This window comes from Chionomys nivalis, chromosome 5 (assembly GCF_950005125.1).
Source record: "Chionomys nivalis chromosome 5, mChiNiv1.1, whole genome shotgun sequence".
In the NCBI taxonomy this organism is placed as follows: Eukaryota; Metazoa; Chordata; class Mammalia; order Rodentia; family Cricetidae; genus Chionomys; species Chionomys nivalis.
Window position 1 is genome coordinate 53,924,544 of NC_080090.1, and position 51,746 is coordinate 53,976,289.

The window sequence follows — 51,746 nt, forward strand, 5'->3', positions numbered from 1 at the left end:
TCTACAAAGCAAGTTCTAGGACAGGCAAGGCTACACACACACACACACACACACACACACACCAAAAAAAAAAAAAAAGAAAAACAAACAAACAAAAAAAAAACCTGTCTCAAAAACAAACAAAAAGAACAAAAGAAAAAGCAGGAGCTAAAAATCCATGTGGCAATGAGATATCTGTGTCCTTATGAAGTTGAGTTCAAGGGAATTCTGAGCAGATCTTATTAAATAGCTCTGGCCTCTTGACCTTCACCCATCAGCCAGACTATTTTAATTACATGTCCTTTTCTTGCACACATTTTTTTTCTCCTGGAGTTTATCAGTGTTTTTACTTTTTGCTTTTTGAGACAGGGTTTCTCTATGTAACTCTGGCTGTCCTGGAAGTTGCTCTATAGAACAGGCTGGCATGCACTCACAGACACCCTGCCTCTGCCTCCCAAGTGCTGGTATTAAAGGTGTATGCCACTGCACCCAGGTCAGAATTGCTTTTTAATTATAATTGTGACTATTGTATTATCTTTTCATATTATCAAGCAGTGTAGCTGGAAACTAGGGGTAGAGAAAGAGACATCATATTAACACATAGGGTGTTGGAGAATATTTTAAGATGTGTTACATTTGTTTATGTTGTGGAATATTTGCTTAATGATGCAAAGATGTGTTGCATTCTTTTTTTAGGTGTTTTTTTTTCTTTTTTTAATTGATATTTATTGAGTTCTACATTTTTCTCTGCACCCCTCCGTGCTTCTCCCCTCCCCTCTTCCATCCTCCCCCAAGGTCCCCATGCTCCAAATTTACTCAGGAGATCTTGTCTTTTTCTACTTTCTAACTCCTATGTAGATTATATCTATGTAAGTCTCTCTTAGTGTCCACATTGTTGTCTATGTTCTCTGGGTTTGTGGTTTGTAGGCTGGCTTTCTTTGCTTTATGTTTAAAATCCACCTATGAGTGAGTACATGTGATAATTGTCTTTCTGTGTCTGGGTTACCTCACTCAAAATAATGTTTTCTAAGCCGGGCGATGGTGGCGCACGCCTTTAATCCCAGCACTCGGGAGGCAGAGGCAGGCGGATCTCTGTGAGTTCGAGACCAGCCTGGTCTACAGCGCTAGTTCCAGGACAAGCTCCAAAGCCACAGAGAAACCCTGTCTCGGAAAAGAAAAAAAAAATGTTTTCTAGCTCCATCCATTTTCCTGCAAAATTCAAGATATCGTTATTTTTTTTTCTGCTGTGTAGTACTCCATTGTGTAAATGTACCACATTTTTCTTATCCATTCTTCGATCGAGGGGCATTTAGGTCTTCTATTCAGTTCCATTGGTCCTCCTATCTGTTCTTATGCCAATACCAGGCTGTTTTCAGTACTGTAGCTCTGTAGTAGAGTTTGAAGTCAGGGATTGTCATGCCTCCAGAAGTTCTTTCATTGCACGGGATTGTTTGGGCTATCCCGTTTGTTTGTTTGTTTGTTTGTTTTTGCTTTTCCAAATGAAGTTGAGTACCGTTCTTTCGAGGTCTTTGAAGAATTTTGCTGGGATTTTGATGGGCATTGAGTTGAATCTGTAGATTGCTTTTGGTAAGATTGTCATTTTTACTATATTAATTCTGCCTACCCAAGAGCATGGGAGGTCTTTTCACTTTCTGGTGTCTTTTTCAATTTCTTTCTTCAAAAATTTAAAGTTCTTGTCATACAAGTCTTCCACTTGTTTGATTATTAGAGTTACTTTAAGGTATTTTATGCTATTTGTGGCTATTGTGAAACGTGTTGATTCTCTGATTTCTTCCTCAGCCCTTTTATCATCTGTGTACTGATGTTTTTGAGTTAATCTTGTATTCTGCTACATTGCTGAAAGTGTTTATCAGTTGTAGAAGTTCCTTGGTAGAATTTTTGGGATCACTTAAGTAAACTATTGTATCATCAGCAAACAGTAAGAGTTTGACTTCTTCTTTTCCAATTTGTATCACTTTGATCTCCTTTTGGTGTCTTATTGCTCTAGCTAGGGCCTCAAGAACTATATTGAATAGATATGGAGAGAGTGAACAACCTTGTCTTGTTCCTGATTTCAGTAGAATCGCTGGGAGTTTCTCTCCATTTAGTTTGATATTGGCTGCTGGCTTGCTGTATATTGCCTTAATTATGTTAGGTATGTTCCTTGTATTCCTGCTCTCTACAAGACCTTTATCATGAAGGGATGTTGTATTTTGTCAAAAGCTTTTTTGGCATCTAATGAGATGATCATGTGGTTTTTATTTTTCAGCTTGTTTATATGGTGGATTGTGTTGACAGATTTTCGTATATTGAACCATCCCTGCATCTCTGGGATGAAGCCAACTTGATCATGGTGGATGATGGTCCTGATGTGTTCTTGGATTTGATTTGCTAGTATTTTATTTAGTATTTTTGTATCAATGTTCATGAGTGAGATTGTTCTGTAATTCTCTTTCTTAGTATTGTCTTTCTGTAGTTTGGGTATCAGGATAATTGTAGCCTCATAAAAAGAGTTTGGCAATCTTCCCTCTGTTTCTATTGTGTGGAATAATTTGAGAAGTATTGGTATTACTTCTTTGAAAGTCTTGTAGAATTCTGAGCTGAAACTATTTGGTCCTGGGCCTTTTTTGGTTGGGAGACTTTTGATGACTGTTTATATTTCTTCAGCAGTTATAGGTCTGTTTAATTTGCTTATCTGATCTTGATTTAATTTTGGTAAGTGATATTTATCTAGAAAGCTGTCCATTTCCTTTAAGTTTTCCTTTTTTGTGGAGTATAGGTTTTCAAAATATGACCTGATGATCCTCTGTATTTCCTCGGTGTCTGTTATGTCCCCATTTTCATTTCTGATTTTGTTAATTTGGATATTCTCTCTCTGCCTTTTGGTTAGTTTGAATAAAGGCTTGTCTATCTTGTTGATTTTCTTGAAGAACCAACTCTTTGTCTCATTGATTCTTTCTATTGTTTTCTTTGTTTCTATTTTGTTGATTTCAGCTCTCAATTTGATTATTTCCTGCCATCTAGTTGTCTTAGATGAGTTTGCTTCTTTTTGTTCTAAAGTTTTCAAATGTTCTGTTAATTCACTAGTGTGGGATTTTTACAGCTTCTTTATGTAGCTGTTTAGTGCTATGAACTTGCCTCTTAACACTGCTTTCATTGTGTCCCATAAATTTGGGTATGTTGTATGGTCATTTTCATTGAATTTTAGGAAGTCTTTAATTTCCCCCTTTATTTCTTCCTTGACCCATTGATGATTCAGATGAGCATTGTTTAATTTCCATGTGTTTGTAGGTTTTCTGGAATTAGTATTGCTGTTGACTTCTAGTTTTAAAGCATGGTGATCTAATAAGGTACATTGGGTTATTCCAATTTTTTTGTATTTGTTGAGGTTTGTTTTGTTACCTAGTATGTGGTCAATTTTACAGAAGGTTCCATGAGGTGCTGAGAAGAAGATATATTCTTTTCTGTTTGGATGGAATGTTCTATAGATGTCTATTAAGTCCCTTTGAGTCATAACATCTGTTAGTTCTCTTATTTCCCTGTTCATTTTTTTGTCTGATTGACCTGTCCGGTGGTGAGAGAGGAGTGTTGAAGTCTCCCACTATTAGTGTGTGGGGTTTACTATATGATTTAATATATGGTTTAAGCTTTAGAAGTGTTTCTTTGACATATGAGGGTGCCCTTGTATTTAGGGCATAGATGTTCAGTATTGAAATTTCCTTTTGATGGATTTTCCCTGTGACTAATATGAAATGTCCTTCTTTGTCTCTTTTGATTGATTTTAGCTTGAAGTCTATTTTGTTAGATATTAGAATAGATATATCTGTTTGTTTCTTAGGTCCATTTGATTTGTATATTTTTTCCCAACCTTTTACTCTGAGACAATGTCTGTCTTTGAGGTTGAGATGTGTTTCTTGTATGCAGAAGAGGGATGGATTCTGTTTTCGTCAATCTGTTAACCTGTGCCTTTTTATGGGTGAGTTGAGTCCATTTACATTAAGGGATATTAATGACCAGTGGTTGCTATCTCCTGTTAATTTAGTTTTCATCGTTGGTGATGTTAATTTGTGCATTTTTTTCCTTCAGGATTTGCTGTAATGAGATCATCAATTGTCTGTGTTTTTGTTGGTATAGCCATCTTCCTTGGGTTGGAGTTTTCCTTCTAGTATTTTTTATAGGGTTGGGTTTGTGGCTAGGTATTGGTGAAATCTAGATTTGTCATGGAATATCTTGTTTTGTCCTTCTATGGTGATTGACAGTTTTGCTGGGTATAGTAGTCTGGGCTGGCATCTGTGGTCTCTTAATGTCTGCATAATGCTTGACCATGACCTCTGGCTTTCATTGTCTTCATTGAGAAGTCAGGTGTAATTCTTATAGGTCTGCCTTTATATGTTACTTGGCCTTTTTCCTTTGTATCTCTTAATATTCTTTCTTTACTCTGTATGTTTAGTGTTTCGATTATTATGTGGTGAGAGGACTTTTTTTGGATCCAGTCTATTTGGTGTTCTGTAAGCTTCTTGTATCTTCATAGGCATATCTTTCTTTAGGTAGGGAAAGTTTTCTTCTATGATTTTGTTAAATAAATATTCTGTGCCTTTGAGTTGAACTTCTCCTTCTTCTATACTTATTATTTTAAGATTTGGCCTTTTTATGGTGTCCCATATTTCATGGATATTTTGAATTAAGCTTTTGTTAGATTTAATGTTTTCTTTGACTGATGAGTCTGTTTCCTCTATTGTATCGTCAGTACTTGAGATTCTCTCTTCCATTTCTTGTATTCTGTTGTTCATGCTTGCATTTGTGGTTCCTGATCATTTTCTCATGATTTCTGTTTCTATAATTCCTTTGGCTTGTGTTTTCTTTATTTTTTTCTATCTCAGTTTTCAAGTCCTGAATAGTTTCTTTTATATGTTTGAGTTCTTTTTCTTGGTTTTCTTTAAGTGATTTGTTGGCATCTTCCAACTTTTTGTTTGTTTTTTCCTCATTTCTTTAATGTAATTTCTCATTACATCTTTAAGAATTTCAAACATTCTCTTGAGGTTATTTTTTAGTTCATTTTCTTCTGGTTCATCCATATTTGGTTGTTCAGGTCTTGCTGTTGTAGAGTCTTTAAGTTTTACTGGTATTGTGTTGTTCTTTGTGGTGTAGCATGTGATCTTACCTTTTCTACTCCTCTTTTCCTTTAATAGGTGTGGTTGGGGCTGTCTGAGATTCTTTTGAATAATCTTCTAGGTGTCAGTGAATCCAAAGCTCAGATGGTTGTTCCTCATGGTACAGTCAGTGTCACAGTTCGTTACCCTGTTGGTTATTCCTGTTCCTGGAGGTAGCTCAGTGCTCCTGTGCTTTGGTCTGTTCCCTTGGAGTTTGCTGTTTCAGGCCTACTTTGGCCTAGGCTGCTGGCTTTGATCTGTTTCTGTAAATCTTGGAGTTGGATCTGTTGTGGTGGAGATCACTGACTCTGGATCTGGTCCCTGGCTCAGTCCTGATCCACCCCTGTTCCAGGACTGGGTTTGCTCCTGGCTTCTGCTCCCAGTGGAGCTTGTTCTGTGTCTTAGTTAACTTGTTCATTCCCACTCCAGTTCCAGTGGAGATCTCAGACTCTGGGTCAGGTCACTGGCTCAATCCTGGTCTGCCAGTGTCCCAGATCTGGGTTGGCTCCCAGGGCTGGGTTTGCTCCTGGCTTCTGGTCCCGGTGGAGCTTGACTCCTCTGGCCCTCGCTGTCCTAGGAGTTCTACTCCTGTGGAACTTGTTGCCCTAGGTGCAATTCCTTGCCTCAGGGCAACTTTGGTTTAGGTTACGGGCTTTGACCTGTATCTGTATCTGTAAATCCTGGTCCGGATTCCCTCCTGCAGAAGTCCCTGGGTTGGGGTTGGAGCTGGAAAGGTTTCTGGTTCTGGTCTACTGCCTCGGAGGTCCCAGGCTCAGGTGCACCCAAACCCACAGAGGACCTGCTTACTTCCTCAGAGGTCTCAGACTCAAGCTCGGACCTGCAGGGGTTCCAGGTTCCTGCCCATTCCCTTTGATGTCCCAGACCAATGCTCGAACCCACAGAGGACCTGGCTCAGGCCTACTCTCTCTGATGCCCCAGACTCGTGCCTGGCCCCACCGTGATATCTGGTTCCTGCCTATTCCCTAAGAGGACCCAGGTTCCCCCATGCCCAGGCTGACAAAGGTCCTGACTCCAGCCTAGTTCCTGGGAGGTCCTAGACTCTCACCCAGACCCACCAGGGTGTTGGCTTAGGTCTACTCCCTTGAAGGTCCCAGATTCATGTCTGGACCCTCAGCAGTCTCTGGCTCTGGCTCATGTTGCATTCTTTTATGTTGCATTTGTGTAACTTTGTGAAGCTGTGTTTCTTTGCCTGCCTAAAACACCTGATTGATCTGATAATGAGCTGAACAGCCAATAGCTAAGCAGGAAAGAGAAATAGGGAGGGTTGGCAGGCAGAGATAATAAAAGGAAGAGAGAAGAGGAAGGAGTAAAGAAAAAGGAGAAGGAGAGAAGGACTCCAGGGGCCATCCACCCAACTACACAGCAAGCCATGGAGTAAGAAGTAAAGAAAGGTATATATAAAGGTAAAAGCCAACAGGCAAAAGATAGATGGGATAATTTAAGAAAAGATAGCCAGAAATAAGCCAAGCTAAGGCTTGGCATTCATAAGTAAGAATAGGTCTCCATGTATTTATTAGGGAGCTGGGTGGTAGGCCCCCAAAGAACAAAGAGTTAAAAAAAAAAAAGCTACAATGGGTGATGGAGAGAGTACTGTTCTGCCCTCATAAAGACTCATATCAGGTCTCAGTACCCAAGCAACAAGCAAGGGATTCCTACAAGCGCTTTTAACCTCAGCTCTGCAGTGAGTGCAGAAAGAAGAATCGTGGGCTTACAGACTTACAGCCTAACCAGATGGAGACCTCAGGTTCAGGGACAGGCAGTGTCTCAAAGGAATGGGCAGAAAGTGATAGAGGAAGGCACCCACTACCTTCTTCTTGCTTCTGCATGTGTTCATAGGCGTGTACATCCACACACAAATGTGCACATACACAATCTTTATAAAAAGAGTAACAGTCAAAAGAAGACAGTAGATCAGCCGGGCGGTGGTGGCGCACGCCTTTAATCCCAGCACTCGAGAGGCAGAGACAGGCAGATCTCTGTGAGTTCGAGGCCAGCCTGGTCTACAAGAGCTAGTTCCAAGACAGGAACCAAAAGCTACGGAGAAACCCTGTCTCGAAAAATCAAAAAAAAAAAAAGAAGAAGAAGAAGAAGAAGAAGAAGAAGAAGAAGAAGAAGAAGAAGAAGAAGAAGAAGAAGAAGAAGAAGAAGACAGTAGAAAAACTGGAAATCTGTCCCTACCAGGGCTCCATATAACAAAACAAAAAGAGCCTGCTGTTGCTGCGTAGGTGACTTTAAAGATCAGAAATCACGTGATAGATTTCACTAAGGCTACCAACCCAGAGCAGTGAGTCCCTGACCAGAGGGCAGGCCTCAAGGTCCCCGCCAGGGAAAGCAGGCCCCTGCTGCTGGGGCTGCAGTCTCTGCTGTGATCTGCTGGACCTGCTCTGCCTGCGCCCTACTTCCCTTAGTCCCTGGCTCATTGGGGCATCCAGGAGTTCCTGTGTAGGTGCCGAGAAGTTTCATCGGGACGGGTGAGTGTGTGCTATCCTGGGGCGGACTGTCCCGGTAGAGAGCACAAACACCCCTCCCCCAGCTCCTGCTGCAGGGCTTGCTCTCCTACACACCCGCCCCCACCCCCACCCCCAAACCTGCCTTGTCTGCAAGGTCCTTAGCTGTGGAACAGTTTCCTGCCATTTCACTAAGGCTACCAACCCAGAGCAGTGAGTCCCTGACCAGAGGGCAGGCCTCAAGGTCCCCGCCAGGGAAAGCGGGCCCCTGCTGCTGGGGCTGCAGTCTCTGCTGTGATCTGCTGGACCTGCTCTGCCTGCGCCCTACTTCCCTTAGTCCCTGGCTCATCGGGGCATCCAGGAGTTCCTGTGTAGGTGCCAAGAAGTTTCATCGGGACGGGTGAGTGTGTACTATCCTGGGGCGGACGGTCCCGGTAGAGAGCACAAATGCCCCTACACTAAGGCTACCCAACCAGAGCAGTGGGCAGGCCTCAGCAACCCCCGAAAGGGAGCGCAGGCACCTCCAGCTTGTACTGCAGTGTCGCCTGTGTTCTACTGGACCCCGCCCGACCCCTTGCATTCGGCCTTCTTTACGCGGGTCATTGGAATACCACGCATCCATGTTTTGGTGTTGAGGAGTTCACCTGGAAGGGAACGGTTCCTGCCCCTACACTGAGGAGATACACCTAGAGAGTTAGTCACAGCAAAGACTGGTCCAAGACATCAGGCCTCTCCTGGCTCCATTTGAAGGAAAAGATGGGCAGGCGCCAATGCAAGAATTCCCCCAACAACTTGAAAGGCAACGTGACATCACCAGGATCCAGGAATCCCGAAATGAGAAGTCTAAACCCTAATACAGAAGAATTAGAAGAATTCGACTCAAAAGTGAATTTTATGAAAATAATAGAGGACCTTAAACAGGAGGTGAAAAACTGCCACAACCAATTAGAGATTACAAACAAAAAGGTAGAGGAAATGAATAAATATCTCAAAGATACCCAAGAAAACCAAGAGAAACAAGAAAAAGTAATCAAACAGGTAAGGGAAACGGTTCAAGACTTGAAGAACGAAGTGGAAGTAATAAAGAAAACACAAACCGAGGGAAGGATGGAGATGGAAAATTTGAATAAATGAACAGGAACTACAGAGACAAGTACCACCAACAGATTACAAGAGATAGAAGAAAGAATCTCAGACACTGAAGATACCATATAGAAAATAAACACTCTCATCAAAGAAAACAGCATAACCAACAAATTCTCATCACAAAACATTCAGGAAATCTGGGACACAATAAAAAGACCAAACCTAAGAATAATAGGGATAGAAGAAGGAGAAGAAGTACAGCTCAATGGTCCAGAAAATATATTTAATAAAATTATAGAAGAAAACTTTCCCAACCTTAAGAAAGATATTCCTTTGAAGGTCCAAGAAGCATACAGAACACCAAATCGACTGGATCAAAAAAAAAACATCTCCTCGTCATATAATAATCAAAACACAAAACATACAGAATAAAGAAAGAATATTAAGAGCTGCAAAGGAAAAAGGTCAAGTTACCTATAAAGGTAAACCTATCAGACTTACACCTGATTTCTCTATGGAAACCATGAAAGCCAGAAGGTCCTGGATAGATATACTGCAGAAACTACGAGACCATGGATGCAAGCCCAGACTACTATACCCAGCCAAGCTTTCGTTCACTATAAATGGAGAAAACAAAGTTTTCCAGGATAAAAACAAATTTAAACAATACGTAGCCACAAATCCAGCCCTTCAGAAAGTAATAGAAGGAAAATCACAAACCAAGGAGTCCAACAATGCCCACAATAACTCAGACATCTAAAGACCCTTCACCAGCACAACTTGAAGAAGGGAAACACACAAACTCTACTACCAAAGAAAAGAAAGAAAGAAAGGAAAAATGACCGGAGTTAACAACCACTGGTCATTAATATCACTTAATATCAATGGACTCAACTCACCTATAAAGAGGCACAGGCTAAGAGATTGGATACGAAAACAGGATCCAACATTCTGCTGCTTACAAGAAACACACCTCAACCACAAAGACAGACATCTACTCAGAGTAAAGGGCTGGGAAAAGGTTTATCAAGCAAACGGACCTAAGAAACAAGCAGGTGTGGCCATACTAATTTCTAAGAAAGTTGACTTCAAACTAAAATCAATCAAAAGAGATGGAGATGGACATTTTTTACTCATAACAGGAACAATTCACCAGGATGAAATCTCAATCCTGAATATATATGCCCCTAATATAAAAGCACCCACTTATGTAAAAGAAACGTTACTAAAACTCAAGGCAGTCATCAAACCACACACACTAATAGTAGGAGATTTCAACACTCCTCTCTCACCAATGGACAGGTCAATCAAACAGAAACCTAACAGAGAAATAAGAGGATTAAGGGAGGTAATAAATCAAATGGACTTAACAGACATCTATAGAACATTCCACCCAAATAGGAAAGAATATACCTTCTTCTCTGCAGCTCATGGAACCTTCTCGAAAATAGACCACATACTCGGTAACAAAGCAAACTTACACAGTTACAAAAAAATATCGGTAACCACCTGTGTCTTATCAGATCACCATGGATTAAAGTTAGAATTCAACAACAATGCTATCCCCAGAAAGCCTATGAACTCATGGAAACTGGACAGTCAACTACTGAACCTCACCTGGATCAAGGAAGAAATAAAGAAAGAAATTAAAGTCTTTCTTGAATTCAATGAAAACGAAGACTCAACATACTCAAACCTATGGGACACTATGAAAGCAGTGCTAAGAGGAAAATTCATAGCATTAAGTGCCCACTTAAAGAAAACGGAGAAAGCACACATTGGAGACTTAATAGCCCACCTGAAAGCTTTAGAAAAAAAAGAAGCAGACTCACCTAGGAGAAGTAGAAGACTGGAAATAATCAAATTGAGGGCTGAAATCAACAAAATAGAAACACAGAAAACAATCCAAAGAATCAATGAAACAAAAAGCTGGTTCATGGAGAAAATCAATAAGATTGATAAACCCCTATCCAAACTAATCAAACGGCGGAGAGAGAATACGCAAATTAACAAAATCAGAAACGAAAAGGGAGACATAACCACAGACTCAGAGGAAATTCAGAGAATCATTAGATCTTACTACAAAAATCTGTATGCCACAAAATTGGAAAATGTTATAGAAATGGACACTTTTTTAGATAAGTACCATATACCAAAGTTAAACCAGGACCAGGTGAACAATCTAAATAGACCTGTTAGTCGCGAAGAATTAGAAGTTGTTATAAAAAACCTCCCCACCAAAAAATGCCCAGGTCCAGACGGCTTCAATGCAGAATTCTACCAGAACTTCCAAGAAGACCTAATACCTATACTCCTTAATGTATTTCACAATATTGAAACAGAGAAGTCATTGCCAAATTCCTTTTATGAAGCTGAAGTTACTCTGATACCAAAACCACACAAAGACACAACCAAGAAAGAGAACTACAGGCCAATCTCACTCATGAACATCGACGCAAAAATACTCAATAAAATACTGGCAAACCGAATCCAAGAACACATCAGAAAAATTATCCATTATGATCAAGTAGGCTTCATCCCAGAGATGCAGGGCTGGTTCAACATACGAAAATCTATCAATGTAATCCATCATATAAATAAACTGAAAGAAAAAAACCATATGATCATTTCATTAGATGCTGAAAAAGCATTTGACAAAATTCAACATCCCTTTATGATAAAGGTCTTAGAGAGATTAGGAATACAAGGGTCGTTCCTAACTATAATAAAAGCTATTTATAGCAAGCCGTCAGCTAACATCAAATTTAATGGAGAGAAACTCAAAGCTATTCCACTAAAATCAGGAACACGACAAGGTTGTCCACTCTCTCCATACCTCTTTAATATAGTGCTTGAAATTCTAGCAATAGCAATAAGACAACATATGGGGATCAAAGGGATTCAAATCGGAAAGGAAGAAGTTAAACTTTCATTATTTGCAGACGATATGATAGTGTACATAAGCGACCCCAAAAACTCCACCAAAGAACTCCTTCAGCTGATAAACACCTTTAGTAGCGTTGCAGGATACAAGATCAATTCCAAAAAATCAGTTGCCCTCCTATACACAAAGGATAAGGAAGCGGAGATGGAAATCAGAGAAGCATCACCCTTCACGATAGCCACAAATAGCATAAAATATCTTGGGGTAACCCTAACCAAGGAAGTAAAGGATCTATTTGACAAGAACTTTAAGTCAATGAAGAAAGAAATTGAGAAGGATACCAGAAAATGGAAGGATCTCCCTTGCTCTTGGATAGGGAGGATCAACATAGTAAAAATGGCAATTCTACCAAGGGCAATTTATAGATTCAATGCAATCCCCATCAAAATCCCATCAAAATTCTTCACAGATCTTGAGAGGACAATAATCAACTTTATATGGAGAAACAAAAAACCCAGGATAGCCAAAACAATCTTATATAATAAAGGATCGTCTGGAGGCATTACCATCCCTGACCTCAAACTCTATTACAGAGCCTCAGTATTGAAAACAGTTTGGTATTGGCATAAAAACAGAGAAGTCGACCAATGGAACCGAGTAGAAGACCCTGATTTTAACCCACAAACTTATGAACACCTAATTTTTGATAAAGGAGCTAAAAGTATTCAATGGAAAAAAGAGAGCATCTTCAACAAATGGTGCTGGCAGAACTGGTTGTCAACGTGTAGAAGAATGAAAATAGATCCGTATCTATCACCATGCACAAAACTCAAGTCCAAATGGATTAAAGACCTCAATATTAGTCTGAACACACTGAACCTGATAGAAGAAAAAGTTGGAAGTACTCTACAACATATGGGTACAGGAGATCACTTCCTACGTTTATCCCCAGCAGCACAGACATTAAGGGCAACATTGAATAAATGGGACCTCCTGAAACTGAGTAGCTTCTGTAAAGCAAAGGACACTGTCACTAAGACAAAAAGGCAACCCACTGACTGGGAGAAGATCTTCACCAACCCTGCAACAGACAAAGGTCTGATCACCAAAATATATAAAGAACTCAAGAAACTAAACTTTAAAATGCTAATGAACCCAATAAAAAAATGGGGCACTGATCTGAACAGAGAATTCTCAACAGAAGAAATTCAAATGGTCAAAAGACACCTAAGGTCATGCTCAACCTCCTTAGCGATAAGGGAAATGCAAATTAAAACAACTTTGAGATACCATCTTACACCTGTCAGAATGGCTAAAATCAAGAACACCAATGATAGCCTTTGCTGGAGAGGTTGTGGAGAAAGAGGCACACTCATTCATTGCTGGTGGGAATGCAAACTTGTGCAACCACTTTGGAAATCAGTGTGGCGATTTCTCAGGAAATTTGGGATCAACCTACCCCAAGATCCAGTAATACCACTATTGGGAATATACCCAAGAGATGCCACATCAAATGACAAAAGTATCTGTTCAACTATGTTCATAGCAGCATTGTTTGTAATAGCCAAAACCTGGAAACAACCTAGATGCCCTTCAATGGAGGAATGGATGAAGAAAGTGTGGAATATATACATATTAGAGTACTACTCAGCAGTAAAAAACAATGACTTCTCGAATTTTGCGTGCAAATGGATGGAAATAGAAAACACTATCCTGAGTGAGGTATCCCAGACTCAAAAAGAGGAACATGGGATGTACTCACTCATAATCGGTTTCTAGCCATAAAATAAAAGACATTAAGCATATAATGTGTGATCCTATAGAAGCTAAATAAGAAAGTGAACCCAAAGAAAATCATATAGTCATCCGCATGGAGAGGGGGAAGTAGACAAGATTCCAGGGCAAAAACTGGGAACTTGCGGGTGAGGTGGCATGGGGCAAAGGGGAAATGGGATGAGAAATATGAGAAGGGGAGGATGGGAGGAGCTCGGAGGATTGGGATGGTTGGGATATAGGAAGGATGGATACGGGAGCAGCGAAGTATATATCCTATCTAAGGGAGCCATCTTAGGGTTGGCAAGAGACTTGACTCTTGAGGGGTTCGCAGGTGTCCAGGAATATGTCCCCAGCTGGTACCTTGGGCAACTAAGGAGAGGGAACCTGAAATGACCCTATCCTATACTGATGAATATCTTGCATATCACCTTAGAACCTTCATCTGGCGATGGATCGAGGTAGAGACAGAGTCTCAATTTGGAGCAACGGTCTGAGCTCTTAAGGTCCAAATGAGGAGCAGAAGGAGGGAGAACATGAGCAAAAAATCAGGACCACGAGGGATGCACCCACCCACTGTGACAGTGGAACTGATTTATTGGGAGCCCACCAAGGCCAGCTGGTCTGGGACTGAATAAGCATGGGTTGATTCCGGACTCTCTGAGCATGGCGGTCAATGAAGACTGATGAGAAGCCAAGGACAATGGCACTAGGTTTCGATCCTAATACATGAACTGGCTTTGTGGGAGCTTAGCCTGTTTGAACGCTCACCTTTCTGGACGTAGATAGAAGGACCTTGGTCTTCCCGCAGGGCAGGGAATTTGGACTGCTCTTCAGTATCGAGAGGGAGGGGGAATGGAGTGGGGGGAGGAGAAGAGGAGTGGGGATAGGGGGAGGGAAGTGGGGGGAGGGCAATATTTGGGAGGAGGGGAGGGAAATGGGAAATGGGGAGCAGGTAGAAATTTTAATTAAAAAAGAATAAAAATAAATAAATAAGTAAAAAAAAAAAAAGAAATCACGTGATATAGGGTCTTTGAGTATCTCTTTCCCCTGCATATTAGATCACGTCTACTTTTCAGAATACCTTTAAAACATTTTATTACGTTTGTGTGTGGGGTTGGAATGAGGGGCATCCCATGGTGAATGTGCCATGTTACAAGTGTGGAGGTCAGAGAGCAGCTATGGGCTTCAGTTCTTTCTTCCATCATGTAGGTCCCAAGAATGGAACGCAAGCCTTCACACTTACCAGGCTTTAGCCCACTGAGCCACTTTGCCCAGCCCCTTTTTATTTCTCAGTCCTTTGCTTCTATTTCTATCACTAGCCATGTGTTTCTGGTCCAATTAATTGTTCTGAGACACAAGAACCTAGAAACCTCTAGCTCTGACCCACGCCTGTAAGAGTCACTCTGTGAAGCAACAGAATTTTAACATGCGCAAACCCACTAGATAATTGGTGTGTTGGTTTTTGTTTGGAGTCTTTTAACCTCCATGTCTACTGGGCCCTCTCAAGCTGCTTTCTGAGCTGCTGCCCAAAGACTGTCCTTCCTTTATCTCAGCCTCCAGTCTCGGTCTTTGGAAGTCTTTCTCTTTCTTCTATATTCCCTTATTCAGTAGTGATGTCATCTGGTAGCTGCTGTTGTGTGACAAAATTTTTCCAGGGGAGACAAAGCACAAACATCTATGCACCCCAGATAGAGAACCCACAATAGACCAAAGTACAGATACCACTAAAATCCAACCTGGCTAACCATTGAGTTTTGTTGGGGCTACAGGAATATAGGTGTCCCGGATAATTTTATGTCAACTTATCACAAGCCATAGTTATCAGAGAGGAGGGAACTTCAATTAAGAAATTGCCTCCAGCCGGGCGGTGGTGGCACACGCCTTTAATCCCAGCACTTGGGAGGCAGAGGCAGGTGGATCTCTGTGAGTTCGAGACCAGCCTGGTCTACAAGAGCTAGTTCCAGGACAGGCTCCAAAACCACAGAGAAACCCTGTCTCGAAAAACCAAAAAAAAAAAAAAAAAAAAAAAAAAAAGAAATTGCCTCCATAAGATCAGGCTGTAGGCAAGCCTGTGGGGCCTTTTCTTGATTAGTGATTGATTGGGGAGGGCTCAGCCCAGTGTGGATAAGGCCATCCCTGGGTTGGTGGTCCTGGTTCTACAAGAAAGAAAGTTGGGCAAGCCATGATGAGCAAAACAGCAAGCGGCACCCTCCCTAGCCTCTACATCAGCTCCTGCCTCCAAGTTCCTGTCCTGTTTGAGTTCCTGTCCTGACTTTCTTTGATAATGAAGAGTGATGTGGACATATAAGCCAAATAAACCCTTTCCTCCCCAATTTGCTTTGGTTGGTGTTTCATTAGGGCAATAGTAATCCTAGCTAAGACAATGGGTCTAGCTAAACTTAAATTTTGAATGATGAATCCCTTATATATTCTGATTTATATTATTTTAAGATCTGATCATGTAACTTTAATCTTTGTTGATAACAAAAATATTTGTTCCTGGAAATATTTCTGGTATATGAATTTTTCTTACCTTAATAGGAAATTTTTGCAAAGAAATAGGAGTAAAAGAAGCAAATACAATAGAAAACTCATATGATAAAGACTACAAACTTTAGCTGCAACATTTATTTTATGTGTGTGATGATTTGAATAAGAATGGCCCACATAGAAGCCTATATTTCAATGCCTAGTCATCAGGGGATGTCATTATTTGAGAAGGATTAGGAGAAATGGCCTTGTTGGAGGAAGTCCGCCACTGGTGATGAGGCTTTGAGGTTTCAAAAAGTCCATACCACGCATGCCTTTAATCCCAGCACTCGGGAGGCAGAGGCGGGCGGATCTCTGTGAGTTCGAAACCAGCCTGGTCTACAAGAGCTAGTTCCAGGACAGGCTCCAAAACCACAGAGAAACCCTGTCTCGAAAAACCAAAAAAAGCCAAGCCCAGCGTGTTCTCTCTCTCTCTCTCTCTCTCTCTCTCTCTCTCTCTCTCTCTCTCTCTCTCTCTCTCTCTCTCTCTCTCTCTCTCTCTCTCCCCCCTCTCTCCTCTCTCCTCCCCCTCTCTCTGCCATTGTTCAGGATGTGGCTTTTAGTTACTTCTCCAGCACACCTGCCTGTCTCGCCATGCTCCCAGCCATGATAACAGACTAATCCTCTGAGACTGTAAGTCAGTCCCCAATCAAATACTTTTCTTTCTAAGAGTTGCCTGGGTGATCATGTCTTTTCACAGCAACAGAACAGTGACTAACATAATGTTGTATTGGTGTTTGCTGGCATGCATGTCTGTGTATCACATGACTGCAGTTGCCTATAGAGGCCAGAAGAGAGCGCTGGATCCCTGAAATTGGAGTTAAGAGACAATTGTTACTGGAACTTGAACTAAGTCCTCTGAAAGAGCCCCCAGGGCCTGTAATCACTGAACCATCCCTCCAGCCCCTATATTCTAGTTATAATGATGTAATTGAGAAGTCTTTTTTGAATCAGAATTTACAAAACCCCTTTTCTATATCTGCAGTGGTAGGGATTCAATCCTGAACCCTGTCAAAGCTGGGCAAGCGCTCCACCGCTGAGTAACATCCTCCGTTTATGGTTTCTTACACTAGTAAAAAGCGTGCAAAGTGATTTTAATATAAATACACCTGAAGCACAGTCACAACACCTGAGAAGGCCTTTTTCAATGTGTTACAGAATTAACTTTACTATGGTTGGCAGAAAATGGAAAAAGAGTAGAGGAGGATTAAAGGTGCAGAGACTCCTAGTGGAAGAAGAGCAGGTTTGTAGTGGGGCGGGGGGGGGGGTAGTTCGCGGAGATTCTGTATTCAGCAATACAAAGTTTTAGACAGTGGTTAGATAAGCTCATGCGAACTCATTACTGGAGTGAACTGGAAGGGAACATTGATTCGATAAGAACTACTCAGATGATGTAATGAAAAGAGAAAAGGCTTGGTTCTGTCCCTTAACAAATTAATTTTAATTTGATGCATAATCCCTTCCCTCTGTCTTCACTCATGTATTAAGAGGAGATGATAACCAGTTGTAAGGAGCCGTGTACGATAGTAGACTTATAAAATATCTAGCACTGTGGCCTTGATAAGTGGCAGGTATTTATATTGGAGTGACCAAGTGTGGGAGGCAGAAAAAGGCAAAGACCAAATACTCCAGTGATTAGGTCTTCAGCACATCCGAGGGACTTCTGAGGGAGTGTGTGAAGATCTGAGAGAACCCACGCCATGTAGTTCCCACCAGAGCCACTGGGTGGTGCTTTAGGATCCACAATGCTCCATGTCCTCAGCTGTCCTCATCCGACTTTGGGTTCCAACTACTGGAGAAACCTGGGCCAGTTTATTTTTCTGCTATGAGGAACCAGAAAAAAAATACATTAAAAAAAAAGTATTTGCAGATAACTCAATGTAGGGAGAAAATAAAGTGAGCAGTCTGAAAAAAAAAGAGAGAGAGAGAAAAGTGCAGCAAAAGGGAGAGGTCAGAAAGGTCAAGGTGGCTAGACTGTGAGCCGGTATCAGAAAGAAGGGAGCTTTATGGAGAGAGTTCAGAGAGTTGTAGACTTTCTCTCTTTTGTACCTGTAGCTCTAAATTGTCCTGGGGAGCTGGAGAGTTGACCCAGTTGTTAAAAAACATTCTCTGGCTACTCCAGGTTCTATTCCCATCACCTGCATGGTGGCTCACAGCTGTCTATAACTCCAGTTACAGGGGGTCCGACAGCCTCTTCTACCTTCTAGGGCAATACACACATGTGTAACCCAGATAAACATGCAGGCAAAATACTTGTTCATATGACATAAATATTTTTGTTTTTTAAATAGGGTTTTTTTTAAGGTTTAGAGTGGGATGTTCTGATAACACATAGTGATGGGATCATCATAGTCAAGCAAATGAATGTCCATCACCTCTGATGGCTAACATTTGGAGTGTGTGTGTGTGTGTGTGTGTGAAAAACCTTTCCTAGTAGACAGCCAAGGAGTAGTAAAGAAGGAGCATCTTCTAAGAAAAGAACATTTTAACTCATAAAATCAAAGGTCTGGGGGCTGGAGAGATGGCTCAGTAGTTAAGAACATTGGCTGCCCTTCCAAAGGTCCTGAGTTCAATTCCCAGCAACCAGCAACCACATGGTAGCTTACAACCATCTGTAATGAGATCTGGTGCCCTCTTCTGGCCCGCAGGCATACATGCAGGCAGAACACTGTATACATAATAAATAAATCTTTAAAACTTAAAAAAAATAAATAAAATCAAAGGTCTGGGAATACAGATCAATGGCGTGGTACCTGCCTAATATGTATAACCTGGGATTGATCCCTAGTAACATATGCACATACCCAGATAAAACAGTAAGAACCTTCATTCTTTTTCCTACCATCCTAGAACCCAGTCCTCACAGGGTCAAGTGTTGGCAACATGGTTGCCAACTGACAGGCTTTTAGGCAATGAATGGCTCATGGTAGCTCCTACTTCATCAATGGATTGATTCCCTGATAGAGTCATAATATGATGGTGTTACTGGGAGGTGCTGAAAGTGGGGAGTGGAGTCATGGTGGGAGGCATGTCCTGAGAAGAGGTATCTCGCCCTTTTCTCTCTTCCTGGCTACTACGATGTAACTTTGCACTTCCATAGTCTTCTACTATGATACACACTTCAGCAAGGCTGAGAAAGAAGCTGAGTGTCTGTGGACTGGAATTGTGAGTCCAAATGAGCCTTCCTTCTTTCAAGTTGTTCTATCGGGTTTTGGCCATGAAATGCAGAAGTCTAATGGTTCCCCAAAGGAATTGGCAGGCAGCCAGGGACAGCAGAAATAGGCAAATACTCTTCCATTTTTACTTCTTGATTCAGGATCTCACTAAGTTGCCCAGGCAGGCCTTGATGGCATCTTTATACATGTGTATCACTGTACATAGATAAACCCATATACCTTCTCCCCTCTTCTATCTCCCCTCACCAATCTCCTTCTCCTCCTAGGCAAAGCTTTTTATTTTGTTGAGACAGGGTTTTTCTGTGTATTCCTAGCTATCCTGAAACTTGTCTGTATACCGGAATGGTCTCAAACTCAGAGATCTACCTGCCTTTGCCTCCTGAGTGCTGGGATTAAAGGTGTGCACCACCACTGCCTGAAGAAGGTAAGGTCTACTAACTTTTACTGACACAACAGTTCAAGATTTCCCCAAATAGAATCAGTGGCTTCCTTCTCTGTGTACCTACCTCCATGGCAGAATGAATTGCCAGCATTACTGCTAACCTCCCCCGACCCACCCAGGACACTGTGTGTTATTAACGGTTGCTGAGCTGCTTTGACAAAGGTGGGGGAAAATCACTCTATGAAAGCGATATTCACAGTGCAAGAACACTTGAGGACTGAGTTGTAGCTGAGGAGGTGATCTGCAGCCGTGAACTTTGTTCAGGGACGATGCAGTGGTCATCATTACTTCAAGTCTTCTATGTGTTTTCATCTTTCTTGTGCACCAGTAAATCTTCTCTACTGAGATAAGCAAGGGATTGGTTTTATTATTTATTGTTGGAGAAGATATGATTTTTTTATTTACATGGTGTATCTTAATCTATGAATGAACATTGAGTGTAACTAAGCCTTAAAAGGAATGGAATGTGCATGCTCACAGCCTCGTACTTTTATCAATAAGATCTACCAGGCAAAGGGACCTAACAGACTAATCTAGGTCTCCGGGAGTTAGTTCTTTGGTAAAACAATTGACTGCAGGAAACTAATCCATATCCAACTTGGGTTGGTTTTGTTTCCTCCAAAATGTTTCACATATTTATCATTGGACCAAGTCACTAGTGCAGATCAAAGAAAAGGAAGACCATATTCCCAGTGAAATATGTCCAACTCTAGGGAGCGCTGTGGAGCAGCTCGATACAGTAACTGTGGTCTGGACTTAGCATGGACATATTGTTATCTCATGTACAATTCCCGAGAGACCCAGCTTGGTTCTCCTCCAGTCTCCTCTTGGAAGTATGTCTGCTTTTATCACTAATTGCACCTAAACCCTTCAGGGGATGGTGTGATTGACTCTGCGATCCACAAGTCCTAGGAGAAGTCAGGAGGTACTGAGTCAGTGACATGCACCACGATGGATGGCATCTTTGTCTGGCTTTTGTCTGAGTACTCCGATCACTTTGGACCGTGTCCTCTCACAGCCCCTACTAGTTGTACGGTCTCAAAGCAGATTCTTGCACAGATGTGTCAGATGTTGTTGGTCCACAGAGGAAGGAATACAGTCATACCTTGATGCCTACAGCGGCAGAGGCTGCCAGAAGGTAGACTCCTGCATCTTTGTGGACAGAATCACACTTCTGGATGCTGCCTTTCTAGAAAATTGGTTGTGTTGGCTTGACCTTTTTCACCTAGCTATCCATGAACATATTTAAAGCCTTAAAGAACACCACCACAACTAAGGTGAGCAGTGTTCTCCAGTGCCCAAGATTTAACAACAAAATGACAAAAATTGTGATGGGTGTCCCAGAAGCTGTGTCTACTCATGTGACCCTCCCCTCTCAGTCTCTCGGGAGCAGGACTACAAGAGAGGGCAAATCGGAGCACCACACTCATCTCCTGATTCTTCTAATACTTCAGGTCCACAGAGAAAGAAGGATAGGCTTTTCTTTTTCCTGTCTAGTGCCATTAGAACTTAGTATATGGTAAAAAAAAAAAAAAAAAAAAAAGTGGAATTTCAAGCATAACCTGCTATGCCTGGCTCAACAAGCACTTTACCCACTGAGCCACCCTGGTAGCCCAGCATCCACTTCTTTTAAAGTTAACTTTTAGGTTAGCATAGCATACTAAGTATTAGGTTTCATCATGACATTTGCATAACTGTGTCCCTGTATTTTGTTCTCAATTGTTATTATCTCTGGTTCCCTTTCCCTCCAGCTGGTTGATGAAGGGTCAATTCTTTTGCTCATCTATTAGTCTATTGATTGGACTCTCACTATTTCTACATAAATCATGCTGAGGGTATCACCTGATTCTGTTTTTGATTTCATTAAAATGTAGTAAGAACTGAAACACCTAAGAAAGCAAATAATACAGAGAATCTGATTTTTTGTTAAGTCTTTGCTATGTCAGTTACAAGTAAACAACTTGATTTGCATGTGTACAGCGTAGTAAATGGTTATAGGGGAACAATGGGATCAGTCCTTGGCAGCAGCTTATGGCCGCCATCACATCGCTCACATCTCTCAGTTGCTCTTCCTAATGAGCTTGAACACGCTTGTCCTTACATACCTTGAGTGCATGCAGCATTCCTATGGTGTGAAGCCACACGCCTCCAGGATCATGTCCCGCAGGACTCTGGTGTGTCTGGGGGGGCTCAGGTGGATGGGTTATGCCCCAGCTTGCTGACATTGTTACCTTGAAGCCCCTGCTGAGGCCCATGACCATGAAGTAGCAAAGGGTGATGGACGCTGTTCTCTTAATGGTGGCAGGACAGGAAGTTGGTTTTGTAAGACTTTAAGACAATTCTGAAGCCATTTCTGATTATTCTGAATCCTCTCAGCCTCCGTACCATAGTGCTTCCCCTCCTCCCCTGGGAACCAAGGACCTAACAGCTACACATGCACGTACTCAGTTCCTGAACAATTACCCATATACGTATGTTTTGATTCAGTCCCCTGGGAAATGGGGTCAAAATGACCTCTTACCTCATCTGATCTGGCATCAGCTCTCCAGCCAATTATTGATAATAGCCCGTTTGAATAAGCCAATCACAACCCCCCTTGCTTCTGTGGCCTTCTCCTTTAAAAGTAGCCTGTGCCATCTATTCGGGGTCTCTCGGCTTCCCGAATGCTGGGGGACCCTGTCATGACAGAATTAATAAAATCCTCATGCTTTTACATCGGCTGTGGTATGTGAGGTGGTCTCTGGGGGCAACTCCTCGGTGTTTGGACACTAAAGTTCAACAGTTTATTAGGTCACTCTAAACCATTCAACTTAGTTTTCATAGAAGTAAATACTCGTGTATTTCATTAAGTCACATAATATGTAACCAACTTAAATAAATAAGTAGAACACTTATGCAACCACTGTAGGAACCAAAGAACATGGAGAGCATTCAAAGCAAGGTGCATTCAAAGCAAGGTGGGCAAGCGTCAGACAGGTTATCCATAAACTCAAGATACATAGAGACTGTAAAGAGCTTTCCCAAGGTTATTAGCCCCATTTTTCAGATCAGGAGACTGAGGGTTAGAAAGGTCATTGTTCATCGTTTAACAAATGATTTTTATGAGACGCTTAAACAGAAGTATAAGGAGGGAAGTCTAACCCAACCATGTCAAGGTCAGAGAAACCTTGCACAAGATGATGGTGACTCGTAAGACAGCAGGAGAAAATCAGACACAACATACCAGACAGAGCAGACAGACAGGAAAGCCCCAAACAAAACAAACAAAAAACCCACAAGAAAAATAAAGAATTTATTTAGTCAGCCTTGATAACTGAAGCCTAGGATTCAGGAAGCAGGGAACAGAGGTGTAGGAGGGAGAACTGAGATCTGGCTGGGGTGATGATGTGTGCGCAACAGTTTAAATTGACTTAAAGGACAGTAGGAGCCATGGAGTGGCTGTTCTCAGAGAAGTAAGACAATCAGATATGATTACATAAAAATCATTGCCAAAGAAGGAAGAAGAGTGGAGTACCAGGTTGAGCCCTGGCAGATGAGTGGGCAAGTGTTGGTGACATCCCCCTCATAGCGATTTCTTTACCCAGAGTCTGTGGGCCATCAAATATTGGAAAAGAATAAGGTAGTAATATCTCCCAAGACAAGCATGGCATTTGGGATTACCCTAAATGGTCAATGACAGGCATGCAGAGAAAATCTGAGATCAGGTGGGTTGTGCACTCTGATAGAGACATACCAACGGTCTAGAAACTTGGTATGTTATATAAGAGGCAGGTTAACTCATCTCTAGCTAGTATTAGTGGGGGTTGGGGGGGTCAGGGGCCCATAGGGGAATGGACTCAGACTGAAGTCATCAGAGAGGAGAAAGCTGCGGTTGTTACTTTCGGAACACAGCCTGTTTCCTTACTCAAGCGGGGGAAGGTCTTGCCATCCACATGCGTCTAAGACAGGGGGTCCTTGACATGGCTGTACTCATCAACAGCACTCACTCACTCGAGATTTCCTGTGCTCCCCAGAAGTATTGCTTCAGGGGTATTCTTGACCCCACCACTGGTTTAAAATTGAAATGGTTTTGGGTAACCTTCTGCACCATCTTTCTCACAGGTAGAGTCTTAAGAACAGAGTTACACTCATTACACAAGTGTAACCACCGCCATCTCTAGGATTTTGCCCGTGGCCTAGAAACCCATTCAAACACTGTACAGTTGTAACATGAATTTCAAATGCAATCTCGGGAGCTCAGGATGCAGCTCAGTGATGGAGCGCTCAATGCACAAGGCCCAGGTGTTATTCCAGACACTGCTAAATAGTCGCTTAAAACAGAGAGTCTCTGAAAATTAAAATCTCGGAAATATTACTGGAAATCTGTTATCTGACTGTGAGTTCCCAATGCGATGCACTGTTCCCTACCAAAATCAATACATTCTAGAAGCTTCAGTTGCCTTGCTGGCTAATGCCTGTGGTCAGTTGAGACTTCTGGGTGTGTCTGAGAATAAGCCAGAGGGCAATTGTGTGGTACTCCACTTCCATCAGGTCTGCACTAAAAACTATAATTCTAAACATGGTTTGATAAAGGAAATACAAACCAGAGAAGTAAAATAGATGCTGAAGCTTGGACAGTATGAGCTCATGATGTAATCTGCTTTAAAACAGCAAATATTATGTTCACAGAAAGCCCTAGAAACAGTGGTCTCCATGCGCAGTGCTCTGAGATCAGACTCCAAGTACTGCCTCCAGGAGAGAAGCCAGCCCCTCCCATGAAGTTGTTTCTTTCAAGTCAAGCAGAATCGCACCAGATAAGCACAGATTATCTAATCATGGAGTTCTCCCTTTCCTTTTTACTCTTACTTTTTATGCTAGTTTTTATTGTCAACTTTACATAACCCAGAGTCACCTGGCAAGGGGGAACTTAAGAAATCGCCCAGGTCAGACTGGCTTATAGCCATGTCTGGGAGAGACTGTCTTCACTGATGAGTGATGTAAGAGGCCTAGTCCGGGCCTCTGTAGTGTGGAGTCTTCTAGACAGGGTGGGCTAGGGCTGTAGAAGAAAGCTAGCCGAGGCAAGCCAGAGAGAGAGCTGGTAAGCAGCATTTTCCCATGGCTTCTGTTTTGGATCCTGCTTGAATTCTAACCTTTATTTCACTCAAGATGAACTGTGACCTGGCAGTGTAAGGTGAAATAAACCCTTTCCTGCCCTAAGCTGCTTCTGACCACAATCTTTATCAAAGCAACAGAAAGCAAACTAGAACACTTTCAAACTGCACGCTAGGACAATTCCATATTTTGAACATATGAGACAAGGTTGGTAAAGGAACACATGACAAAATTTTATTTTAGCTCTTCTGGGCCAATGCTTACCCTTATGTTCAGATTAAAGAAAATATTTTATTTAAATTTGCAAAAAAAACAAATATTTCTCTAAATAAAACAGCTAAAATTTTGGCTTGTTATCAAACATAAGTGACATATTTGGCTTTTTAAAAAACAACAAAAACTTCCTATTAAGTTGTTACACAAACTGTTTTTCCTCCTAGCTGTCTGCTTCTATGGTACATGGCACATACACAGGCTTGATCATTGTCCCACAGAAATACTTAAGTGATAGAAGAAAGATGATCTTTGTGATTACATAAAAATCACCCAAATTTGACCAATGCGTCCACTTACTAAAGTCATCCATGACTGAAAGCACTAACCCGCTATTTAAACGCCATTCCCATTCCAATCATATCCAAAAAGCTGAGAAATAACTCAAAACTAGAATGTGGCCAGGTGCCTTGGCAGTCTGATGTGAATGTCTAGAAAGTAGACAGGAAATAAAGAATCCTGCTTTCTTTCAAGAAAACTTTCCAGAAGGAGGTGGGGGGCCAAGAAATCCACCAGCCTGCTTGGTGGCAGCTCGAGAAGGGGCAAGGCCAAGGATCTTCTGGATGTTCTGTAAAGCAAGCACATTAATAACTGATTTTAATAAAAGCCATAAAAAGTGCTTTACACCCTTCTCAGCAATGAGAATGCACACAAACTCAAAGTACTTACCTGTTACCTGCAATAGGGTGACTATGTCATATTTTTAAATAATGAAGATCACAAAAGTAAGAGCCGTACATACTTGACAGGACCTGGGTCTGCTAATCCAAAAAAGCTGGCCTTTTGTTTGTTTTCAAGACAGATTTCTCTGTTTAACAGCCCTGGCTGTCCTAGAACTTACTTTGTAGATCAGGCTGGCCTCAAATTCAGAGAGATCTGCTTGCCTCTGCCTCCCAAGAGCTGGGATTTAAGGTGTGAGTCACCACTGCCTGACGAATTTTTAGATTTATAAATTCTTTCCATCTTTTTCTTTATCTTAATTGTATCTTGCTGTGGAACAGTCCTTTACACTGTGTAAATATATGTCACTGCGATTGGTTTAATAAATAGCTGACTGACCAAAAGCTGAACAGAATAAGGTTAGATAGGGGAATCAAACTAGGAAAATGCTGGGAAGAAAAAGGGCAGAGTCAGGAGTTGCCATGCCGACTCAGAGGGAGCAGGGGATGTTAATAAAGGTACCACCACGTGGCTGAGCATAAATAAGGCCTATGGGTTAACTTAAAATGTAAGAGCTAGTTAGTAACAAGCCTGGGCTATTGGCCAAGCATTTAAAGTAATATAAACCTCGGTGTATTTATTTGGAAGCTGCTGGTGGGACAGAAACTTCCATCAACAGTATCTAATGCAACAAATAGTTCTTTTTTAAGAAAACTTAAAAGTTTTACAAAAAACCATTTTTTGTAAAAAGTACTGAAGAAGATCCTATACAAAAACAAGTATTTTATGTTCTAATTTCTTTGGCTAATATAACATTAAATTTAATTACATAACAACAATAACAAGCAAAACCAGTATAAACAGGTTTTGGAAAACAATGGACTCTTGGAGCAGACAGGCGTGGGTGTGCTAAAGAGCACTCATGAACAGACAGCTGACTAGAAAATCAATTGGCATATGCTTTAACAAGAATGGAGAGGGCTTCTAAGTGAGCCAAGGTGAAGTAAAGGCCACAGTGACCCAGCATTTTTTAAGAAAAACCTTAGGGATTTTCTCCTTTCTCTTCTCAATTCCTTCATTTGGTATCTGAAGAAACTAAACTCTAAAATGACATATGGATGCTCCAGAACAACAAAGCTAAACTGAGAGCAGAGGTAAAGTAGATGTGGTGGCACACTTCTGTAACTCCAGTGCTCAGGAGGTGAAGGCTGGGGGATCGAGAGTTCGAGGCCAGCCTGAGCCACATTAGACCTATCTCAAAAAAGTTTTAATTTAAACCCACACAATTGATTCTTAGCCTAGTGGGCTCTCTTCCACCACCCTTACTATGCTAAAATTCTGCTTAACAAATGATATTCAGTGTACACAGTTTCATACATCTCAACTTCCTATCCTTAATTACTCCTTCATTATCTGTTGCAATTAAGACACTGAGAAAATGTCCAGACTTAGGCTCCTTTAGAAGTACATACTCCCTTTAATCCCTTGTCAGAATATAATGAAGTAACAAATACAACTTAAAGGACCCCTTTAAACTGTATTTATCACAGAGCATTTAAATATATGTAGCATACAATATAACTCATATTTTAATGAAAAATTTTAGAATGAGTTAGAAAGACCAATAATTAGTAGGTCAGGCTAGAGAAAGAAATATCTGCATTTGCATTACTTTTTTAATTAACTTCACAGTTAATTAAACACAGTGGTGTTGCATGCCTTTAATCCAAGAGGCACTCAAGAGGCAGAGGCAGGCAGATCATGGTGAGTTCGAGGCCAGCCTGGTCTACAGAGCAAGTTCCAGGACAGGATCCAAAGCTACACAGATACCTGTCTTGAAAAACAAAAAACGAGCCGGGCAGTGGTGGCGCACGACTTTAATCCCAGCACTCGGGAGGCAGAGGCAGGCGGATCTCTGTAAGTTCGAGACCAGCCTGGTCTACAAAGGGAGTTCCAGGACAGGCTCCAAAGCTACAGAGAAACCCTGTCTCGAAAAACCAAAAAAAAAAAAAAAAAAAAAAAAAAAAGAAGAAAAAAAGAAAAAAAGAAAAACCAAGTTAATTAACTTCACATATATGTGTAAAAAAATTAAGAACGAAAACACTGCCACTGCACAAAAGAGTAATATGTTACCAATTTCCAGGGTTTTTCTGTTTTTTGTTTTTCAAGACAGGGTCTCTTTAAGTAGCCTTGGCTAAGCTTGCTCTGTAGACCAGGTTTGGATGACCTGAACTCAGAGATTTGCCTGCCTCTGCTTCCAAAGGTGTATACCACCACCACCACATGGCAAAAACATGTTTTTTCCAGCCCCTTCCCTTCTTTTTTTCACTTTCTTTTCTTTCTTCCTTCTGCCTGTCTCTGCCTCCTGAGTGCTGGGATTAAAGGCATGTGCCACCATACCTGACCAATTCCCAGCTTTTAAAATTTGGGCATTAAAAGCCAGGTGTGAAGGCATATGCCTGTAATCCCAGCACTTGGGAAGTACAGGCAGGAGGATTAGGCATTTAACACCAGCTTGAGATACATAAGATTGTCTCAAAAAATAAAATTAAAAACAACAAAAACTGACAAGTATTTCCTTGGCACCTACAATGTATTTAGCACTAGGCGAAGGATTCTGAGAAATAAAAACAATTTGAAATAAGACATTTGAGAACACATAATGATACCACACTTGTCCAGCCAACAAACATAGCAATATAATTCTAGACAAAACATACAAGGGATCTTTGCTCAGTTATTCTGCAGGGACAAGGGTCAATTAAATGAGTCCTTGTCATTTTTGAGAATAAAAACCAGTTTAAAAACTCTGATGGCTTTTAAATGACATGTTTACTGAAACGAAGAAGAAAAATGGAAAGGAAAAACTGCTTGGAGAAACAAGATGCTGAGCAGGTAGACTAAGATGTCGTGCTACTCGGTGCAGCAGTGAAAGCAAGTCACCCCATATTCTGTGCTGCTCTCAGCCTCGGCCACTGAAGCTTCCTTTTGCTTTCCCTAAAGTCAGTAATCTAGATTTTCAGTCATTTAATATAGTTGTAAACGATACACTAGAATTCTAAAACGAGCAACTGAAAGATAAGCGTTCCCAGCATTACAGAAGTAAAGTGCGCTTGAGCACGGACAGAAAGGAAAGCTATACATATAAATGCAGGGTATGAATACTCACTTGTCGGATTGACATAGTACAAAGAATGTACAGGAAGATGAAGGAGCAGTCTGTGGTGTCATCGCCCAGCAGGTTTCGATGAGACAATCCTTGGATGTAAGAAAGAGGGGTGAAGGGGAGCTTTGCCACCACTCTACCATCAAATCTAAAATGGAAAAATAAAAGCAAAGAACTGTTATGTTTAGAAAAACATCTGGGCACAGCTAGAACACTTTGACAAAGACTGAAAATGCAGTGATGCAGGAAAGGATGCAGGCTAACCAGTGCTCTCTAAACAAGTGGTTCTCCATGCTTCTGGTATGAAGAACAGACCCTGCCAAATTATAGAGGACCCAGCAGACTTTTATTGTGCTAACTATAGCTATTAATATATGCTATATTAAAAATTGAACTAAGCCAGGCATGGTGGCGCACACCTTTAATTCCAGCACTCAGGAGGCAGAGGCAGGTGGATCTCTGTGAGTTCGAGACCAGCCTGGTTTACAGAGTGAGTTCCAGGACAGCCAGGGCTGGTAACACAGAAAAATCCTATCTATAACTCCAGTTCCAAGAGATGTCACCTTACCTCCGTAGACATCAGGTTTGCACAAGGTGCATACATGCACGCAAAACACCCATTAAGTATCTTCAAGTAGCAAGACATCTGGTAGATGTGAACATGAAAATTTTAATGAAAAGTAACTTTTAGGGGCCAGCAAGATGACTCACTATGAAAAGGTACCTGCTGTCAAGCCTGATGACCTGAGTTCCATCCTGTCACCCACGTGACAAAGGAGGGAATCATCGCCTGCAAGTTGTCCTCTGACTTCCGGACAAGCACCTCTCCCCACCATATACACACAGACAATTTTTTAAAAAAAGTTTTAAAAAACTTAAATCTTTTAAAGCTTTAAAAAGTATTTTGGGTAAAGTATATTCTAAAACAAAGAACTTATAATAGATTGGAATCTAATGTTTGGTTTCATAGGAAATTCTTGGGTTCACAATTCTCTCTCTCTCTCTCTCTCTCTCTCTCTCTCTCTCTCTCTCTCTCTCTCTCTCTCTCTGTCCCAGAACTCCCTCTGTAGAGCACATTGATAGTGAACTCAGAGACCCACCTGCCTTTGCCTCCTGAGTGCTGAGATTAAAGGTGTGTTCTACCACCATGTAGAGATTTCTTGAGCTCCTTGGCAAAGACTGACTTGTAGTGATTTATTTTTTAACATAGGACTAGGAGATTTTATGAGAAACAGCTAAACATTGTAGCCAACCTAAGAAAGGAAAGAAGAGTTGTGGCAAGGTAGATTGTTTCCTTAAATTCACTTAAGCTTTGCAAATCCAGGGCAAGACTGCTACTCATGAGTAGAGGTACAGGGAAGCATATTTGGACTCAGGAAAGGAGCTATTTTCTTTTTAAATAACAGGCAAATTTAGCCTAGGCAACCCTAGACAAATCTGAACCTACTGGCTCCACGTCCCAAGTGCTGGGATTGCAGGCATAGGCTTACCAGGCCCAGCTCATGCAGTGCTAGGTGCTAAACCTAGAACTTTCCACATGCCAGGCAAGCAAGCACTCTACCAACTCAGCCCCAGGAATTATTTTTCAGACCTGAAAACCTGTTCACAAAGTATGGCTCTCAGGAAACATTATGTTCCTTTTATAGAACTAAAATTTAAATTTCATTGCTAGAGCATTGCCTACAGCTTCCTAGTTCTAACCTTTTATTTTCACCGAATGAAATCAAGTCAAGAAGAGGAGCAACTTGGAAAGAAAGTGCTCTTTGGCATTCTGGCTGCTTCCCTAGCCCTAGGAGCATGCACCTTCCCTTTCTTAGTCTAATGTTGGGTGCTGTTTTTCCTCTTGGAAACAGGGTCTCGCTGTATAGTTGAAACTGTGAATCAGTTCTTGAAAGTTGTCCTTCAGCATCCAAACGAATACCGTGGTGTGCCCTTCATTACCATACACAAAAACAATAAATGGGGGAAATATAATCAAAGACATTGTGGGATTTTTATATACTCTGGAAAGTTACCCAATGCATTCCACTTCTAAAGGCCTATGATTTCAAGAATGATTATCTAAGTAGAATTTGTGGGGTTTTTTGTTTTCTTTTTGAGTTAAGGTCTCACTAGGTAGCTCTGGCTGACTTGTACTCACTACATAGAGCAGGCAGGCCTTGAATTCACAGAGATCTGCCTGCATCTGCCTCCCCAGTGCTCGGATATTAAGGTCATGTGCCATCATGTCTGGCTAGGAATTTTACTTTCTCTAAATCCCTCACCTAGATAAAAATAACCACTTTCTTCTGCCTTCCCTAGAATACCTCCACACATTTCTATCATAATACGCATCAATGTATGGTGTAAGAGGGTCTTCTGTCACGGTGTTACTTTCATTGGTTAAATCAAGAGACTGCGTTGGCATAGTTGATAGGGCAAACTTACATGGGCGGGGAGACAGAACAGAGTGGCAGACGCCATGGCTCTCCTCTCTGAGATGGACGCTGGTTAGACTCATGCAAGTAAGCCACAGTCAAGAGGTAATACACATTAATAGAAATGGGTTAATTAAGATGTGAGAGTTAGCCAATATGAGGCTAGAAATAACGGGCCAGGCAGTGTTTAAATGAATATAATTTGTCTGTTATTACTTCGGGGTATAAGCTAGCCAGGCGGCCGGGAGCTCCTTTTACAACAAATGTATCATTGGCTTATTTCTCTTCCTGTAAATTGTTTGGTTTGTTTGTTTTTTGAGACAGGGCTTCTCTGTATAGCTCTGGCTGTCCTGGAACTCGCTCTGTAGACCAGGCTGGCCTTGAACTCAGAGATGATGCCTCTGCCTCCTGAGTGTGTGCACCACTATGGCCTGGCCTTCCTGTAAAATTGTGATAGCACTGAAACATACGGAGAAACACTTTGGAAGGAGAAACAAAAGAACAGACAAAAGGGAAGTCTGAGAAAAGAGAGAGAGCGAGAGGTGAGGAGAGAAGAAAGCCAGGGCAACTCTACTGACATGCTGTAGCTCAGGTGAACTCTGGATGTTTATCTAGTTCTGTCAAAGCAGTACCATAATTGCTCTGGTCTGCCACATGCTTGTTTAAACAACAGTACCTCATCGCTGAACAAGATTATAGTTGTTAAGACTATTTTAAGAGTCAAAACATTTTTATATAAATACCTTCAGTTTGGAGAAGCATATTAGTAAGCAATTTAAAAAGAAGAGCATATTGAATTATATAAGCCTAAGTTTATATTTAAAAAATAAATGTTCTCCCTATTAAGTAGGTTTAAAAAGTTACTATGAGCCTGGACTAGTGGCACACTTCTTTAGTCCCAGCAATTGAGAGGCAGAGAGGCAGCAAGATCTCTTGAGTTCAAGGCCAGCTTGGTCTACAAAATGAGTTCCAGGAAAGCCAGCCAGGGTTAAACAGAGAAACTCTGTCTCAAAAAACCAAAAAGCCCACAAAGGTATGTCAGTGGTTCTCAACCTTCCTAATGCTGCATTCCTTTAATACAGTTCTTCATGTTGTGGTGACTCCCAACCATAAAATTATTTAGTTACTACTTTATAACTGTAACTTTGTTACAATTATAAATCATAATGTAAATATCTGTATTTTCTGATGATCTTAGATCTTTTCTGTGAAAGGATCACTGGAATCCAGAGGTCATGCCCCATAGGGTGAGAAGTACTATATGACTGTATTTTTTTTAAAAAAAAAATTTATTTAGATACTTATTTTGAAGTTATTTTAAAAAAATAGGATGGCAACATGGCCCAAAGGGTAAAGGCACTTGCCATCATGCCTAACAACCGAGTTCAAATCCCTGGACCTATCTGATGGAAAGAAGGAACAGATTCTTCCAAGTTGTCCTTGGAGTAGTTATAGGTACAGAAGCATGAAGCCTACTACATATTCTCAAATGATTATTAAGACATATGATGGGAGGATATATTCAAAGCACATTATATATTCATAAAAAAATCTCTGTAGGAAGTAGGGTGGTGGTGGCACAAGCCTTTAATCCCAGCAGTCAAGAGGCAGAAACAGGTGGATATCTGTGAGTTTGAGGCCAGCCTGGTCTACAAAGTGAATTTCAGGACAGCCAAGGCTACACAGAGAAAACCTGTCTCAATAAACAAAAAGCAAACAAACAAAAATGGTGAACAGTATAGGGGAAATATGCTCAATGTACAATATATACTTGTGACATAGTACCATGTACAATAAATAGATACAATGAAAAGGGTTTTTTAATATGTGAATAATGTTTATGAGGAAAAACAATAATGTATATGAGAAAAAACAATTGAGGTGAAATAACAACTGTAAATCTGGATAACAGATTTACTATTCTTGTAACTTCGTTTTTAATTGTAAAATTTTGTTTTCTTTCTTCTATTACTTTTGAGAGAAGATTTGGCTATGAAGTTCTAGGCAGGCCTCAAACTCAGAATACTATGGCTTCAGCTTTCCAAGTACGAGGCTATAACTTTGAAATTCTGATAAAGTATTGCTAAAAATCTTACGCTCATTTGCATACAAACAGAATAACATTTATTAGGCAGAAGATAAAGGGTTACTCACATGGAATTAAACATTCCCATTAAGGCAGTAAAACAAAAGCCAATTGCAAACATGGATTTCATTCGTACCTATAAGGAAAGCAACAACAACAACAAAAGATCATTTCACACTAAAAATAAAGAAATAAGGCATCCTCCAAAAATTGAAGTGTCATGTAATTTCTCTTAAAAGGTTTCCACTGTTTAATCCCAGCACTCGGGAGGCAGAGGCAGGCGGATCTCTGTGAGTTCGAGACCAGCTTGGTCTACAAGAGCTAGTTCTAGGACAGGAACCAAAAGCTACGGAGAAACCCTGTCTCGAAAATCAAAAAAAAAAAAAAAAAAAAAAAAGGTTTCCACTGGGTGTGGTGGCATACACTGGGACGCAGACACATGCTGATCCTCTTAGTTTGACATCAGACAGGGCTACACAGTGAGACCCTGTCTCAAAAACAAACAAATGAAAAACAAAAAGTTCTCCTTGGGGGACTGGAGAGATGGCTCAGAGGTTAAGAGCACTGGCTGCTCTTCCAAAGGTCTTGAGTTCAATTCCCAGCAACCACATGGTGGCTCACAACCATCTGTAATGAGATCTGGTGCCCTCTTCTGGCCTGCAGGCATCCATGCAGACAGAATGCTGTATACATAATAAATAAATCTTTTAAAAAAAAAAAGTTCTCCTTGGCAAAAAGCTCTTCTTCCACCTCCAGTTTCTCCTCTCCTTACTTGAACTGGGATAGCTCTGAGGCCCCTTTCTGGCCAAGCAGTTAGCAATAACAAGTGTTCACTGGGATCTATGTTCTATTATTATTATGATAAAGTCTGGTTATGTTGCCAAGGCTGGTTTTGAATTCTTGATCCCATTGGCTCTGCCTAAACCTGCTGAGGATCACAGACACGCACAACCACAGTACCCGGGTCTGAAAAGCACTTTTTAGAATGACAAACTTTTCTGGGTCGGGGTTTCGTACGTAGCAGAGCAGCTCCCTCGCTGCGATAAAAAAAAAAAAAAAAAGACAAACTTGAATATTCGTAGGATTTTTTTCAAGGGCTGGGGTGGGGTGGCTGGAATGAAGAATAAAATGCCTCAAGGAAAAGCATCAATCAGACAACAGAATTTTGACTGAGGGCATGCTAAGCTTAGGGCTGCCAACCTCTTGACTTCATGAGCAACAGAAAGAAAGCAACATGGTAGACCATTGTGATTTTGGTATCCTGCTATGTGCAACTAAATTCTTATTAAATTCCACATCCCATAAATAAATAGACGGTTTTCAGATAGTGGCAATTTTTATCTTTTATAATTTCCAAATAGTGAACATGTTTAAAAATATGCTAAAGGTAAGAAAACTCACTTTTTAAAGTATCTCCCTGTAGCCAGGTCCACACACCTTTAATACTAGCACTAAGGAGGGAGAGGCAGACTTATTTTATACTTATCTTTCTAAGTTTGAGGCCAACCTAGTCTAGAAAGTGAGTTCCAGGCCAGCCAGGAGTACACAGTAGGACCATGTGTCAGGAAAAAATAAGTACTATCTATAAATTATAGTCATCCTGGAAAAGAATTTTTAGAAAATGAAGAAGCATAGCCAAGATCTCTCAGTAAGTGAAGAAACTCGTGGAATCTTGAGATGTGCCATTGCTAACTACACAGAACTTAAAGGCAGTCCTGAGTCAAGTGAGGAGTAAGAGGGCTAGGAAATCACTTCTCCTTACATTTGTATGACAAACAACCAAGACTCAACTATTTACAATGTGCCACCTCTATACTGGAATTATAAAAACAGCATAAACCCAAGATTCAGTACGGACACAGGTGGAAAAATAATTGTATTTAAAACTAAAAAGGGGCTGGATATATGAAACAGTGGTCAAGACCATTGGCTGCTCCTTCCAGAGGATCTGGGTTCAATTCCTAGTAATCAAATCTGAAGGCACCAGGCATGCACATGGTACACAACACACATGCAGGTAAAATGTCTATACACATAAAATAAGTAATAATAGTTATTTTTAAAAGAATAAAACTTTAAAAAGAACTTTTTTAAAAAGCAAGACATGATCAGAGTGGTGGTGGTGCATGCGTTTAATCCCAGCACTCAGGAGGTAGAGACATGAGGATCTTTGTGAATTAGAGGTCAGCCTGGTCTACAGACCAAGTTCTAGGTCAGGGCTCCAAAGACACATAGAGAAACCCTGTCTCGAAAGACCAAAACAGAACAGAACAAAACAAACCAAAACAAAAAAACCGAGACATGCGTGTCATAGTAACTACTGTATCCTAAGTGACGGAAACAACTGCGCATATGTTATTGCGCCGGCATTTTATCTCTACCGGTGTTTGTGCTCATCACTCCATTGCATACGAAAACTTGGATATATCAGTGTGGGGGACAAAAAAGGCAAGACACTTCTGAAGGAAACAAATATAACCCCCCAAAGCATTGTTTCTTTGAGGCAAGGTATCCCCATGCAACCCTGAAAGGCCTGGAACTCAGAGAGATTCCACTTGCTTCTGCTTCTGAGTGCTGGGATTAAAGGTATGCACCACCATGGCAGCTTCAAAAAGAAGTTTAAATGTGGCAGCACATTTTTTCTATTTAGTCCAATAATACCTGTTATTATTATTTATACCCCTGAAAAGTGATAAATTGTAAGAACTTAAATCAGCCAAAGAACTTAAATGTAGCCGAGAGGGGCAGCACACACCTTTAATCCCCACACTCAAGAGGCAGAGGCAGGCAGACTTCTCTGAGTTGGAGGCCAGTCTGGTCTACAAAGCAAACTCCAGGACAGCAATGGCTACACAAAGAAACCCTGTCTCAGAACAAAAAAACAAAAAAAACCTAAATGCAATGTATTTGATGCAAATAGGACTTTTGCTTAAAATAAAATAAAATAAAAAACAGCTTATGTGGTCCTCTGGACTCTCACCATTGACAGGTCTCGATTGTTGTTCTTTAGTTTCTCTTCTTGTCTCTCTGAAAAGAATTAATAAACTGGTTAGTACAAAAGTATTGAACACAGCATAATTCTTGAAACACTGTCTAGAGGTTACAAAAGCATTTTGTTTCAATATCATTCAACAAAATGAAGTGAATAAGTTCACTTACTTTGCACTAACAGAATGTTTAAATATAGAAGAGTGCCAAAATATTCCCACTTAAATAAAAGTGCTCTAAGTGGCGCTCACAGATTGATGATAACCAACAGCTGTCTGACTGGACGCAAGGCCCACTAACCAAGAGGGAAATCATGCTTAGAAACCTAGCCGACTTCCTGGAGCTAGTGCGGCCACAGCAAAGACTACTGGGGCTAGAGAGACGGCGCAGCAGTCAAGAGCACTGGTTGGTCTTCCAAAGGACCTACGTTTACTTCTCAGCACCCACAGGAAGGCTCACATAATAAAAGCCTAAAAAAAATCTACTACTGCCACTTTGTTAGGCCGGCATAGTTCCTCACTAAACTCTGCATCTCATCCTTAGACCACAGGTAGGTGCAGCCACCACCCGCACCAAAGCAGCTTCCTGCAGCAAATGGAGACCACCACAGAAAACCACAGCTGGACACAAAGCAGAGATCAACAGATACTGGAGAACCCGGTCCCAGTGACTACATCAATATCACAACTCCTGTATCTGTGCTCAGGGAACATCACAAAAGAGGGAGAAAAAAGACCGTAAGAGCCAGAGTACCAGGAAGTCCGCTGTTAAACAGTCTCTTCTAGAAATGGCTGTGTAAACAAGACCAGAATGTCAATAGACGTGAACAGGGAAGGGAGAAAACGTCACAGGCTCCCCACCTCTAGACAAAGAACTAAAGGCAACTAAGGGGAAAGGGAGAACTAGCCTTGCTCAGGCATGAGCCCCCTTACTGGTTATCCAACACAAACTAGTCAGCCGTGAAACCATATACACACAAACAACAAAAACAGACAAAACAGATCGTATATATATATATACTTATATATGCATAGACATATATGTATGTAAAAATAAGAAAGAATAGAAACTATCAATTTGAGCATGGGGGCAGATATGAGAAGGGTTCTAGAGAGGGGATCTGGGAGGGGCTGGAGGAAGGAAAAAGGGTAAAGTGATATAACTCTAGTTAAAAATATGTTAAAAAATAAAAAGATAACAAAAAATTTAAGTTTTATTTAGTTTACTATCTCACCTATCTTCTTTTTTTGTTGTCGGCCAGCTGACTCTGTTATAGTTTCCTTCTTCTTTTCTACTGTAAAAATAAACACATAAAACTACATATTAAAAAGATGCTTTATCACAGATGAATTACAAGAAAGTTACGCTGAAAAAAAACTGTGCCCTAGTAGCATTTTTATGCTAGTAAGTAGAAGCAAGCAACAAAGAAATCTTAAGACTTTTTTAAAAAGATTTTTGGATTTCCCTGCTAGAAGCATAAAGTCCCCAAGGTAAGAAAACCCTGGAAGAGAGTCCTGTTTGTGATGGTAAATATAATTGTCTTAGATATGGTGAACCGCCATTATCAACACTGAATAAAAAACGGTGAACTGTAATTGTACAAGTCTAGGCTTCAAAACAAAAGTCTGGGTTTAGTCTCCAGTTCTTTGTTTTCTTGTGATGTAAGTCTATCATTAGCTTTCTGTGTCTGAGTCTCCTGTCCCATAATGTGGAGACGTTTATATAACCAACCACAGCGGTTACTATGTGAACCACTGCTGAAGGTTGAACTCAAGGCTTTGAATGTGCTAGGCACAAACTCCATCACAGCACTACGCTCCAGCCCCTCGAGTAAGATCAGTTAAGGGGGAAGAAATGGAAGGAGAGGTAAGGAATACACCTCGGCTAGTAGAGTGGGTTTACTTATCACTCACAAAGCTCTGAGTACAATCCCCAGCACCCCCAAAACTGGATGCGATAGCACATACCTGCAATTCTAGCACTTAGTAAGCAGAAATGGGAGGATCAGAAGTTCAAGGTTAACCTCAGTTAAATAGAGTTCAAAGCTAGCCTGGCCTACCTAAGATCCTGTCTAATGCCAGGCAGTGGTGGCACATGCCTTTAATCCCAGGACTCAGAAGGCAGAGACAGGAAGATCTCCGAGAGTTCGATGCCAGCCTGATCTATAAAGTGAGTTCCAGGACAAGCCTCAAAGTTATAGAGAAACCCTGTCTCAAAACAAAACAAAAAAGATCCTGTCTAAAATTAAAAAAAAAAAAAATCTTACAAAGATGTAAGGAAATGAGAATAAACATAGCTGTAGGAATTCTAAGAAAACAAGCTAGCTGTGGTTGTGAATGGCTGGAATTCCATCCCTTGGAAGATAGTCAGGAGAATCAGTTCAAGGTCATCCTTAGATGCATAATAGTGAGTTCAAGGCCAACCAGGGCTAAATGAGACCCACCTCAGAAAACAAAACAAAAATAATACTGCATACCAATTGTGCCTATAAAGAAGCATTCAAAAAAGCCAGAGGGAGATGGCACACAATTTCATTCCCAGCACTCAGGGAGGTAGAGACAGCCGAATCTCTGTGAGTTTGAGGCCAGCCTGGTCTACAGAGTGAGTTCCAGGCCAGCCAGAGTTACACAGAGAAACCCTGTCTGAAAAAAAAACAAAACAAAAAGCAAAGAAATAAACAAAAAGAATAATTCAAGTAGTCAAGTCCCAGTAATTGGGGAGCTGAGGTTGCAGTATCATAAATCTGAGGCCTGCCTGGGCTACACAAGGCCTTGTTTATGTGATAAGTTGTACCCTGTTTAATTTTTAACTTTACTTCAAAGGCAATGAATTTTACCTCTTTTCATCATTTTTTTCAAACATTTTTCAACTTTCTCACCTAATTGAAACTTGGCTTCCCTAAAGGGTATCACTCAGAATTTCTCCCCTAGCTTCTTTTCTATCTACATTCTAACTAGCCCATAAGGGACTTTAGGACCACCTGCATCAGGAGGCTTTTATGGTTCTTCACAGCAGAACAGGCCCTCTTCTTTAGCATGAAGGCTGCACAGATACATCTGCCACGACCCCTTCCCCTTCAGCTTTGTTTTCCCCCTTAGGCAGGGTCTCAATAGGCAGTTCTGGCTAGCCTGGAATTCACTACATAGACCAGGCCTGCCCCATCTCTGAGTGCTGGGATTAAAGTGGAGCTCCACCACACACAGATTCCTCTCAGCTTTATTAAAGACAATGCACAAAAGTCTTTGATTTCAAGCCAGGTGGTGGTAGTAGACACCTTTAATCCCAGCACTCAAGAGGCAGGGGCAGTTGGATCTCTGTGAGTTCGAGGTCAGCCTGGTCTACAAAGCGAGTTCCAGGACAGCCAGGGCTATAAACAGAGAAACCCTATCATCTTTGGTTTCTATTTTTACCAAGTTGGATTATGGTTTTTATCTGTAACGTGAGACTGATGTTTCTATGTAGCCCACGATGGCTTAGAACTCACAATTCTGTCTTGATCTCCTGCGTGCCAAGATTTCAGCGTGTGCCCCAACCAAGTACACTGAACTATTTTTATATTCTTAGTATCAGTTGGTGCTCCTAAAATAGTTACTATGCAACGTATGCCACACGCCTTTGACTCCAGCACTGGGGAGGCAGAGGCAGGCAGATCTCTGTGAGTTCGAGGCCAGCCTGGTCTACAGAGCGAGTTTCAGGACTGGCTTCATAGCTACTGAGAAACCCTGTCTAGAAAAACCAAAAAAGTTACTGTGAACATGCACTCAATGAACTTAACCGAAACCACCAACATGTATCATACTCACATTTTTTACTTTGTTTTTCCACTTCTGCCTTCAATCTCTTGTACTTGTCGGTCCTGTAAACCAGGACCCACGTTATTCCTAAAATATTAAAAGAACATGCTAATGAGGAATTGTTGGAATGGTCACAACAAACTATCTCTAATTGTTACTGATGGAGACAAAAGGATTTCAACATTTTGCTCTATATCAGCAATTAACCTCTTTCAAAGTCAGATCAAAACATGTTACTTATTTTTTAATATATCCACAAATATGTCAAAGGAAATCAGATTCCACAGTGTCCTCACGCTTCTCTCGAGGAAGCGCCCAGGATTTTTTTGCAGCAGACCATGCAGGCCGCAGGAAGTGAGGCTCCCGATCTTCCCTCGGGGGGGGGGGGGCGCGAGGGGACCCCCTGTGCCCTTCCACCCTGAGCCTAGTCGAACGTCTAAGGAACAGCCCCTCTCACCCTCGGCGAGCAGCGCGGTGCACACGGAGATAAAAACGATGAGCAGCGTGTCTGCAAACATGGTGCTCATCTCGCTGGTCCGTGCCGGCGCTCCCACCCTTCCCGGGGGAAGCGCTCCAAAGCCAGCGACGGACCTGGACGAGCTTTCCCGGGACCGAGGAACCCTACAACTTTGACAGCACGGAGGCTGCACTTCCGCTTCCGGGACACTGACCCGGAACTGCAAGTTTCACGCTTGCTGTGTGGCCGCTTGTATTGGAAGAAAGCAACCCGCAAGTCTCGGCGGCTGAAGCGAGCGCTCAGACCGGGTCTCGCGAGAATCGAAAGTCCAGTCCCCTGGGAGGATGGCGACGTCGGTGTCCGCTCCTCTCCGGTTGCCCGCCTACTTCGGCACTAGACGCCTGTCATTTGGCTTCTGGATTTTGCCTTCAGCCCCGACCTCCGAAAAGTTCGGCAACGCGTCCCCAACGCCAGGGGTTGGACCTCGCCCCCAGTCGTGGAGCTGGGCGCGCCTAGACGAGGTAGCCATGGGTCGCTGGTTGAAAGAAACCGTTACTACGCCGGAGGAAGAGGCACCCTCCAAGGCTAAGGTTTTATTGGAAGCAGGGCCAGAGTTCTGCAGTGGCACAGTTGACTGGAAAGACATGAAAACGTTGAATTCGAGAATGAGAAGTGGTTTTAGGAAAAGCAAAGAACTTTCTAGGCAAAGTGAAAGGCGGGGCGGGGGCGGGACGACGGTCCGGGATACGGTGTTTGAGAATGCATGGTGTGTAAAAGCAGCAGCAAATAGAATGTCTCTAGAGAGGGTCGTAAACTCCAGTGCCCTCCGTGAGGGACTGTAAATTACCTTGTGCAAGCTGGACCGAAGAAGATGATGGGAAGGCCTGTGACGGATAAGAGCTCGCGGTTTCTCCGAAAGGACTTTTTGTTTAGGTCCTAAACACTTCAAGCAGACTCAGTAATCTTGATTTGTGCTTGTGTGTTTGTTTGGAGACAACCCTGACTGATCTGGAACTCAAAGAGATCCGCCTGCCTCAGCTTTCCATACCGGTGTGTGCCACCTTGCCCCGCTTGTCTTCTTTCTGGCATTGGTTCTTTCAAATCCACCGCGCACGATTTATAAATCTTCCATAACATTAGTTTTAAAATTCCCTTTCCTTTCCCTTGTACTTAGCAGCAGCCGTTTTAACAGACACTATGGAGTTCCTAATGTGTCAGGAAGAGTACTGGGCACTGTAGGGTCAGAAATATGGGTTAAGATAATATTCCTTGCTTCCAAAATTCCCCAGGGAAGTTGTATGCTAGTAGTAAGCTGTAATAGAGTTGTGCTTAAAGGGTTAAGAGCAGAACTGGTTCTTCCTGAAGGATATACAAAGGTCACACCTGAGCTCAGTCTTGATTAGAGTAATTCAGACAAAGGTATAAAGTTTTTATTCAACCTTGTACATCACCCAAGGTAAATGTTGAGATGGGACAAAAGGGTGACCTTTGGAATCTGCCAGATTCTGGCTCTGCTGCTTGACAGTCGCTTTTGCACATACTGTCTAACATCTTTGAGCCTGTGCTATCTGGAAAACGGTAATGACACCAGCTGCATGAAACCATTAGGAAGCTTGAATGAGAAGAAGTGTGTACTTACTACACGGCATTTAAAGCTAGGACTGGCGTGGAATTCACCAAGATGAACATGATACTGATTGTATACTACTGAAACAGTATAATTAAACCACACACTCTGTAGTTAGCGGCACCGTCTTAAAGTTGTGCAAAGGGGAATGTTAGAATCAGTGAAAAGGCGCTGGAGGTGGCTTTCTAATTAAGAGCACTGTCTGCTTTTGTAGAAGATTCCCAGCACCCACGTAGAAGCTCACAACCAGCTTTAACTCGTTTCTTATGATCTGGCACCTTCTTCTGGCCTTTGTAGGCATCAGGCATGCATAACATTCATGCAAAACGCCCGTGCTTATCAAATAAAAATAAGCCAGGTGTGGTCACACATGCCTTTGATCCCAGCACTTGAGAGGCAGGGGGGATCATTGAATTCAAGTCCAGTCTGGTCTACAGAGCAAGTTCCAGAATGGCCAGGACTGCACAGAGAAACCCTGTCTCAAAAAGCTAAAACTAAACAAAATTAATAAATAAGCTTTATTTGAAAAATGAAATGAGAAGCTGCTCAGTGGTGGCACACATCTTTAATCCCAACACTAGGAGGCAGAGGCAGGTGGCTCTCTGTGAGTTCAAGGCCAACTGAGTCTACAAGAACTATTCCAGGACGGGCTCCAAAGCTACAGAGAAACCCTGTCTCAAACACCAAAACAAGAAAGAAAGAAAGAGAGAGAGAGAGAGAGAAAGAGAGAGAGAGAGAGAGAGAGAGAGAGAGAGAGAGAGAGAGAAAGAGAAAAATGAGAACTGAAGAGATGGCTCACCAGTGGTTAAGAGCACTATGTAGCTGCTGTCCCAACTGTGACCCCAGTTCCAGGGGTGCTACACCCTCTTTGAGCTTCCCAGGGCAAAGACTTACAGTTGGTGCACATACATACAGGTACAACACCCACGCATACACATTTCTTTAAAAATGTTTAACCAACGAAATGGACTGATGCAAAGTATCCCTGTGTAAAGAGCAGGTGCTAAGATACTAGAACAATGATGTGATATCATAACCCTGCACTTTATTGAGCAGTCCTAGTTCAAATGCTCTCGCTAACAACTTTCACGGTGCTAAGATTTTAAGGTTTTCCACCTGGAAACCGTCCTTCCAGAGCTCCTTGTTCTGCTCCAATCTCTAGGACTGCCGCAATGCTTTTGTCTGTGATTTCCTTTATTCTCTTACGTAATATCTAGTATTGGTGATAGCTAGTATCCTCCTTAGTTTATATTTGCTTCCTGCTGCGTTACCACTTCCTGTTGAAGATAAGCACTAACCTTCAAATGGTCTTACGTTATTAGAATTTATAGTACTATTCTTTAAACAGTACCAGACTAGCCATCATAAATAAATATTTCAAGAGAGTTATCTCTGTTTATATTCAGGTATGAAACAGTATGGATTCTAGGTGTCAGTCTTAGCCACTCTTTAACAGGTTACTTTTACAAGTTATTGATACTTAATTTCTCTGAGCATTTTGGAAAAAAAAGAAACTTCTATTGCAGTAAAAATCCCTACATTTAACAGTTACTGTGAGGGTTTGTAGGATTAAATGGAAAGCTCTGAAGTCAGAAGAAACTGCTTTCCTTCAAGTCTGGGTTCACTGATGAACAAGATACTTAATTTTAGGCAGCTATTCACCAAAGTGTAATGAAGGTAAAATGGAATTATAGTTATGCTAGTGCCTAAATCCAAATGTTTATTTTGCTCTAAAGTAAAAATTGGCAACACTTTGTAATCTCAGCTGGAAAAGGAGAATTATGAACTTGAGGCTAGCCATGGATATGTAGAGACCCACTTTCAATAAAAAAAAAAAAAATTGACTGTACCTGCTGGGTGTAGTGCCACAATTCTTTAATTACAGCAGTGCAGTGAAGAGGCAGGGACCAGCCTGATCTATATAGTGAGTTCCATACTGGCCAATCAAGGGTATATAGTGAGGCCCTGTCCAAAAAAAAAAAAAAAAAAAAAAAAAAAAACCAAAACAAACAAAAAACAGGTTTTTTTTTTTTTTTTTTTAAGCCCAACACTCGGGGATGCAGAGGCAGGTGGATCTCTGAGTTTGAGACCAGCCTGGTCTATAAAAGCTAGTTCCAGGACAGGGCCCAAAGCTACAGAGAAACCCTGTCTATAAAAAACAAAAAAACAGGGGCTGGAGAAATGACTCAGAGGTTAAGAGCATTGCCTGCTCTTCCAAAGGCCCTGAGTTCAATTCCCAGCAACAACATGGTGGCTCACAACCATCTGTAATGGGGTCTGGTGCCCTCTTCTGGCCTGCAGGCATACACACAAACAGAATATTGTATACATAATAAATAAATATAATTTAATAAAAAAACAAAAAAAACACCTGTATTCTGCCTGCTCTATAATATAATTGCAATTATTGCTTATAGTGTTACTGGTTCTATTAAACCACTGAGTACGTAATCCTTGGACTGACAGTTTATTCATTTGGATAGTCCAAAATGAGCTTGTATATTTCCCCCCAAGTGTCAGTTCTTCTTTCTCTCTCTCTTTAATGAGTAGCACCACCATCTAAGTGGCTTGCAAACCTGAAATGAAGGCACAGTTCTCAGCAATGCCCTTTGTCTGACTCATCTACATACCAAGTTCTGTGGAGTTCCTGTTTCAGCTCATCTCAATCTCCACAGTCATCATCAAGACTAATCCAGACCAGGACAGTGTTCACTTGTAGTATAGCTTCCTAACTAGTCACGCTTTTATACAAAATTCTGTTCACTCCCACAGCCACTCTTCCCATGAAAGCAGTAACGACCCTTATCAAATGCAGAGGGACTAGATACAGAGACCTGGGGAGAAGAAGAAATTGAAGTCATTGCCCAGATTTTTATTCCCCTGAACACTTGACTATATTCACAGCAGAGAGAGCAGAAGAGGAATCGAGCTTTTATAAAAAGATCCTCCTGCCCTGTTTTTCACTAGCAGGACTAAAGAACTGCATAAACCTGAACATTAAAAACTGGTGAAATGTTCCTAAAGAAAAATAAAATATACTAAAACATAAGTGTATTTGTGAGTCTTTAGTATATTGTCCCCCCAAATAATATCTGGCTTTGTGTATATTTGTCCTAAGTACATACTTAATTTGCTTTTGAGTGATCAATACTGTTTTGAGGACAGAGATGTTATTTTTATTGTTACGTCCTTAGCTTTTGAAAAGTGACCTGGGGTAGAGAAACTGTATGAAAAGTGTTTTGGGGGGGGAACAAATGATACTTTGAGAGAGGGGGTGGTGGCTTGTAGAAGTATCTTGAGAAAATGAAATTTTAGGGCACAGAAGAAGAGTTAAAATTTAATTAAGGCACAGGAGAAGCTGTGATCAAAAGCATTGAGTTGGAAATGAAAGGTGCTAGTTGCGAGCAGATGTACAGCAGAGATATTCAGAGTGTTTCAGGAGCATATGTATTTATAGAAACAGGACTGCAGGCCTGGGGAAGTAGCTCAGAGTGCTTGCCTGGCATCCACGAGGCTCTGGGTTTATTACCAATGATGGATAAAAGCCAGGTGTAGTGGTGCCTGTCTGTAGTCCCAGCACTTGGGAGATGGAGACAAGAGGATCAGAGGTTCAGGCCACTTTCTGACATCTTTCAGACCCGGTCTCAAAGGAGGGATGTGGGGTTTACTGGAGAGTGAGCTCAGTTGGTAACGTGCTTGCAAAAGTACAGACCTGTGTTCACTCCCCAGACACATTAAAAGTGTCAGGCAAGGTGGCACACAGTTATCACCCCTGTGTCCGGGAGGCTGAGACTGCCGCTCCCTAGGGCTTAATGACCAGCTGACTTAGCCAACCAGGTGAGCTCCAGGCCAGGGAAAGGAAGAAAGGATACAACAAAGTCATCCTCTGAATTCACAAATGTGTGCAGTCTACATGCATACCTACACACACATGAAAATGCATACACTAAAAGGATTGACAAGGTAAGGTGGATTCAAACTGTGACTAAGAAGGGTAAGGATATAATTAAATTTGAGGAGATCCATGAATACCCTGGTACTTTAGGTAGAACTTCTTCTATTCATTGTTTTTCCCAAATTCTCAAGAGTGCATAAATCTACCATTTAGGTTGTATTTAAGAAGATGGTAGAGAAATTGAAGCTTGATTTTTGTAGTCAGTTAATCCTCAGGTTTTTCTATTACAGCACTGACTAGAAGAGAGGGACTCTGTGTCTGGTGCATGTGTGGTACTCTCAGAGGCCAGCAGAAAGTGAAGTTAGACTGTTTTGAGCTACCGTATGGCTGCTAGGAATTGAAGCCAGGTCCTTGGGAAGAGCGACTAGTCCTCGTAACTGTAGAGTCATTTCTGCAGCCCCTAAGGGCCTGAGGTTAACCCCAGAACCCGAGTTAAAAAGCCAAATGTGGTTGGGCAATGGTGGCTCATGCATTTAAGGAGGATCTCTCTAAGTTCAAAGCCAGCCTGGTCTACAGATCGAGTTCCAGGACAGCCAGAACTGTTATAGAGAAACCCTGTCTTTGGGAAGGAGAGGGGGAGGAAGCCAGGTATGGCTAGGCAGTGGTAGCACATACCTTTAATCTCAGCACTCAGGAGACAGAGCTAGGTTTGAGGCCTGCCTGGTCTACAGAGTGAGTTCCAGGACAACCAAGGCTACAGAAAGAAACTTTGTCTAAAAAGAAGAAAAGCCAGGTGTGGTGGTGTGTGCTTTAATCTCAGCACTGAGCAGGGAGTAGTACAAGTGGACCCCTGAACTTGCTGGCCAGCCAGACAAGACAAATCTGTGAACTCTAGGTCTGTAAGGCACCCTATCTCAAAAACCAAGGTGGATAGCTCCTGTGTCCACACACATGCATCTACACTCTTAACCATTGAGCCATCTTTGCAAAAAAATTTCTTAGCAAGACCTTGTCTCAAAAAAAAAAAAAAAAAAAACGCCCAAAATCTTAAAATTATAAGTGTACATGTAACGTGTAGAGTTTTGATTTGTATATGTGTGTAGTGCTGGTAATCAAACCCAGGGTCTTACACTTGCTCCCCAGTTGTTACACCCCTTGAGTTATATCTTCTCCCCCAAGATTTTGACATTCGCTTACTTGTCAGTATCCTAGATCCTGCATAAGGCAGCAGACATTTATTATGAGTAAACAGGTTTGGGCTAGTGAGACAGCTTATTGCGTAGAAGCACCTGCCATGTAGCTTGATGACCTGAGTCCTGTCCTGGGTCAAGGAGAGAACTGACTTGAGAAAGTTGTCCTCTAGGTTCCACGTGTGGACTGACACATGCCACACCATATATGCACACAATATTAGTAATAGTAATATCAATACATCAATAATATTTATATTGATAATATTAATATTTTAATAGTGATGAGAAAGACAAAATAAGGGTATTGTTAGCTCAAATTGTATTAGTTGCTTGAGTCCATTAGAAACAAATGGGAGTAGCTTTCTCAGCACTCTGGAAGGCAGAGGCAAGTTGATCTCTGTGAGTTCAAGGCCAACCTAGTCTACAAAGTAAGTTCTGGACAGCCAGGGCTACACAAAGGAACCCTGCCTCAATCCCTCTCCAAAGGAACTTTAATCCCACACTTGGAAAGCAAAGGAAGGTTGATCTGTGAGTTCAAGGACAGCATGATCCACCTAGCAAGACCCTGTCTCAGAGAGAGAGAGAGAAGAAAAGAAAGTACTAGTGATGATGAAGCTCAGTTGGGAAATTGCTTGTCTAGCACGCACAAGCCCTGGTTCAATTCCTAGAACCACATAAATCAAGAGTGGTAGCATAAGCCTGTAATCCCAGGTTCTGGCTTCTGGTTTCTGGTTTATACCTATCTGAACCCAAAGGAGAAATTGGATGCAGTATTCATCTTAAGCTCAGAGGATGGGAGACGTCCCTTTCCTCGCTTTCCCATCGGAGGAACATGTATCTAGGCATGATTTTGCATCTTCCCTAAGTGTCTTGTCCTGTCTGTCTGCCCGTTACTGTCAGCTTTGTTTTTTGGTTTCACTTTTCTCTGTCAGTCTCTGTTTTGTTTTATACTTAGAGATCATAAAACAAGTTTCTTCAGCTTCCCCTATACCTCTAGACTTTGTTTTGCAATATTTCAAAGAGTTCCAAAAGAAGGCCAACATTTCGGGAGATACAGTCTTCCCAGTGATGATGCCTCATCTGCCTCCTGGGCCAGGTTGATGGAGCAGCCGGATGTCTGGGTCCCACTAACCAACTATCTGGTTCTTTTCCCATCTCTTCTCCTACTGGTTGTCCTTGGAGCAACAATCTGTCCATGTCTGTCAGTTTGTCTGTAGTTTTGTTTAGTTGCTTAATTTTTGCTCTGTGTTTCATATTCAAAAAGAAAAAAAGCAGCTCCTTTACAAAGACTGACAAGCCGGCTCTGCTATTGGAGTGCTGCAGCTCCTGTAAGCTGAGCCTCACCACTGCCCAGAGCTGCAGTCTGAAGTAATTCAATGACAGTGTGTGACTGCAGAATGCAGCAGTTGAATCTGTAGGCAGCTTTTTCCAGAGACAGTGAGAATGGGAGCCAGCAGGTAGCAAGACATCCTCCTTGAAATTATATCTGGAGGAAGTGAGAAAAGTGTCGTCTGTTTTAATGTTTGAATGCATGAAAGTGGCCATTGCATGTTTGTGTCTTGAATGTATGGGTTTACTATGTGCTCTGTGTCTTGGTTACAGCTCGGCTGTTACTGTTGCAGCCAGCCACCAGAGCTCAGAATTAATCTCTGGGCATTCTGGCCATTGGAACTAATGTAATGGGGATTCAAATGTCAACTGGGCTTTGATAATATTAAAGTTGTTTTGCACCGTTCTGTTTTATTGAAAAACTGGCTCTGGAATTGGTTATGGCCTACATTTTTCAGACCCAGACTAGCTTTTAAAGTCTCTATGTCCAAGGTCAAAAATTGGCAGCAGGAAGAACTAGAGCAGAGCAACCAAGGAATTATTGGTTTATAAATTTATTGGGCATGGCTAAAAGTCTGTAATGTTTGTAATGAAAAGGTTAACTCAAAACTTCAACACAGAATTAATAATCAGAAGGTTACATAGGTAGTTTTTAAAAATTTATTTTTTATTTTATGTGCATTGGCATCTTGGCATCAGATCTCCTGGAACTTGAGTTACAGACAGGTATGAATTGCCATATGGGTGCTGGGAATTGAACCCAGGTCCTCTAGAAGAGCAGTCAATGCTCTCAACCACTGGGGCATCTCTCCATCCCCACATAGGTAGTCTTAAAACAAAAATCTAATCCATCAATGTCTATAGTTCTAAGCAATGTTCAAATTGCTTTTTAACCTCTTTAGTTCTGCTTCTGACTGTTTTTGTCAACTGAAATATGTCAACCCCGAAAACATGGTTTTTATGCTTAAAAGGATCATCTTGAGAAAGTCTCAGTACTACACTGGAATCCCAAACACCCGTTGTAGTTACTGGCCAGCTAAATTTAGGGTCATAACTGCTAAGTGTGAAAAACTGGGATATTTCTATATTGTGATGCAATAAGACAGTGACCTTAAACAGTCTGGCAAAGAACTTGGAGTAGTTTTTCAACCTTGGGACTCTGAGGGTCAAAAGACCTTTTTTTTTTTTTGGTTTTTTCGAGACAGGGTTTCTCTGTGGTTTTGGAGCCAGTCCTGGAACTAGCTCTTGTAGACCAGACTGGTCTCGAACTCACAGAGATCCGCCTGCCTCTGCCTCCCGAGTGCTGGGATTAAAGGCGTGCGCCACCACCGCCCGGCTTCAAAAGACCTTTTTATAGGAGCAGCCTGGGGTCACCTGCATGTCAAATGCTTGCATAACAATGCACCACTGGCTTAAAGAATGTTTCTCAAGATTTATTCAACTTTCTGAAAACTGGCTTAAAAATATATATCTTACCTCCTTGTTTTTACTGGCGTTGTTAAGCTGTGGCTATCTTGGTAAACTGAGTAATACAAGAAACTGTTATGTTTCTATAATGGTACACTATGTAGGAATCAGGAAAATTTCCAGTCTCTTTGTAGACTATGTTTATGAGTTAAAAGTCCTATCTTGATACTAGAAAGAGCTTCAATTCAGAAATTGATATTTTTATTATAAACCGTTAAAGATGATTAAACCTTGAGATGTTTAGAACTAATAAGTCATGCTAAGTACTAATGTAACAAGTACAGGAAAATTTTATCTACCCTCTTATATATTTTCAAAGTATAGCCTAAAACAACTAAAAACAAACAAGGGTTGTTTGGCTCAAGTCCTCAAACTGCCAGATATTTGCTGAAAACAGCATTTAAGATATTAAAACTTATATATGACAGAGAATTCAGATTCTAGCAGTGACTCCCAAGGGCTCCAAGATGACAGTGGTCACTCACAGCAACAGACAACACCACCTGGATGATGGTAACTTTAACTGCTAACCATAGATGAGATTGCCTTAAATCCTCACTTGTTGCCCGAACTGTGGACAAGCATGACACTGGAGAGTTGATTGCCCCACTTTGCCTAAACAGGGTAAGGCCAGCATCCCCGTGTTCCTCATCCATAGGAAAGTCTCTCGTCCCCTGGGTCGGGCAGCCAAGACTGCTGTCTGACAACTCTGCCCTCATCACCATAGAGTCCATAGAAGCCTGGGATGTCTGTCTAGATGAAGGACTGTGAACTAGATTCTGTCATTTTGGTTAATCTTCTCAGATCTCTGACATTGACAGCTAAGTTAATTGTAGCTTTGTCGGCTAGGCAGCAGCAGACAATCAGCTCCTTCCCTCAAGGCTACAGCCATCTTGTTGGTTCATTAGTCAGTTCATTAGCTAAAGCTACTGGGACTCTTGGTAAGAAAAGGCAAACAGGTTTGCCTTGCTCATAAGCTTCATAAGAAAGAATAAACAGGTTTCAGATGCAACTTTTCATTAAAGGAACATACCTTGCAATGGCTATTCTCAATAACAACTATTCCTGTCTCTGATAAAATACATTTTCTAATGGCGTTGAAAGAGAAGATAACAATAATCAAATTGGTTTATATATAAAATGTCAAATGCTAATAAGTATAATGCAGAGAAAATAGAAAAGAAAAAAATTGCAGAGACTCATGGAACTGACTTGGTCTAGCTTTCTTGAGAGGCATGCATCATGGTTTTCTGCCTGTGTTTCTCTGTTGTTTTCCCTTAGCAATCAAAGAAACATGAACGCTTGGTGGGACAACTGGTCTTAAGCACCCTGTATGACTTGTAAACTCCACCAAAAGTGTATCTTTACACTGCTGTTTCAGAGGTCCAGCTGAACTCCTTGTGTTGTTCCTTTGACCCTCCTTATGGAGCCCTGTGCAATAAATGTTTTAATCAGGTTCATCCAAGATAAAATAAACACAGATAAATCAATAATTTAAAAACCCACTATATAGCCGGGCGGTGGTGGCGCATGCCTTTAATCCCAGCACTTGGGAGGCAGAGGCAGGCAGATCTCTGTGAGTTCGAGACCAGCCTGGTCTACAAGAGCTAGGCTTGTAGGACAGGCTCCAAAACCACAGAGAACCCTATCTCAAAACAAACAAACAAAAAAAAAAACAAACCACTATAATCCATTACATGCTCTGTTCAAGATTGCATAGGTACTGTCAAACTCATGATTCTAAGTACACAGTACAACCCCCATTCAAGTTCCTAGATGAAGATTCATCTCATTAATTACAAAGACAAGGGAA

General features: G+C 41.5%; 1 protein-coding gene across 1 annotated transcript; it reads right to left on the reverse strand.

The window, feature by feature from the left end:
• Window positions 1-24,793: 24,793 nt before the first annotated feature.
• Tmco1 (transmembrane and coiled-coil domains 1) lies at window positions 24,794-40,632 on the reverse strand. Its single transcript, XM_057769636.1, has 7 exons — window positions 40,423-40,632; window positions 39,975-40,052; window positions 37,406-37,465; window positions 36,164-36,210; window positions 33,252-33,319; window positions 28,684-28,828; window positions 24,794-25,422 (listed from the first exon to the last, which is right to left on the reverse strand). The coding sequence occupies exons 1-7, from the start codon at window positions 40,490-40,492 to the stop codon at window positions 25,324-25,326; spliced, it is 567 nt and encodes a 188-aa protein (XP_057625619.1). The 5' UTR covers window positions 40,493-40,632; the 3' UTR covers window positions 24,794-25,323.
• Window positions 40,633-51,746: the final 11,114 nt, after the last annotated feature.

Excerpts from the sequence above, each read along its gene's own strand:
- Tmco1 (XM_057769636.1), bottom strand. The coding sequence starts at position 40,492 with ATGAGCACCATGTTTGCAGACACGCTGCTCATCGTTTTTATCTCCGTG. Across the intron at positions 33,320-36,163 it reads ACAATCGAGACCTGTCAATG|GTACGAATGAAATCCATGTT; the intron begins GTGAGAGTCCAG and ends CTTTCCTTATAG. Across the intron at positions 28,829-33,251 it reads ATGGGAATGTTTAATTCCAT|ATTTGATGGTAGAGTGGTGG; the intron begins GTGAGTAACCCT and ends TTTCCATTTTAG.